The following is a 71340-nucleotide window of genomic DNA, read 5'->3' as shown; positions in this document are numbered from 1 at the left end:
GTATTTCTACACAGACGCTTCTGAGCTCCAGAACCATATGCCTATCTTCCCATTTGACATCCCCACTTGAATATCCTATAGGCATCTCACATTTAACTTGTCAAAAACTGAACCTTTGATCTTCTCTCCTAAAACTGCTTTTCCTCCTGTGCTTCACATCTTAGGTAATGATGCCTCCGTCCATTCAGTTACTCATTCCAGAAACTGCCAAGGATCCTTCATGCCTCCCACATCTCACCTTCTGCATCCATCAACAAGCCATACTTTTCCCTTCTATAAAATATGTCTCAAGTATGCCCGTTTATCGCCATCTTCACTGTCCTCGCTCTAGTTCAAGCCCTCATCCCTCACCTGGACCACTGCAAAAGTCTCCTAACTGCTCTCTGTTTTCATGCCTGCCTTTCTCCAATTTGTTTTCCATGCGGCAGATCACTCTTTTGCTTAGAAGTCTGCATTGGGCTGCCATGTGAATTAGGGAACAATCTGAAATGCAGAACATGGCCTACAGTGCCCTGTGGAACTTGAGTCTGCTTACATCTTCAGTCTCATCTCATGCCATGTTCCTCCTGACTCACTACAGCCCCACCACCATGGTCATTTAATTTATTTTTTAAAAGATGTATGTATGTATTTATTTATTTGAGAGAGAGAAAGGGAGAGTGCATGCAAGTGGAGGGAGGGGCAGGGGAAGAGGCTCTCAAGCAGACTCCACACTGAGCCCAGAGCCTGATGCGCGGTTTGATCTCATGACCCGGAGATCATGACTGGAGCCAAAACCAAGAGTCGGGTGCTCAACCAACTGAGCCACCCAGGAGTCCCCACAGTGGTCATTTTAGATAGAGACATGCCAGTGGCTTCCGTCTTGACATCTTGGCACATGCTATTACATCCTTCTTCCCAAATACTCTTACCCCTGCCATTTACCAGCAAATGCCTCTCATTATAAACTCCCAGCTGAAATCTCACTTCTCCAGAGCCTGCGCATAATCCCGGTTCCAATCTGAATCATATCTTCCTTTTTAACCTCATATTATATCTCATTGAGAAGATAGTCATACAGCAAAGATTTAAAGGAAGCAAAGAGGAAAATGGGGAATTAGGGAACTAGCCTGTTCTGTTTCTTACCATGTGGCAAAAGCTGTATTAGGGAAATTAACTCGTTGGTTCCTTCTACAGCCCTGTTAGGCAGACATTTTTATCTGTATTTGGAGAGGTTTGCATGGCTTTTTCTAAAAGAAGTAAAATTGGTCTTATACTGGTCAGCTGAATTAAGTCAGCCAAGAAAGCAAACAAACCAGTTGCTTCAGTTGTACAAAGCAACAATCACTTGGTGTTTTCTACCGTTCGCTGTGACCATGGCTAACTCATGCCAAAATCTCCAAGTGATTCAAAGTCGACAGCAAGACGTTAGACGTGACAAAAGGAGCTTCACAGACATGTCCCCAGAGCCAGCCATATGGAATGATTTGCACCTCCTTGATCACATGCACACCTCTAGGCTGTTGTCATTTCAGAGGACCATCAGACGGGTATCAGCTGGAGGGACCATCTGACTCCACTGGACAAGCCTTTGAGGGTGCAGGGTTCTGCAGACTCAGAGAACCTAACTCCACTGGGCACATAGAGGGGAGTGTCCTTTTGGAGACTAACATAAATCTATTTATTCGAGTATGAAAAGAGCTACTACAAAGCATGATAAATTTGAAGCCATACATTTCTGAACTTGTATCCTGAATCTACCAATTACCCACTGAATGACTTAACTGCTATTAGGTCTGAGTTTCCTCATCCATGAATGAATATGATAAAACCTGTCTTGCTATTTTGTTCTGAGAAGAGATCATTTTTGGAAAGACCTAGTAAGAAAACTGACACAGTAAGTAGTAAATAATGGAAGTGTTCATAGCTCCTCTCCCTCCATCAGGAGAATTGCCTGAGGTTCATAGATATCTTCAGTTATCTTCCTGCAGCTCTTTTTAGAAGTGAGGAAACCTTCCCCCAAAGACCCTCAGTGGATTTCCTCATGTGTCATTGGCCAAAATGGTGTCATCTGCCCTGCATAATCCAATCAATGTGAGGGAAATGAGATCATCATGATGGATTAGACCAGTCATGACTCATCCCCTTGGACTGAAGATGGGCCAGCTTCTCTTGAAATACATGATCACATAGAGAAGACCTAAACAAAAGCAGGATTCCCTTAGGAAGAAGGAGATGGGAGAATGGATGCTGAATAAGCAATCACCCACCTCTTCTACACCCACTCAATCGATGGAAAAAGTTGCTTCCTCTCATCCCACCCACTTCCATTCATCTATACAATCAGGTATTTGGATTTTATCATCTGCAAGAGCCCTCCCAGCTTTGATCCAGTGATGATGGTTTCCCTTTATATTATCCTGAGAGAAGAGTATTGATATTCTTTACAGTATAGCATCATGGTTGAAAACAGGGGCTTTGGAGACAGTTCTGGATTTGAACCCTTTAAGCTCTGTGTTATGTTACTTGGCCATTCTGAGCCTCATCTTCTGCAAATTGGGGCACTTTATAGGATTGGGGTAAAAATTAAGTCAGATAATGCTTGTAAAATATTGAGCTTATGCCCAAATATGCTAACCACAAGGTCACTTAACGTTAAGGATTTTGAAGTTTCACCATAAATGTTCCAGGACTGTGTGGACTTATCAGTAATCTCAAACAAAACCAAATTAAGTGTGGACAAATAAGAAGACAGATTTTGAATAACAAATAATCAGCAGAAGCCAAACTCAGGGGAGGGGGATTTGGGGAAATCTGGATGTAGTGAGCCAGGAGGAGTTGGATAAGAGACTGACATCAGGATCAAGTTATGGTTGTTAAGACAGCCCTGGGCCCACAGATCAGCTGAATTTGGAAGGGGAGAGAGGTAGGAGTAAAGAGAGTGGAAGAGATGTATATTCTTAATTAGAACCTCAGAGACCGAAATGAAAGAAGATTCTGTGTGTGTGGTGGTAAGAGAGCCACCCTGAGCCTCAGGGAACGTTCTGAACACACATGGAGCTATTCTTTCTGAAGAACGGTGCTCTGCACTATGGCAGCTCCTGGTTTATGCAATAACTACTCTATGATGAGACGCAGGTATGTCCTGGAGGGCACCTCTCCCAACAGGGGCTCTTGAGGAAGATGTTCCTCTGTTTATTTCCGACCTGACCTCCCATTTCCCAGATCAAGTCCCAGCCTATATATGTTGCCACAGAGTAACTGAACACCCTTGCCCTCCGAAAAAATATCCTAGTTTGGCTAATGAGTAATCTGGTCACCTAGTAACACGACATGAAAGATGCTTTTTCTTCCTATTTCTGGTAATTGGACATTAGTACTTTGTCCCCTGTGAGAACCTTGATCTATTTACCTCCCATCTCTTGGCAACCCCAGAGCTGTCTAGCTGCAGTCTCTCTGGAAGATAAACTCATGTTTTTGAATTCCAGGGCTTTATCCGGTCCCCAGAGTTGCCTAGAAAATTGCAGGTCCAGTTCTGCCAACCAGACTTCAGCAATTCTCAGAGGAATTTTAAATCGACCTCAGATGTTTCTCCATGGTCTTCCTAGCACAACTCTGCCTGTGCCCATGGCAGACTCATTGGCACTCAGTTCCACTGGGGAAAACATATGGCAGACTTTAAGTTCCTCCATTTTCTTTTGATTCAGGGGGAAAAAAAAAAATGTCATTTTTTGGTAAAGTCACTGAGTGAATTTAGAGTTCCAGAGCAACCGTTTTGTGGAATCTGTTATTTGCAAACCAGGAAAAGGAAGGTGGCAGATTACAGTTTAGCAAACTCCCAAGATTCTTCAAGAAATTAAGATCTATGATGATATCTTTTTTTTGAAAGTCTCTTTTAAATAATGGATCGAGTAAATAATTGGTTGAAACTTTCAACCAACTGCAAATAGCAAAGAAGGAGAGGAAATAGTGGTCTTGGCAGAGAATGGATGCACACTCAAAGAGTCCGAGGAATTTCCAAGAAACCATTTGCAAAGGTATGGTTTAAGGAAACCAAGAGAAAGAGTACATTCTCCCAGGGCAAGTAAAGTGGAAGAGCAATTACCACATCGAGGCTCAAAGGAAAAAAGGGAGAGAGCCATTCCTAGAACCCGGGGGGAGGGGATAGCAGAGGGCTTTCTAACAGGAGCTGTAGGCTTTGACGAGGAACATAGCCAACCTGCAGTAACCTGGCTGGGAGATGGCCAGAGAATAAATACCTGACCTCAGCTCTTCTAACCTCTTCATCTCCTACCATGGCCTTAGGTCAAGGGAGCCTGTCAGTGTGGTCCACAGAGGACCTCCCCAGGGCACAAAGCTGGATGGAGAAAGGTGGAGAGTGGGTCTGGAAGGGCAAAAGAATGTCCAGCATAAACCCTCACAGTGGATGAAGATGGGGGATGGGACTGCTAGAGGAATGTGCCCGCAGCCTGACCATCTGAGAATGTGTAGCTTCTGCACCCAAACACAGGTCCAGCCTGCAGGGAGATAGACAGCTCATGCCTTGCCTTGGTCAGAAAGAGAAGAGAAGTACAACCACCGGGACAACACTGATCTTGGAAGCCAGGCCACCCTGGCTCTACCATGACTATGAGGAGGCGCTTTATGTCCTTGGAAAGGTTACGTAACCTCTCTCAACTTCAGTTGAATCCGTATCTTGCTGGATTGTTACAGGGTTTTCTGCCTCTGAATCCAAGGGTCTCCTTGTTGAGTGCTGAGGTAAACAAATACATACTGAGCAGGAAATTGAGCATTGCCATGAAAGGAGTTCCATCTCTAGAATTCAGAGGCCTTGATTACATGGTGTAAGGAAAAGGAGAAGTAAAGTTTGGAACAGTATAAAAGTAAATCATTGTACTTTTCAGTGTTTCTTAATATCAAGGAGAGTGCATGATAGGAAACTGCACCATTCCATCTCTGAGCTCATCCTCAACTTGACCTTCATTCCATCTTTGAAATTACTCCATCCATGGCCTCCCCAATCCTGAACTTCATCTAATAAGGGACGGGACCACTGGGAAGGAATGAAGTGAGATGTCTGCTAAGCTCATTATTAGTTTGTTTTTTAAAGCTGAAGTTAAATGGTTTGTTTTCAAGAGCACTGTAGAGGTGCAAATGTAAAAATAACCCATTTCAAAATTATCTACATCACAAAGTCATGAACACAAACTACTTAACCTCTCTAAGTTTCCTCTGCTCAATGGAGAGAACAATATTTGATGCTCCTGGCTTGGTGTAAGAAACAGAGATAATGTACATAGAAGTGCCTGACATCTACAAACGTAGGTGTTGAGTGAATGGTAGTTGTCATATTTGTCTTGACTCTGACATGAACCAACTGAGTGACCTTCAGCACATCACTAAAGTTCTCTAAAGCTTGTTTCCTCACCTTAAGATTGAGCTGTGTAGCATGTTTGGCTTAGAGAATGCTATAGTTCCCAGGCTGATATGACAGGTTTGGAGGGATCTTGACCTAAAAGATACAGATCCTGGGACACAGAGAAGGACAGACTGGCTGGCCTCCAGTCTGGGCTCTCCATCTCTGACCACTGCCCCAGACCACCAAAATGTGCATCCCATATGAAACTTCTTAATATTTGTTCACTGAGAAAATGGAGTTTTCTCCAGGTAAATCCATTCTTCCCTACATTAATTTTTTGTTGGGAGGAGGAAAGGGTTAGTCAACTCTACATTGAAAGCCAAATAGATCACACAAGTCACATCAAGAAACTTCAATGCTGGTCAGTTTTCTTTCCAGTTTGTCTTTAAAAACCCAAAGGAAATGGCATGGGGGTGGGGGAGGGGTGAGTTTTAATGCAGTCTTTTCTGCTCTTGACAACTAGGTCACATCTCAACAGCCTCCTGCCCCTCTCATCCCTACCCCTTCCTTTTTCAATTTAAAATGTCACTGCTATTCAACCTGATGAAAGTTATGGTGAGGCAAGGAGAGTTAATGACTGTAGATTGCTTTAAATTAAAATCCCGTGTATCGGGAGCCACCTTGACAGCTGAGTGCTTCCCTTGGCATAGCCTAAGTAATTAAGTTTCATATTTAAGCCAAGCATAAGGTCAGATGGATCCCACCCAGGTAATGCTTTCTGGAAACCTGAAGAAGCACAAAGCCGTACGTGTGTCCTTTTATGACGTGGAGTGGAATTGCACGTGGAGAAAGGGAGGCCAATCTCCAAAAGGCCTCACCTTCTTATACTCTGCTACCAAATGAATTCATTCATTCATTCCTCCATCCATGCATCCATCCATACAGATATGTATTGAACGCCTGTGTGCCGGCCCTGCACCAGGGGCAGCTGATGCAGAGATGAGTACAGAACTCACAGGCAGGGAGACAGACCTGTGAACAAACCCCCGACGCCACACCGTCACAGGGGCAGCAGGAGAAGATACAAGGTAGAGCAGTGACACAGGCAAGCCCGTGAATCATTCATGGAAGAGCAAGAATGAATCCGAGAAGGCTTCCTGGAGGAGGTAACCCCTGTCGGGGAAGAACCCTCCAGTCAGAGCATGAGCAAGACACTGAGGCATGGAATTATAAACAGTGCAGTTCGGCCCCACCCTTTAGAGACACTGCACCCAGTGATGCTGGATGGACAGGACTTTATGACCTCCTCAGGGATGCTGACATCGTACGTAGATGACCACCTTTCCTTGTGTTCTGCCTTACAGCTCCCCTGCGACCCCCACAAGAGCAGACACATCTTTTTAAATCTCCATATGGAAGGCAGTCTGAAATAATTGAAAAAATTTCAGCTCCAAATTAGACATACTGAGGTTTGACACCCCGCTCCATCCCTGTGTGTCCATGCAAGCCATGCAGCTTCTAAAACTTCAGATCCTTACCCCCAAACTGGGGATAATAATAGAATCTACCTATAAGTAGTGAAATATATTTAATGAGCTATTTTAGGAAGAATGCTTAGCTTAATAAATGTTCCCTCCTCTTCCCCTGAGTATAGAATTATGTGTACAGAAGAAAAAATATTTGGTAAATAACAAGCACATGCAGGAAATTACAGTTGGTGCACCCGCCCTTTTGGACCCATCTCCAAGAAAGCAGGAGCATCTTACAGTTAACAAGCATCTTACAATTCCAACATAAAGATTCTTTTATGTGTTATTTACATGTTATAAAACTGAAGACTGTTTTACTGGAGGACTTGAGAAATACATGATTCTGGAATTTTCTACCTTGCAAAGTGCTGAATTAACCAGATTATCATATCATGTGGTTCCTTTCTTCCAACTCAGCTTCTAGGTTTGAGTGGGAAAACACTTGTGCAGACCATGACGATACACTTAAATCAGATTTTTAAAGAAACAACAGTAACTATTTTCTTTAAATGTGATCAGTGGTATTTCCAAGTCAGGTGACTGGGTGGGCAGGCTGGAGCCCTACAATTCTCCCCTGTTGCTTTCCTTTCTTGCCACATCATCACAAAGGTGGGACTGTTACTCTGTTGCTCTCTGCTTACAGTAGATGACAGAAGTTGAAATTTTGCTACAAGGAAAACTAATTCCAGCCAGTGCCCTCTTCACCCTTGTTAATGACCAAGTAAACAGACCTCATGGAATAAGGGTCTCTTCCTTTGTATACCAGAGATGCTTGGGCATAAAATATACCCCAGACCGAATACTGTTAATAGTTTTTGCTTTTTCCCTTGGTTACATTCAATGGACTCATGAATATTTATGAATATGGTTATTTACTATGCAACTAAAAGGCGTGAACAGTGTTCAAACTGATTAGGACTATTGTGAGAGATGGTCTTCCTTCCACTTTTTGAGATTTCCATACACTGAAATCTATAGGGGAATCACATGAAACGGGACTCCTCCCTAATTATTCCCTGTGCTAATAAGTAGTTGCTTCCAGGCTCTCAAGATTCTGGCTTGAAAAAAAACAGAAAGCTTGGAAATGTGTGAAGATTGCCATCTAGTGGCTGTGATGTGAAGTGTCACAAACTATCAGAAAAGCCATCTCTTTTGTTCCTCACAAACATCGTTAACCAAGTCTAAGAAGGTGAGAAATTGCCCTCATATTCCCTCGTCACGTCCAAGGTCTCTGAAGACACTCTCTCCCGATGGAGCTGTCGGAGTTGGTGGAATTTCAGGACATGTTAGATGAGAAGGCAGCATCGTGGGGGAGCCCAGGGATCCGTAAAGGGTGCCCCTCTCATCATACATCATAGGTGGCTTCCTGCAACATCTGAGCACAGGGCTGGTTAGCCCGAGAAGTCAGTGCAGTCACCTCTGCCCCCTCCCTCTATCCTTGTCCAGTAAGACGTCAGGTCTGGTTGGTATGGGTTGAATTATGTCCCCCAAAAAGACATATTGAGGTTCTAATGAACTAACCCCTCAGAACGAGGTACCGGTTTGGAAACAGGGTCATTGCAGACAGGATTAGTTAAATTGAGGCATGGTCACACTATAGAAGGATGGGTCCCTGATCCAACATGCCCAGCATCCTTATAAGAGGACAGTCATTCAGGGGAGGCAGACACAGGGAGAACACCATGACCATGAGGCAGAGATTGGATTTATGCAGCTGCAAACCAAGGGATGCCAAAGACTGCCAGCAAACTGTCATATGCTCGGAATCCGCAAAGAAGGAGTCCTCTATAGGTTTCAGGGGGAATACGGCCCTGCTGACGTCTGGAGTTCAGACTTCTCTAGTCTCCAGAACTGGGAGACAGTCAACTTCTGTTTAAGCCCCCAGTTTGTGGTTCTTTGTTATGACAGCCAAGCAGATGGGTACACCTGGCCTTTCACCTCCAGCACCTCTTTCAGCCTGCCGCACTCTCTCATTTTCCAGACGAGCACGTGTGGTCGTCCTCGGTGGCTGGCTGCTCATCTCTCCCCTGTTTAGTTCACCCTTCACAATGCCAGAGTCATCTTTCTAGAATAGAATCCTGATTCAGTCACTCTTGTGCGCTTTCAGTCACCTTTCTGTGTCCTATAGAAACCAAATGTCTTGGCCAAATATTCAAACTCCCATTGATCTGGTTCCTTCCATTTCACTTTGGTATTTTACTCAGGTACTTCAGCCACATGGCACCAGGTGCTGCCATCCCCAGCTGCTCCCTTTCCCACTTCTGTGGTTACGGTACCTGTCCCCCTTGTCTTTGTCAGGATCAAACAGTAGTACTTCTTGCAAAGAAAAGTCTTTCTCCATTTGTCCCCAGCAAGAATTCTAGGAATTCCCAACCACTTCTCAGTTCTCTGAATTCTTATAGCTCTTAGCCTTTACCTTTCTGATGACATCTTGCCTTTTCCATCGTGTGTTATAATTAATTACAACTTCCTGATGCCTCAAGTCACTCAGCAGTCAGTAAGCTTTCTGAGTAGGGACCATCCCTGAATGCCGTCAGTGCTCTACATGTTGAAGAAATACGATTGGATAAGTGATGCCCTGTAAGGAATGACTGAATAAACGTTGCACTTTCTTCAGTGTCTAGGGAACGGTCAGACATTTCTTCACTTCATCTAATACCATGCCCTCCTGCAACCTCCCTGTTCTGGCCACAGTAGCGTTTTTCAAGTTCGCCTACTTGATATGCTCCTCCTGCCCCAGTGCCTTTGCACATGTCGTTCCTTCTTCCCAGAACACTCATCCCTGCCCAGAACAACTGGTTAATTTCTTCTTCTCCTTGATATTTCAGCTCAGTCATCACTTCTCCAATTAAGGTTTAGTTCATCTTTCTGACTGGATCAAATTCCCATTGTGTGAACTCCCCTGGCACCACAAATCCCTATTGTGTTACCTCTTACCTGCAACACTCACTGCAGGTGCCCCTTTAACATTTCTGGACATGATAATTTGGTTAATGTCCATCTTCCCTGCAAAACTGTAAGCTCCATGAGGACAGAGACAGCTGGAAGAGTATCTGCTTTAGATCACCACAGTATGCCTCTCGTATCGTAGATGTTCAATAAATATTTGTGGAGAAAACAAATGAATAGCTGAGTGTATCTGCATGTATGTATATGTAAACAGTCTATTAAAATTTTCCAGGCAAGCCTAAAGTAGGCAATAATTATAACATCTATCATTTTGGTACCTACTATGTGCTAGGCACGGGGCCTAATTCTTTAATGTGTGCTATCTCATTTAATCCTGAAAATGATGCTATGAGTTAGCAGTTGTCCCTGTTTTCCAGATGAGCATGATTCAAATAAATAATTCTGCCCAAGATCAGAGTTGTTAAATAGCAAAACGATGATTGAATACCAGTGCTCATATTAAATACCATGCCAGAATTACGAAAGAATATCAAACAGATTATTCTTGATCCTTTTGAATACACATGATAAACATAAAAGACTGACCAAATTGCACTACATCCTTCCAGTCATACTCTTTATTAAATTGTGGATTTCTCAATAGCAAAACTATATATTTCTCAAGGGGCTGTATCTTGTTTACCACAGAAGACCCATCAGCTGACACAGGGCCTGGCACACAGTAGGTGTTCGATATATATTTGAACTTGAAACAAAGTTTGTCACATCCAAGAAAAACAAAACACATATAGCCAGAGCCAAACATCTGCTTTGGAGAAAGCAAATAAAGGAGTAAGAAAGGGACAAGAAAGAAGATAGGGTACAAAAGGTATTGAGAACCTACTGTACACCGGCATGCTATTTTAGATGGCTTTTTTATTATTTGAGATGTTCTCTCACTTAAACCTAAAATAACACTATGACGCCATTATATTATTCCTGCTTTGCAGATGAGAAATCTGATGCTCGGTTTTAAACTCAGGGCTATGTGGTTCCACAGTCTGGAAGATGGCTAACCCCAACACAAATTGATGTTAATGTGATGATTGACGACATCACAGATAGGTGAGGGTTTCCAGGTCAAGGTCAACAACCCACCGCCTGGGAATCTCCCAGAATGACTGTGTGATACTGCTCAGAAACCCATTCTCCTAACTAATTTGAAAGATGAGGCCTTACATGAGCCACAGGACTCATCACTTCCATTTTTGTTGGTTTTATTTTCCATTGGCAGTTATTTTTGCACATGGCCATCTCATAGTTCTTTCCCTGAAAACTCTTGAGGAAAAAAATAATGACTTGCTGAAATGGAAGTGCCATCCGGCTCCTGATTTCTTCTGGAAGTCAACCCTTTTAATTTACTTACTGCAGTGAATGTCCGAAGGTCCAGATCCCTCCACAGTGATAAACAGAAAGAGTAACAGTGAAAATGACTAGGAATAACAGCCAGAGAAAATGGAATCAATGGCATTGAGCCCCATAATAATGCTGAACTACAAAGTTTATGAAATGTAGAGCAATGGGGAACTCAATTTCACATTGACTAAAACTTAAGCTCCAGCGTGACATTGCATCCTCTCCAGGGCAGGAATAAAGCAATTCTTGGTTGCACCCTGAATTGTTTTAGGGAAGTGGTACCATCTTCCTGGTAGTGTCTGTTCGACCATGAGTTAACTCTTGTGACAATACTTCTCTTATGTAACATTTCTTTTTTTTTTTTTTAAGATTTTATTTATTCATTTTAGACACAGAGATACAGAGAGAGAGAGAGAGAGAGAGAGCATGAGCAGGGGGAGAAGCAGAGGGAGAGGGAGAAGCAGGCTCCCTCCCGAGCCAGGAGCCCAATGTGGGGCTTGATCCCAGGACCCTAGGATCATGACCTGAGCCAAAGGCAGACGTTTAACCATCTGAGCCACCCAGGCGCCCCTCTTATGTAACATTTCTATATGCATTCCTGCATCTCGCTCTCAGAATAACCACATGCAGTGGAGAAGGCAGTTATAATTACTATCACCATTTTACAGATGAGGACACTGAGGCTGGGGCAGGAATGGCTCCTCTAAGGGCTCACAGCTAATCTGAGCAGAGCAGGGACTAGAACCTGGTCCACTGAATTCTTTTTTTTTTTTTTTTGAAGATTTTATTTATTTATTTGACAGAGATAGAGATAGCGAGAGCAGGAACACAAGCAGGGGGAGTGGGAGAGGGAGAAGCAGGCTTCCCGCTGAGCAGGGAGCCCGACACGGGGCTCGATCCCAGGACCCTGGGATCATGACCTGAGCCGAAGGCAGACACTTAACAACTGAGCCACCCAGGCGCCCCTGGTCTGCTGGATTCTTATGCTCTCTCCACTACCCTTCACTACCTCCTAATAAAACACATAGAGGAATAGAGGAATACACTTACTAAAGTTTCCACACTAATATCTCCTTTCCAAATGACGACCATCAGGGGTACGTCAGTGAGGACTCCAGAAGTGTGCTTGATGGGTCAGTGAGGTCCTCGAGCCTGCGATTGAAGGTCTGTAGTCAGTCCTCAAGGAATGTGCTGAACTGGGGGAGCCAAAGTTAATGCTGAGGGAAGTGCTTAGAGCAATGAGTGACGCGCTGCACATGGTACGAAGGAATGCTCATTAAATGACACCCATACATGTAAGGACCCTGGCTGCCAACTGTTCATTCTTTAAGACTTCATCTCCACCAGCAGGGGCAATAGTACTGAAATTAGTAAGAATAATAATGATGATAATGATTTATCGTATTGGCTAATACCAGCTTTAATCCTCATACAGCTGTACAAAATGTATGATTAGCCCCATTTCACAGGTGGGAAAACATGTTAAGCGAGTTGTTTAAAGCCTTACTGCTACTAAGCGGGCAGTTCAGAGCTGATGCTGGGTTGTTCTGTTTAAATTTTTTCCATCCTGTCATGCTTCTTTCAGATCCAGTTCATTCAATCAGTTGGGATAATAATTCAGTCATTAAATATTGTAGCCTACAAAACTTCCCTTTCCCCTTAAACTGTCTAGCTCTTGGGTGAGGTATCCCATAGCTCTGTGGTGCCAGTTTCAGCATAGTTGCCTTTAGAGTGATATTTTGGCTGAACTTAAAACACGAAGAAGGTGCTAGCATTTTTTAAGTGAATGTTTGCCCCCTTCAGTTTGATTTAGTGGCCTGGGGTTCCCCCTAGTCCCTGTGAACTGCATTGCTCTTGAGTCAAATTTATTTCTTATGCATTTGGAGTAATTGATGTGCTCCTAAAGGAAGAAGGAATATGGGGTGGGGGGCGCATGAGATTCATGTTTAACAAAAAGAACAAATCCAGTTTAAGCAAAGAGGAAAGAGAGAGACAGCAGAAGGACCACTGTTGCTCTCGAAACATGCAAAAGGCTTCTCTGGGCACATTACAGCCGTTCCAAACGTGGTCCGCAGGATGGCCACCAGGCTCTGGTTCAAAAAAGATGAAGACCAGCCATAAGATGATGGCTTCCAAGTATTAGGGCAACCAAGGCTATATTCTTGGGAACTGTGTTTTCTTGAAAGATGCCCCGAATTCAGCATTGTGTATATTCCTCAGGAATATGTTACCACTTATCAGTGATCGTGTGAGAAATTCTGTGTGATATCTGAGTGGTCTCTTACAAAGACCCTGAACCCCATGTCTTGAAAAAGGTCAGGGACCACTGTACCGGAAGGATGTCAATCCTGGTAGAGAATTTAGGAAATATGTATAAGATCGACGTTTTAATGTATTACTTCATTTAGTCCTTGCACTAGGCCTGCGTAAGAAGCATGAAGAGCCCGTGACTGCAATTCGCTCAGTCATTCTGTACATATTGATTAAGCACATACCGCACGTCGGGCACTGTGCTGGGGATACTGCCGTTTTGGAGTTTACTAAGGAAAAGTGAGGAAGTGAGAAGATAAAATATTAGCAAGGGAACTAGGGAGAAAAGAAGGAAGGAGGGCGGAGCAGCCTGTCAGCCTGTCCCTCTCCTGGGGGTCCATCTCCCCAACCTCCACCCCGCTCCACTCTCTCCTACCTTCTCCCCGTCCCTCCCCTCCCTGCTCCATCGCTTCCATGAGGTGGAGGGGGGACCGTCAACCCGCCCGCGCAACCGTCAACCCGCCCGCGCCCACCGCCCTTGGGAGCGGTGCTGCGTCCACAATGGGAAATGAAGCCAGTTACCCGGAGGAGATCTGCTCCCGCTTCAACCCCGATGAAATTAAAAAGCTAGGCAAGAGGTTTAAGAAGCTGGACTTGGACTGTTCGGGCTCTGTGAGTGTGGAAGAGTTCATGTCCGTGCCCGAGCTGCAGCAGAACCCGTTGGTGCAGCGAGTGATCGACATCTTCGACACCGACGGCAACGGAGAAGTGGACTTCAAGGAGTTCATCCTGGGGGCCTCCCAGTTCAGCGTCAGGGGGGACGAGGAGCAGAAGTTGAGGTTCGCCTTCAGCATCTACGACATTGATAAAGACGGCTACATTTCCAACGGGGAGCTCTTCCAGGTGCTGAAGCTGATGGTGGGCAACAACCTGAAGGACTGGCAGTTACAGCAGCTCGTGGACAAAACCATCATCATCCTGGATCAGGATGGAGACGGGAAAATATCCTTCGAGGAATTCAGCGCTGTGGTCGGAGGCCTGGAGGTCCACAAGAAGTTGGTGGTGATTGTGTGAGCTTTTAAGAGCACCACCCACCAACTCTTAACTTCCCTTTCTGTCTCTTTTAAGATCAGCTCAAGGCAGCCCAGCAGCTGTCTCTCTGACTTATTTGGAAGTGTTTCTCTTCGTGAAGCCACATTTTTCTAACACGAACCTCATGACCAACTCTGTGTTGTTAATTCTTTTTCTCTCAATGATTCAGGGTAACACCCTGATTGGGGGAGACCAAGATGAAGGAGAATGGTGGGGAAAGAAAATCAAAAGGCCTTTCTAAACATCCTTTTCTGTGTTTTGATTCAGAAACCAAACTATAAAGAGTCAAGAAGAACTTTAAAAATCCAAAAATAAGAAAATATACATATCTTTGCCTTTATTCTCATAGTTTTATAGATGGGAGGAAATTACACAATTTAAATCAGGTGTTAGGTGAACTCTTCATTTACTCGTATCCAGGTTCTCTTGACAGATTGTTAACTTCCTGTTATGGCAAGAGAAACAGATCTGTTTCTCTTGGCTGAGCAACTTTCAATCAGCTCTCTCTGGGCAGTGAAAGCCCGTCTTTCCCTTTCCTAGGCTGCAGCCTGCTCCCCATCTTGCATCCAGAAATCCCTGAGCCCGCCTGGAGGGCTCCTCCTGTCCTGTCGTTCCAGCTCCTAACCAGGAACTGGTCTCAGGGCTCTTACAAGAAATGCTAAGCCTGGACTAAGTGCCCAGCCCAACTCTCAGCCTCAGTGGCAGTTTTTCAGGGTGGGCTACCCATCCTGATATGAAGTTCAGTTAAGATTGCTTCCAGCCAAACAGGGCAAGGACCTTCCCAGAAAGCTCCTACCTCCAAAACCCAGCCCCTCCATCACCCCCAGTTAGAGGGGGGACAGATTCAGAGTCGTTCTTCCCACAAGACAGAGGCAGAGATGGGCAACTACGTCTCTGCAGCAGGGGGAAATGCCATCTGCACTAGCTAAACTCAGTTTTAAACATCAGACCTGGGACCTGGCAGGGAAGCTGAGAGCTCTTTCACCCCAGGAAGCCTTTTCTCTAATGGAACATTCAGCCCAGAATTCCTCACATGAGAATACACCTGCAGCTAAGGTGTGTACTGGAGCCTAGTCACCTGGGCGAGGGCAATGTGTGTGCATCTCTTCCTAGCTCCGGGTTTAGTGATGTCATGTTGATAGATTGAAATTGGCCATGGGAGGGACGCCTGGGTGGCTTAGTTGGTTTAAGTGTCTGCCTTCGGCTCAGGTCATGATCCCAGGGTCCTGGGATCGAGTCCCGCGTCGGGCTCCTTGCTCAGCAGGGAGGCTCCTTCTCCCTCTGCCTGCCGCTCCCCCTGCTTGGGCTCTCTCTCTCTGACAAGTAAAATCTTAAAAAAAAAAAAAAAGAAAAAGAAAGAGATTGGCCATGGTGGAACTGGCACATCACGGAAAGGAGCAAAACCTTTTCCTGTTGTTTGGTTTGGAGAACTCGTGTACCAATAAATATACCACTGCCTATACTCCAGATGTTACCAGCTCTCCGAGGCCCCACGTACCGTCAGTTCTCAGAAAACCAGCTGCCCTTGGTCCCAGCACTTGCCACTTCACACCAGTCCTCTTCCTTACGGTGGACCACTGCCCATGGAAGGGTTGAAAGCTCCCCAAACACCAGGACAATGAAACCTACTTCCCTACACAGGACAAAACTCAGGTGATTTTTCTCAGGATGAGGAAGATCTGTTTGAAAGATATTATTATCCTTCTATTTTGAAAAAGCCAGTCGCTAGTCTTAAAAAAACAAAAGTAGGAAAAATAAGTCCACACATTTAATTACTGTCAGGGCACCCATCTACCAAGGCTCCCCGCCATACTTTTTATTTAGTAGATTATTAAGGAACCACAAAAAAAAATAGGAATCTCTGTCCCTTTAAATCCTGTGCAGTTCTAAAAAATGTATTAATAATAAATGGTCCCAACCCTGTAGTGATATGAGTCATAGCCTTATTGCAGGATAACATCGTTGAAAGATTCAGACACACCTGGGTTTGGAGTGTGTCTTTACACACTCCAGCTCCAATTTACAACTGGGTTCTTAGGAGTCATTTATTAGCTGTGTGAACATGAGCGAGTTACTTAACCTCGCAGTATCAGTTCTCCTAATTAAAACAAGGATCCATTGTACGGTTATTTTGAGGATTCAAAAATATAAAACATTGGCTGGCTGGCTTGCTTGGTTGGCAGAGCATGCAACTCTTGATCTCCGGGTTGTGAGTTTGAGCCCCATGTTGGGTGTACAGCCTACTAAAAAATAGTAAGACAAGTGCCTAGGGCACAGTGGGTTCATTCTAATTCCCTCCCCTTCCCCCTTACTCCACTTCTATTAGATCAAGATACATAAGGGAAACAGGACGCTTAATTTTTCCTTTTGAACCCTTTCTTAGTACTTAGCTACACCACTCTAAAATTAACTGGATGTTTGTGTAAGCCTAATCCAGAAAAGAAACAATGTCATAGTCCTCCCCACCCCCTCATTTGCAGAGGGAACAATAGACTTCTTGACTAGAGAAAGTTTAAAAGAAAGACTCTTGGGCAGCCTGGGTGGATCAGTCGGTTAAGCATCTGCCTTCGGCTCATGAACCTGGGATCCTGGAGTCCTGGGATCAAGTCCTGCATCAGGCTCCTTGCTCAGCGGGGAGCCTCCTGTTCCCCCGGCTTGTGCTCTCTCCCTCTGTCTCTCTCTCTGACAAATAAATCTTTTTTTTTTTTTTTTAAGATTTTATTTATTTGCGAGGGAGAGAATGAGAGACAGAGAGCATGAGAGGGAGGAGGGTCAGAGGGAGAAGCAGACTCCCTGCTGAGCAGGGAGCCCGATGTGGGACTCGATCCCGGGACTCCAGGATCATGACCTGAGCCGAAGGCAGTCGCTTAACCAACTGAGCCACCCAGGCGCCCTCTGACAAATAAATCTTAAAAAATCTTTTGAAAAATAAATAAAAGACTTTCATTCTAGCCCAACCTATTTGACTTTGTGGAGGAAACTGTGCATGAGGAAAGCGAGCATGTGTAGTGCTAGCCGAGAAGGCCTCCCAGAGACATTTTTTGTATACCCTGCAATGTACACATTAAAATATGGAAATTTAAAAATTACGACCAAGGGTTTGAAACATGTTGGATTTCATGTTTAAATTCAACAAGAGGAGGAAAAATATCTCAGCTTCTGGAATGGCTGGAAATAAGTTAATTGCTCGATCAATCTACTTAACATAGTTACCCAGAGCTTTATGGCAATGACCTTGAACTGAGAGCCTGTTTCCAGTTTCAGCAACTGGAAAGATCTGACTGTATGGATATTTGGGAAGAAAGATCACATTTACTTCCAAGTTAGAATGCTCTGACTTTTCTGTTAGTTGCTGGTTGCCAACAAATGTAGTTCTGTACAACTCCTTGGGTGATAATGGTAGTTAACACTTAATTGAACCACTGTTCCAGATTCTGTTGAAGTTGTTATAGCATTTAATCGTAATAACACTGTGAAGTAGGTGACATCATTCAGTTTAATACATGATGCTATAGAGAGATCTAGAATCTTCTCTAAGATCTCCCAGCTGGTAAGTGGCAAAGCAAGAACTTGAACCAGGCTTCTTCTTTTTTTCTTAAGATTTATTCATTTGAGAGAGAGTGTGCACCCAGTGTGGGGAGGGGCAGAGGGAGAGAATCTTCAAGCAGATCCCCCCCACCACCACCAAGTGCAGAGCCTGTGGGGCTTGATCCCACTACCCATGAGATCACTACTGGAGCTGAAACCAACAGCCAGACGCTTAACTGACTGAGTCACCCAGGTGCCCCTGAACCAGGCTTTCTGACCCCAGATGCTGAGCTCACTGCATTACCTCTTATTTTTATGGTTCCTATATTTACCTGCTTCAAAATATTTCTGATGGTTTCATTAATATAATCAAATCAAACCTCAGTTTTCAGAAAAGGGGTGAATTACGTGTCAGGGAGCAAGCAGCCCCCACCTCTTTGGTTTTACATATTGAAAAAAAAAAAAAAAGTTAAGCAAGGCAGTCTTGAGTCATCTTCCACCTTCATCTCATTTTGAAAAATAAGTGACGGTATTTAGATTAAACTGATAACAGCAACCAATACAGTTGTAGGCTGTAGAGATCAGTAACAGTATGTTGTTATGAATCCTATATTAATGGATTGTATCTGCTCTCTATGTTGCAACCCCAAACCACTAGACACTTCTTTTTTTTTTTAAACATAGGAGAAAATATGGCTGCAGCACTGTTGGTTTATCCTCTAAGTCTATCATGCTTTAGAGGCATTCTCAGGGAAAAACCTCTCAGGAAATTTTTTTTTGGTTTAGTTACAAACTCTGTTCTTCACTCATGCTGTTGATTCCCTTTGTTAGCATGTAGGAGGTCATTGATCTGGCTACTGTGTTTTACCTATTTTGCTTGTCTTGAAAAGGGAAAGGCTTGGGTGTTCTTAAAGACAAGGTGGCGCCGTAATAGGCCACTAGACTGAGAATCAGAACTGGACCCCCTCCTTTCATATTGGCTACCGTAGCTATCCCCAAGGCTGGTGACTGTGTGAATAGCAGCAAATCATGTGTCCGCTTTAAAGGCATTAGCTGATTCACAGTGAAAACCCACAACACTGAAGGGACACTAGCAGCAAGACAGCTGTGTACATCAAAAGATACAGTCTGACAGCTCATAGGCTTGCTCTGACCCACCAGTACATTTTTTGTTGTTGTTAGTTTTACATGATGTTTGTGCTCACAATTTTTTTATTTGCCAATATTTTTAAAATCTGAAGATCTTAAATCAAAATCAAAATGAGCATAAAGGAGTGCATGCTACCCCAAGATGAGAGTGCCCTTTTATTGGCTAAGGTACCTCTGAAGCATGCGGCTAAAATGGAAAGGCTCAACGAAGAGAAAATAACGTGCTCCACTCTTTAGTACAAACACTCAAGATGCCTAAAATGTTCATTATTTTTCAAAAATAAAGCAACTGGTCATAAAACACTTATCCCAACAACGGATATTTTCTAACAGCTGAAACAATACACAGGTTTACCATAGTCAAAACAAATACAGCCATATAAAATTTCAAATTTCCACATAATAAAATCTAACAAAAGCTAACAGTAAAGCTTAAAATTAGAGAAACAGAAATTGCATGTAGGAAAGAGGTTAATAGCTTTTTTTTTTTTTCAATAAAAAGCCTCACCTTGTCTGAAATGCATAATTGGTAAAGGATGTAAATATACGATTCATACAAAAGGAGATGGGAAAAACAAACATCAAAAAATAGCCTCACTAAGTAAATACAAATCAAAATGTTTAAAACCAGGGAAGTGGGGCTCCTGGGTGGCTCAGTCGTTAAGCATCTGCCTTCGGCTCAGGTCATGATCCCAGGGTTAAAGCCTATGACTCTTGATCTCAGGGTTGTGAGTTTGAGCCTGCTTCTCCCTCTCCCACTCCCCCTGCTTGTTTTCCCTCTCTCGCTGTGTCTCTTTCTGTCAAATAAATAAAATCTTTTAAAAAAATAAAAAAACCAGAAAAGTGATTACGTGTAAAACAGGCTTGCAAGGATGTGAGCACTCTGTGCATTGGGGTAACACCAGGAACAGCGTTCACACTTGGTGAAAGCTCACCGTACATTACGAGGCATCAAAACAGTTACATCATCTGATCTGTTAATCCCACCCACGGCATATATATATCTCAGGGAATCAAAACCAATTTTTTAAATGCTGTACACAAAAGATTTTTTGTTCCAGCAATATTTATCACATATAATAATAAATAATATTAAAGAAAATTAAACACCTGACAGTTTGAGATTAGTTAGGTCAATTATGGTAAGTAATAGGCGATAATATAAAGCCATCAAAATTAATAAAGTCACCGTATAAATGCACACATTTTTAGAAAATAATGGTTTTTTAAAAAGCATAGTTGTTATATGCTATGTTAACATAACTCTGGAAAATACATATGCATATGGTTCATATGCAGTTCAGGAGAGAAAAATGGAAGAACAAAGTATTTTGTAGGGACACCTGGCTGGCTCAGTCGGTTAAAGCCTATGACTCTTGATCTCAGGGTTGTGAGTTTGAGCCCCACGTTGGGTGAAGACAATTAAAAATAAGATTTTTTTTTAAAAAAGAGAGTATTTGTGTAAGAAAAGGATTATGATTAATCATCTCTAAGTTTTAGAAATATTTTTCTGAGTTGCTTTAAAAATAAATTAAGATTTCTGAAAGACCACACAATGGAACTGATGTAGCAAATTGAGCACCAGGTTCAAGGCTAAAAAATGGTTCCCGAAGCCTAGAAGGAGCAGGGGTTTGGGGAACGCAAGGAACAGAGAGGCAGCCTTTCCTCAGCAGCATGGGCAGTGCCGTGTTGATGAAGCCATGAAGCAGATTCCAGATTAAAGAAGACAGAGGTGCCCCAGCCCCAGGGCCTGGGAAGTGATGGGACATTCCCACAGACACCAGCTGCTGTCCATCTAGATTATTTTGCTCATCCAAATGTGTGAGCACTGTTAACTTCGCTTATGCGTTGTTGTCCTGCTGGATTTTGCAAATCATCTCCCTGTTTGTTTCTTTTATTAAATGTGATTTTTCAGTCTGCCTTCATTGATGAGGAAATTCCAGATCCTCTGAGTGAACATCCTCTTTCTCCCTTTTCATGATTATTATTAATTTTTTTTAGAAATCCCAAATGATTACCCCTTACTCCCTTACCCTACTGTCCAGCCAGGCAAACACTATCCCCTGGGAGCTGTCCTTGGTGCCTCGGAGCCCATACCTCATGCAGGTCTCCATCTTCTGTCCCTCTCCCACAAAGGGTCATATGTATGGACACAACAATGAATCTGCCAGATTGCTGGAGTTGCTGCTCCTCTGGACAAAATAGTGGGTGGGAAAAAAAGTGTATAAATAGAAACAGCATTTGCTTCCTACGCATCCTGCTTCCAAGTATCCAGGAGTCATCCATATTTCAGAAGCTCCATAGCCTTTCTTTTCTTTACCTCTCACTAAAATCATTATTCCTCCCCTACTCCTGTTCTTACTAAAGAAGAAGAAAATTAGTTTGAACACCAGGATTGGGCTTTACAGACAGGAGATAATGCAAAGTTCAATGCACCAGATCACTAAAATATAAAATGATTTCCTCTGGTTCTTGTAGTTATTTTGCTCTGGGGGAAGCCTACTTTAATAGGTACTGGAAATCTTGAGATTAATTGTAACTAAGTTTCTTGTCAGATATATACTTTATTTAATAATAGGCATTTATTGAGCACCTGCTATACACCAAGCTTTTGGAGGCATGCAAAGAAAGGCAAAGCCTCACTGTGTCAGAGAAAATTTCCTAGAACAGACTCATGCATTCACTTTGGTGTTCTGCCTGAGAAATAAAGTCTATCTCAAGATAGGTTCTATTTACACCTCGGAGCTAGAGGAGCTTAGTCCTTCAAGCAGTCAATCAGGTCAGGTTCTTTGGTTGCAAGCAACAGATGAATTTAAGCAAGAAAAAGGGGGATTATCAAAAGAATAGTGGGGAGCTCAATGTTCTGAAGTAAGGAGGAGAATGACTGATGATGTCTCAGGAACCACAGGACTCCAGGGACGGTAGTGGCAGGAAACAGGGCACCGTGTCTGTGAGGCACTAGCATTGGAAATGACTCAGACTCAACCACTTTCAGTGACAATGTCTCTGCCTCAAATGCAAATTGACTTACCTTGGGTCACATGCTTGGCCTCAGGGGACCAAAGAACCGGGAGTCTGTGATTGGTAGACACACCAAAACATATGAAGGGGGAGAGGGCAGTTCCCCAAGGAAAGGGTCCTAAGCAAATAAAATCAACACAGTACACACCCAACACAAGCCAGCTGAAATTAGGGCATTCAATCTCTAACTGTTTATTTTATTAATTGTAAATATATTTCCCCCCAGTTAAGTCCCCAGAGTGATGAACGCTGGCATTATGACGTCAGGATGGCAGGTTTTCCGAGCTCTCTCTGTTTTCTCATCTATCAATTGAGAATATCCGTCTCTGTCTTTTCTCCCTCACAGAATTATTCTAAAACTCTCCTGAGATATACAAAAGTGTTTGGGGGGAAAATCTGTATACGTTTACATTATACAAAAAAGATTCTAGCTTTCATATGCTTTCATCCATTCATTCAAAAATATTAATTGAACACCTAGTAAATGCTGGCACTGTTCTAGGCAATCAAGGTCCACTCCGAACAAAATGGCAAAACCCCTGGCCTCTTGGAGCTTACATTCTATGTGAGAAGGGAAATAGGCAATACACTCATATATATTATGTCAGGAGAAAAATAAAACAGAGTAAGGGGCATAGATTGTGTCCAGGAAAGGAAGGGGAGGGGGACAGGTTTTGCCTTTTTAACCACATGCTTAGGGTAGACTTTACCGATAAATGACATTTGAGTAGAGACTTGCAGAAAATGAGGGGAAGGAACAGTATTGATGGCTGACAGAAGAGTTACAGGCAGAGAGAACAGAAAATGAAGACCCTCAGCTGCTCCATAGACTTAAAGGAGCAAGGGGAAGCCCAAGTAGCTGAGCAGAGTGAAGTTAGGAAGTGTGGGACTAAATCGTGGAAGGTCATGTAGGCCATAGGTTTACTCTAGATGAGACGGAAAACCATTGCCGGGCATTGAATGACATGATATGTTGAGGGAGCCAAGCTGGATGCTGTGCAGAAGACAGACTGAGGGGGTCAGGGAACCAAAGAGAAGGCTATTTCAATAGTCTAGGTGAGCGATGATGGTGGCATAGACCAGAGTGGTTGGTGGAGGTGGTGGGAAGTCATCAGATTCTGGGTATATTTTGGAGGTGGGGTCCGCCATATTTGCAGACACACTATGTGTGGAATGCTACAGAAAGAGAGCAGTTAAAGATGACTCTAAGGTTTTTGGCCTGAGCAATAGCAAGGACGGAGATTCTCTGATGAGAAAGACTGTGTGAAGAGCAGTTTTCAGTGGGGAAAATTAGTTTATTTTAGTGTGTTAAGTTTGGGATGTCTGTTAGATGTCCAGGTAGAGAGACTGAATAGGGAGTTGGGGAAGATATAAATTTAGAAGTCATTGGCAGATAGGTAGGATTTAAAGCCATGAGTCTGGATAAGAAAGTGCTAAAGAATCAAAGGCATGCCAATATTTATGATCGGAAAGATGAGGAAACAGTAAACAAGACTGAAGTAGAACAAAGAGAGAGGTATCCCAGAAACAGTGAAGAAAATATATCAAAGAGGATGAATAATCCTCCTGATTATGTATCCAACCTGATACATGAATACAAGGTGAAAAATGACTGTTGGACATGGCAATGTGGAGGTCTTTGTGATGGCTTTGACAGGAGTTGTCTAGGTTATAGACCAAAAGTGAATGGGGACAGAGGAATTGTGTATCTTTTTTTTTTTTTTTTAAGATTTATTTATTTATTTATTGAGAGAGATAATGATAGAGAGCATGAGAGGGGGAGAGTCAGAGGGAGAAGCAGACTCCCCGCCGAGCAGGGAGCCCGATGCGGGACTCGATCCCGGGACTCCAGGATCATGACCTGAGCCGAAGGCAGTCGCTTAAACAACTGAGCCACCCAGGTGCCCCTGGGGACAGAGGAATTGAAAACAAGTATAGCCAACTCCTTCGAGGACCAGAGAAAGTGTGTAGTTGGGGTGTGTGGAGAGATGTGCACTGGGGGCTGGGGAGGCTTAGCTCTTCGGACTCAGTAACATCTAAGGCATGATGCATGAAATACTCGAACTGCATTTCTTGCTGGAGGTTTCAGAATTAGTTATCTCACCAGCTGTCAGATGTTTCAAATGTCCACATCTGAGCAAGATGCAAAGCACAGTTTAGGCAGCAACGAAACTGGTGGTCTTGGCCTCTATGTGTCACTGGGAGCGCTCATGATCTGGGCAGAGACCGCTCAGAACATTTGCCAGAACAGGCATCTCCCTTTATCTGAATCTCGTCCGTTCCTGGAAATACATTAGCTAGTGAATTTCCAGATGGTAGAAGTCCTTTCCATTGTTTTGAATGGGGGAGAAAAGAAACCACCAAAGCATTCCCACCTCATCTAAAAATCCCAACGAGTTTCTTTAAATATCACTAAAACACTCCTAGACACATGGGGCACCTGGGTGACTCAGTCAGTTAAGCGTCTACCTTCGCCTCAGGTCTTGATCCCGGGATCCAGGTGGCAAGGAGTACCTATAAATGGGATTCACTTGAAAGGCAGTGCAGGCTTTAGCATCAGACAGTCCTGGATCCACAGCCTGGCTCCCCCATTTATTAGCTTGTAAGATCTTGGGGAAGGTGGCTAATCTCTATGAGAGTCAGTTTCCTTGAATGTGAAATGGGGATAATAATACTTAAAGGGTTGTTAAAAGATCATAATATGCGTAATGATGCCTGGCACACATATTAGATGCCCAATTTAAAAGAAACAGTAACTATATCTATTAATCTATTAGTATGTGGGTGTAAACAACAGAAATTTAAATAAAAAAAAGAGGGGGCGCCTGGGTGGCTCAGTTGGTTAAGTGTCTAACCCTTGGTTTCAGCTCAGGTCATGATCTCAGGGTCGTGAGATCAAGCCCCACGTCAGGCTCAGCTCAGAGTCTGCTCAAGATTCTCCCTCTCCCCTCTACCCCTCCCCCTGCTCATGCTTGTGCGCACGCTCTCTCTCTCTCTGTCAAATAAATAAATGAATAAAATCTAAAATAAACTGAATCCAGCCTATTTGTTATTGAGGTAAGGAGAGGAAAATTAGATTAGTTATTGTCATGCACAAAAAAACGGAAGGGGAAGCCATGTGTTTAAAAGGCAAGATGTTTCATTGTAAGTTACATTTTTCTCCCTCACCTTGGCAGCACCGTACAAGAAAGCGGTGCCGGTCTATTGTTTTGCTGATTGTTTGATGATGTTAAGTCAAAAATGAATTCCCCCATTTTTTTCTTCATCCATAGCAGTAATAACTCATTAAATCCTTATATAATAGCCATATCCTGTACACATGACGACAGGTCCAGCCCAAGGGCTATTTTCAGACATATTTGTAATCTGCTTTCTGGAGGTCAGTGTTACACAGTTGGTCACCACTTGTCCTAGGAGAAGCCCTAGTACTTGCGTAGCTCTCGGGGCCCGATACACCTCTTGCCTTTCCTAGACCAGCATTCCTTATTCCCTAGCGCTGGGCTTCTGCCTCATTCTCAGGTGATCGGCCTAGTTGTCCTGCCTTGTGCTCAGTTGCCTAGACCAGGCCATGCTCTATGTCCCTGCTCACCTCCAGTCATTAGTTCTCCAGGGATCCGAGCAGCCGTCACTGATACGGAGCCACTGCTGGGGGTACCGTCATGGGGGAAAAGAGATTTCATGGCCCAGACTCCACTGGAGTCGAAATCCCCAAGTTCTGCCTCTGAACGCTGCCCCCAGGTGGACGTCCTGGCATAACCGGGAGGTGGATCCGTGCCTGAACCACGTCTGGCTAGCTGTTTCTTCAGGACTCGGGTGGGGAGAATGAAAGAAGCCCTTCAGGAGAATGGGGAGACACTGACGTCAGTCAAGGCAGGGTGGTTAAGAGTATAGGCTCTGGAGCCAGACTGCCTGGGTTTGTACACCAGCTCTAACCTTTGCTAGCTGTGTGACCTTGGACAAGTTGCTAAGCTATTTTGTTCCTAAGTTTCCTCACCTATAAAATGGAAGTGATGACAGTACCTACCTCATAGGTTGTTATGAGTAGTAAGCAAGTTGCTACAGTGATAAAGTGCTCAGAGCTATGCCTTCCACATATTAAGTGCTAAATAATTACTGATGATGACCAAAAACCCCGAGCAGAGGGATGACGTCAGGCTCCTTAGCACTGGTATCCAAGGGCTTGCTTAGTATGGCCCTGTTTCTCCCTCACGGTGCATGCTTCCTGCACCAGACCTGCCCCTTAGCCACCATGGTCTGCTTCACAGCCCCCTACATCACTGTGCCAGACATCACTTCTTTCCCTCTGTTTCCACAACCTTCAGAGTGCTTACTTTCCCACCCAAGCCTCCACATTCTACCTCTCTTATGAACCAACTTCTCCACAAAACTGAGACGACACGGATCAGTGTCTGTATCATGGCGTATGAATGTTTGCTCCATCCCTAGACTCAGGTTGATTAAAGGCAGGGACACAACCCTCCTATCTTCATCCCGTGGTACCTCAAAGAGTGCCTGAAGTAGTGTGTCCAAAGTCTTTCTGCAGGATTGACTCTTGTCATTGATGTCCGTGACTGAATAATACCCATTTCATAGAGAACTCGTAAGGATTCTCTTAGATCTCATATGTAAATCACATAGTAAAGTACCTGCCACATACAGTTGTTGTAACTATAGTTGCTGTAACTGCTGCCGGCTTTTTTGGGGGGGAGGAGGGGAGGGATGGGGAGAGGGAGAGAGAGAATCCCCACGCAGACTCCACGCCCAGTGCAGAGCCTGATGTGGGACTCAATCTCACGACCCTGAGATCATGACCTGAGCCGAAATCAGGAGTCATGCACTTAGCTGACTGAGCCACCCAGGTGCCCCAGCTGCTGTTTTGTTGTACAGCAGAAAGAGCCCAGGCTTCACAGCTAAACAAACATGGGCTTATAGACCAGCTTGGTCACTTAAAAGCTGCACGGACTTTAGTTTCTTCAACTGTAAGTTGTGGTTTTTATACCTATCTCAGTGCAAAAAGATAAGCAATCAATAAATATTAGGTCCCCCCCCCTTTTTTTTTCCTCCTCTCTGGCTGTCTAATTTTGTGACCTGCCTGAATTTACTTCACTTCCCTGGTCCCAGGTTCCTCATCTGTAAAATGAGAACACTGAAGTAGATGATCTCCATGTTCCTGCCAGATCTAAATGTCAAAATTATTGAAACTCGTCATCCCTTCCCCTTAAACCTACTCATTCTGTGTCCCGGAGAAAGGTTCTTTCCTTGATAACTAGTCAGTGCTTCGGGATGTTAAATTGTTTCAACCCTTGGTCTCTATCTCTCAGTCTCCCTCTAGAGCCAGTAGGGCGGTCCAGACCCCGGGACCCTTCATGCAAGAGGACTGTACGTGCGCGGCTCCCCAGGAAGCGTGCTGCGCGGCGGCCGTCCGCCCCGGCTGGGCCCCTCTCACAACGCAGTCCAGTGAAGCCTGCCAAGCCCCCGGGGAGGGCTGGGGAGGGGTAGTTTCCAGCTCTCCTGCGGTCCAGGGGAAAAAAAAGTATCTGCATCTAAAAACAAGCGTGGGGCCAGGCGGAGCCTCGCATTCACGGCCTTTCCTTCCCTGTTCTGCCACAGACTTTGCAAATGGGCATCAAACACTTCTCTGGACTCTTTGTGCTGCTGTGCATCGGCTTTGGTCTGTCCATCTTGACAGCCGTCGGGGAGCACATGGTGTACAGGCTGCTGCTGCCGCGGATCAAGAGCAAATCCAGGCTGCAGTACTGGCTCCACACCAGCCAGGTGAGCGCGCGGGCGGCCCGCTCCAGTGTGAACCGTCCGGACTGCCACGGATGCCCGGCGGAGTGCGGAGCCCCACGTCAGACAGGTGCCAGGTTCCCAGGAGAACCGCGGTGGCGTAGACAACTCCGTGTAGACGATGGAGCTCCCTCTATCCCATTAACGCACTTTCCCCTTAGATCAGCCTGTCCCGTGACGCCCCCGCCCTGCTTCCAGCCCTCCGCTGTTGCTCACACGGAAGCGATGGGAGTTGTCTTTCACCTGGTTTCCCTTAGTAGTGACAACCTGCGGAGACGGTGTGCGAGTTTCTTCCTACAGACTCTCTCCTAGCCAAAACGGAAGCTCATTCAATGAGCTTGAAGCCCCTACTTGCCTGCCGATGAACCCAGCGGCCCCTGTTCCGTCCGCATTTTCAGGGGCCCCGAGGGGGGCAGCCGGCCGGTGCGCAGGCCGAGCCGCGCAGGATGGGCGTTCTGTCCTGGACGCGGGCGCGCTGCGGCCCCGGGACCGGAGACCGCCAGGCCGAGCCGCACGCTCCCTCGCACCGCTCGGCCTGACGGCAGGGGCCGCTGAGAGCCCGCCGAGAGCAGAAGGGGCTGTGGCGGCCGTGGCATCTGCCCCCCGGGAGGTGGGGGCGCCCGGCGCCAGCCTGATCTCCCAGCCGGCCGCTCCCTCCTGCCGCCGCGGTGGCCGCGCGCCGGGCCGTGAGGCCGCCCCGCTCGTCGGTGACAGCGACCCTTTTTTACTAGTTACGTCACTGCCCTTGATTCGGTTACATGGGACCCTGCTCTTCCTGCTTCGTCCTGGAAAGGAGCTGGTCTCCTCAGGGGAGCTCCGCAGACAGGTGGCCTCCGTCGGGTGCTCACGTGACTAGCGGAATTCTCCGGCTTCTTCCCTTCTTCGTTTTGGCTGCAAAGACGTTTTTGACTCACCTTTAGCAATTCTGCAAGGTCCTTTGCCACACACTAGTTGTGACGACTCTTCTTTATATCACATACCTTTTTACGACCCAGAGCATATCTAAAGCTTCCTTCGAATTACTTTTTTCCCCCCTCTAGATAGAATAATAGGTTAGAATTAAAATTTGGTTCCCTTGAGATTTAGGGCTGAAGGTTGATCTGTTTTCGGGCATCCCTGGAAATTTGTTGGAGGCCCAGATTTGTAACAGTGAGATACATTATTAAACTCAGGTGGTACTTGGTCCCCAGACTGTGTGTTTCTAATGATCTGTATGTGTGAATCTGTTCTTTCTGCCAGAGATTACATAGAGCACTAAACACATCGTTTGTAGAGGAAAAGCAGCAGCGTTTCAAGACTAAACGTGTGGAAAGGAGGTAAGAAGAGGCCAGCGCCAGGTGTCTTTAATGTTTGTGAAGATAAAAGTGGAGAGATGTAACTGGGACTCCCTGCTCAAAGGGGAAATTATGTATAAATAATTCAGATCAAACCGGGACCAAGTTGTTGGTAACACAAGCAGTGCAAATATATGTGGTTTCAAACAGAAATAGAACAGAGAAGAAAAAACATGTCTGTACCTATACGGACAGGGAAATGCAGGATAGGCCGGGTACGTCCTGGTGAAGGGTGCAGCTGTGGTCTCTGGGGTCACGCGTCCAGACCCTAACCTGTCACGGACCCTTGCCCTACATGGGGCGTAGCAAGGTATTTCTCTGAACTCGCTGTGCCTCCATGTCCTCGTTTGTGAAATTGAGATAAAAACAGTACCCACTTCCTAGAGATGCTGTAAGGATTAAACAAGACAATACATGGAAAGGCCCGGAAACAAAGCCATTTTAGCTCTCGTTACCGTGCACAGAGTATACACAAGCCTGAATTCACGAGTCCTGCAGGCCGTTCGCTTCGTGCCGTTTTGCCTTTCTGACATGTGTCTGCTCCCCGCTCCTTTCCAGCACTCCTAGGAATATTTGAAATATGCAGCGGACGTGTTCTGCTTCATCTATTTCCTGGCATTCTTACTACAAACTCACCAGAAAAGCCTCCCAGTGATAGGGAGTACCAAGCATTAAATGCCTGGAGGACCCCTTCCCCGCATGCAGCCCGTGGGTGACTGTGGTGGCTAAAGATGCCGGCAGCGTTCCGTCTGGCTCCTGGCTGGCCTTGGCAGCCTGCTCCCTGGGGCGGCCCTCCTCCTTTCTGGTGCCCAGAGGCCTCTGTTCAGGAGCAACTCTCACCGGTGGCAGATCTTCAGCTCAAAGCTTGGCTTTCTGGGTAATTTTGAAATCTGCCACTCACACTTCTCACTCATGATAGAGGAAAAGGGAAAAAGGGGTGAAAAGCATCATTCTTTTTCATTGTTTATACCTCCTCTGGGACTGCTGCTGGCCCCCTGGCCCCAGTTTGCATCTAGCTTGTCAGCATCATTTCCGTTCTCTCTGGAAGCCTCTCTTTCCAGTCAGTGAGCACCTCCTGCCCTCTCAGGCTGTGGTATTCCTGCATCGTGTTGCAGCCCTGTCGGCGACAAGCTGGAGACTAATCAGGTCACAGCTGTTCTATGTCATGTTACGTCTATTTTGTCTATAATCATTTTTTAACACAAATTTTTAACCAGAGGAACGCAAGAAGACATAGTGGTGAAGACAGTGTCTCATGACAAAGCATGTGTTTACCATCCGTAATAGAAACAGGAAGCCCAGTGATCCCATTTCCAACTGTGATGTGGTTCCTAGTCACATCTCTCTCACCTCCGCTGAGAACCAAATGTGTCTTTCACTCATTATGTCCACTTTTCTTGGCAGATTCCCTTCTGGAGCCCCTTATTTTGAGAAGGAGCTAAGGCAGAACCTGCCCTCCTGGCTTATGCTGGGCCCACACTTCCTGTGCCACCTCCCTGCAGCCCAGCACCCAGCTGTGACCTTTCAAATGCAGTGAGTGTTTGAGGCCCCACAGCTGTCATGTCTCTTCTGAAGGCCATAGTGGAGCATTGAATTCCGAGGTTACAGAATTGATATGTGGAAGCTCATTTTGCTCATTTTTAGTGCCAGACGCAGTTCACCTACTGGTCATCTTACACACTAAGGCTGAGGAAGGTTCGATAGAAAACAGAACGAGACACTGAAGAGGCCTCCAATTAGACACCAGATCTGACATCAGTATCTGTCATATTCTATTCACAGGTGGCCCAGAGCCACATGTCGATTACTGGGACACTTGTTATGCTAGCAACTTGAGTCTGTCATGGAATCCAGCTTCTGCTTCTGCTTCTGTATTCTATTCCCAGATATGTGTACAAAGCTCTGCAGAAAACCAGATCGGTTAGCTCTACTTAATCTGATTTTGTGGTTGCCTGGGTGCCAGGAAACTGTGCAGATGCCCTACTCCCAGGTGCTCCCTCTGAATCATTCTATGGTACTGCAGTTAGGTCTGCTGGGTTGAAAACTCTTTCCCCGTTTTTTTGGAAGAGTATCTATGCAAATGCCTATGTCTGCTACAATTCGGCATTCCTCCAGCATGCTCCATATTTATAGAATGAATAAAACAATAGATAAGTGGGTGAATGCAGATGAGTGTGGCCCTGAGGACCAGGGATGGTGGATGTGTGTGCACCTGCTGGAGAATAAAGATTTCTTTGAGCTAAAAAAAAAAGATAGATGAACAAATTCTTAACATGTGGATTTGAGGAAAGGCATAAAGAAGTTCTGGGCCATGATACAAAAGTAGACGTTACTCCTTTTCTATTTAAAGCAGAGGGGAAAAGTAGATATTGCAAGACACTATGCATAGTCTTCGATTTATTCAACCTGGGATTTCATGTAAGTTTTGGTCTATACTTCACCCCACTGGGTTTCCAATACACCCCCATTTTCCCTTGCCCCAAGATATACAAAAATTATAAATGGTGTAACACACACAAACAAGATTGTCTTGAAATTTTTCAAACTCAATTGGAAGGGATTTGGAGGAAAACTTACAGGGAACTGTACAGCTCAAAGTAAAATTGTAACCGCCCCCCTGACCCAGGTTTAAAGCCAGCAGAGCTGTAAGTGGGTTCATTGTAGACTCTTACTAAGCCCAGGACACATGAAAGCTAAACTGTGTTGCCACCCGCTCATTATATGCCACTTAAACTATGAGAAATGTAAAGGAACTGCAGGGGAGTTTGGAATGTATGTTTTAATGGCTTGGGGCATGTATCTTAGTTTTTGCTGTGTGAGAAAATTATCTCAGTAACTTAGTTATTTTAAACAACAGCAAGTTAGCAATCTGTGGGTCCGCTGTGCGATTTGCTGGTCTGGGCCGGACTTGGCTGATCTTGGCTGGATTTGCTTATATGTCTGCAGCCAGCTTGTGGGGGAGAGGAAAGCAGCTAAGGGCTGGCTGGTCTATGGCCTCAGCTGGGTCCACTGGGAAGACTGGGGACTCTCTCCACACTGTTACCATCAGCAGACTAGTGTGGACTCATTCACATTGCAGCAGCAGGGTTCTGAGAGAGACCCTCAGGGGACCTGCACGAGGCTTCTTCAAAGTTTAGGCGTGGAACGGCCACCTGCCATTTCTGCTAGTTTGGCCAAAACAAGTCAGGAAACCAGACTAAATTCCAGGGGGAGGGAAAGCCAGACTTTCTTCCCTTGAATCCTCCTTGATAGAGGTGAGCTGCAAAGTCACATTACTGAGGGACATGGGTGGAAAGGAGGAAGAAACTTTATTAGCCCTCCCTCTGTCCCTCCCCTTCCCCGGAAAGAAAGAGTCCAGAAATAAAGTCTTGATTCAGTGACATGGATGGGAACAGAAACACAAGGACTTAATAGAGTGTTTCTTTGTAGGTTTGCCCTGTGGTGGATTGCAAAAGCGGTCATAACCCTCCTCCTCCTCCAACAAGGCTAGAAGAAATCCGCAGCTATGCTGCTTGGGGCTCTAGTCTGTTCTTGTAGCAAGAAACTCTCCTCATTACATCTGTCAGAGTTCCTTTCAGGCACCAAATCCCCTCCTCTTGTGCCCGCCCGGCAGTAAGTCTTGCTCTCTACAGCCGTCTCCCTGACATGGTGGCAGGTGGTTTGACGCAAGCCTGAAAGAGGACTGTGAATCTGTTTCTATTGACTTTCATTATTCCAGCAAGAATTTGAGGCTTTCATGGGGTTTCTTTTAAAGCTTCAGACCTGAGCTGTCATTCTCGACCCACATAAAATCATCCCTATAATGGAAAACTTTTTGCTGAAACCTGCAGCTTGTATGTTTTTATTCTCCTCAAACTCAAGTAGTAAACTTCAGGGTAGTCCTGTGGGACTGAGCATGAGCCGTTTTATAGTCTCTACCGGCCGGCTTATGCTTAGAGCCCAACAGGTGGACAAATAGGCTCTCGCTTTTACTAAAGCGCCATCTTTGTAGCCAGAGGCTGTTTCGAGCCGGTGCTGTGCTCTGAGCCTCGCTGGCAGGATGGGAGTGGGAAGACATCCAGGCTTCTTCAAAAAAGAATACGCCACTCCCTGGTCCATTAGCCCTCCAGATGATACGTCCATTCCAATTTCAGGGCAGCTTGAGACTTGGTAAGAACTTCAGTTGAAAAGCATTGTAATGGCTCTTTTTGTCCCTGTGCCACTCCAGCAGGCAGTCTGTCCGTGGCAATCTGTCTTCTGAATGCATGTCCAGCTCCATATTCACAGTTTGAAATGGCCAACAGCTGGGGAGCAGCACTTTGAGAGCCGCAGAATGGAAGGTAAATCTAAAATGTCTTTGTTTCCTAGGGCCAGTGTGCGACCCCGTCAGCTCACTGTGTGGAATACTTCCAATCTGAGTCAGGATAACCGACGAAAATACATCTTTAGTGATGAGGGAGGACAAAACCAGCTGAGCATCCGGACCCACCAGGACATCCTGCTCCCTCCAAGGAGAAGAGAGCTCCCTGCCTCGCTGACCACCAACGGGAAGGCAGACTCCCTAAATGGAGCTCGGAACTCAGTGATGCAGGAACTCTCAGAGCTCGAGAAGCAGATTCAGGTGATCCGTCAGGAGCTGCAGCTGGCTGTGAGCAGGAAAACGGAGCTGGAAGAGTATCAAAGGACAAACCGGACTTGTGAGTCCTAGATGACCATGCTGCTCCCCTTCCCAGTTCCCAGCATTCCTCTGAGCCCTTGAGACACTTTGTAATGCTCTTTTGTAACTACTGCCAAAAGTGTGGGGAAGCGGAGGTCTTGGTCTCTCTTAGAGGTCAAGTCTGCCCATCCTAGCCTAAAAATCAGCCACAGCTCTTCCCAAGCTGACTCCCTAGCTCTCCAGGGTAGGGGTCTTTCAGAGCAGTGATGGTAAATTAGGAGTAAACTCCGTGGAAAGGATCTATGAATGACCAGGCAACCCCAGCTCCTCATTGGGTACCATACTAGTAGTTCTGGGTTTTAGCCCTTTCTCTGCACTCACACCAACAAGAGATAAAATGTTACTCATATGTGGTTTTAATCTTTGCATAGAACAGGATTATCCAGGGTTGTGGCTTTTGATACAACTCCCCCAACTAGATTTGTTCCTGCATTCTGAACGGGGAGCCAGATAAGGGCCAGAGGTGTGGGTATGCAAACAATTAAGCGAACTCATTAGCATCACAGCAGACCAAGGATGGACCAGATCAAGCAGGAGCCCTGTTTTTGAGAGGGTCCCGTGTCTCCGACACCATCCTGACCAGCATTTAGTAGGAACAGCTTACGTGCCACGATGAAAGGGGACAGGGATGTGGTGAGCGGGAATAAGACAGGCAGAAGAGGCATTAAAAATGTACACCATGTTGAGAACAAGAGCTCTGGGCCAGAAAAACAATTTGGCTAAGGAAGGAATACGACAATACTTCGACTCTAACTACGCATCTCCACCACAGAGTGTGCCTTTTATAAAGGAAAGCAAAGCAAAGCAAGGACATGGCCTTAGATGAAACTGGACTACCCCTGCTTATTGCCCGCACGGGGCATGCAAGCTGGTTCTATGGGTTAAGTGGAAAGGCTCAGCAAACCACACACTAGCCCGCTCTCAAATCGGCAGTTGCCTCTTAGCTTTAGGAATTCCTAAAGCGGACCCCCCCGCAAACACCACAAGCTTTAACATATGGGACGGTCCCCTGTGCGGTCCAGCTCTGTACAGGTAACTAGCACGCGAGTCTCCCAGCCCCACACCTACTCCCGTTCTCTCCCAGGCCCCCTCTGATGCCCCCAAGGAACTGATTATCAGTAACCTGGCTTCCTGATCCCAGACATCCCTGTCCCGGGTGCAGTGGCGTGGACGTGCGTGCAGGAAGAAAAAGTCACGGGGAACTATGGAACACCAGTTCCCAGTGCTAGTGTAGATGCGAGGCATCTAGGAACCCATTAGAATGCTGACCGACAGAGCCTCTTTCCCCGGAAGATGGGGTGAGGTGGGGAGTCTGGCTCAGAAACCTGTTAACCAACTCCCCCAGGTGACTGACACGTGTGATCCAAAAATTACTCTTCGAGAAACACTGTTCTAGAAGGATGGCTGCTCCCGGCCTGGGGAGAAGAGCCTTTTTGAGAGGTTTTTACATCATAGTACACAGCTGCTGATTCACCTTCCATACAGCCGCTCCCACCCCTGGGCACCACTTGGGACGAGACTTGCTCGGTTCTCACTTACTGTGCCCCGGCCTCATCTGTCGGGATGCCCAGCACGAATTCACAGCACTGTCCCAAGCACCGTGCTCTGTAACAGCTGCACAGCACTGGAAAGGCTCCGCAATCACAAAATTTCCCCTGCGTTTCCACCAGGAGCTACCCAGTCCCCGGGGAGAGACAACACCTTCCGCTGTAATTAGATAACACTTTAGTTGTTTTTGTCTGAGAAAACCCTGGGGTGGATGGAGGCACAGAGAGACTGATGAGGGAGGTAAGAAGCTTCTAGTTAGACTTCATCCACCTCGCAGATGAAACAGTGAGGAAACAGGGGGAGCCCAGGAAACAGAAAGGACAGCCCTGCTTTGAAATGCCCTGTCCTCCCGTGTTCTCCCCCAGGCCCCGACGTAGATTTGCACCTGCCTTTGGAAGACGTTGCCTCGTAGCCGCCCCCAGCCATCTGCAGGAGCCGAGGACGCCGCAGCGCCTGCCGTCCTGCTCTGCGCGGCCCGATGAGCCGGGGCACCTCCCGACGACGAGCCAGCCATGCTCCTCGTGGACTCGGGCCCTTTTCTAACTCAGCTCCTCCTGACTGTTCTTGAGAAGCTGGCTATTTAAAGGAACCCAGAGGTGAATTCTTTTGTAAAGTAAAGAATCCTTTTGTAATGCAATTAATTCTCCCTTAACGTATCTGTTTTGTAAGTTTGGATTTTTGTATTGTGTGCTTAAAGGGTTTACCTTAAGCTTCTCTCCTGCGGCGTTCTGAGCGGCGGTAGCAGCCGCACGGCCCTGCCTACCCACAAAGTGGATGGCCAGGGGCTGGCCAGCAGCAGCAGGGGCTGAAAGCAGGCTTGCTGCCGTCCGTCCGCATCGCTTGAAATGCCTCCGTGTTCTGGATGAAGAGGAACCGCATAGCTGCTTGTGGTGGAACAAAGCGGCCCCAAGTAGCGGTGGTTGTCGTTATCGGTAGTAACTGAACAGTGTTTTGCAGTCTGTGAAAGTGTGTTGTGTTTTATAAAAAGAGTTCATGAAATGGTGGGTCCTTTGAAAACCCTCCTTTCTGTTCTGCTCCACCTGTCCTTTCAACTCCCCTCAGGCTCAAAAACCACAAAGATCAAAGTCTTCAGGCGGAGGATGGTATTTTAGTGAGGAAGAAAGAGGTAAGGGATTGCTCCCTTGCCTCCTCGTCAGGGCTCCTATTTCATGAGATGAGGAAGGTCCGTTCTTTTCCAAGCTCTGGTGCTGGGCAGCCGGACGACCTGACTGTGTCGCAGACCCCACCCCGTTTTCCAAGGGGAAGTTCCTGGCACAGGAAGCACACAATACAATATGGTGGGTGAGCAGGAACAGATAGGCTACGTGCTTCATGTAAATAATACTGAGGGCCCCAGAGTGCAGATGCCTCGAGGTAGAGGAGCAGCAAGGGGACCCCTCCAACTATTAAAGACGAGTTGGAAAAATGGGACAGCCAAGTGAGGCAGCCACAGGGACACAATCAGTTGAGGTCTTTAACGTGCCTGGAGATGACTCCATCATTCATGGTTCTTGCTGTTGCACAAACCCTCTGCAGGAGCTGCTTCCGTGCCGACCAGGGAAGTGGTCAGTGAAGTAACTGCCAAGTAAAACCCGGCTACATCGGGGCAGTGGGCTTCTCGGTGTTGGATCTAATAGGGCCTTGGAGCTAATAAGCACTTCCTTGGCATGGATAAAGAATGAAGGCAAAAGAAAGAAACTACTTTAGAGCCTCTCTCCTCCCAACTCATTTTTGATAAGCAAACCAGAAAATCCAACCAGTCATGGAAAGAACTTGTGTTTTAGTCATCAAAACCACTCCACTAGCTGCACTGTTGAGTTATTCCTTTCTTCACCTACCTACGCCACCCATCTAATCCAGGAGTCCCTCACTCTTTTTCGTTTTGTTCCCATTTTATGAAAATAATGTACTTAGAGGTATTTTCTTAAGGTTTGTAAAGAGTGTTTGCATTGTATCTTCATTTTAACGTGTGTGCAATCGCTCCAGTCCAGGAAGAACTGAAATGCTGTCTTGTGAGCATGAAGTGAATAGGCTGTTTTGCTCCAGCCACTTTTCTTGTACAACCACGTGGATGGTCTTTTCCATCTTCAGTTTCTATGACTGTGGAATAAATGTTCAGATAGAAACTTCATTTTCTGATGTACTGCTGGCATTGTCTTGGGGGATTCAAATGTGGACGTGGTACCAGCCCCTTCCTCACAGGAGACCCACTCATGCTAGGATTTATACTTGTTTCCTTAGTAGAGTCGACGTGGCACAAAATATGCTGAGAAAACTCAGAGCCCAGGCATCACAAAGTTCAGTCGAAATGGCTTCATCTGAAAGACATTCTAGGAAAAGCCACAATACTGAGAGATGTCTAAAAAATTCTGCCCTGGCCACCCTCATTTAGTAATTCAACAACCAGCTGCTACACAGCCTGTGTTTACGTGCCAAGTGCTGGAGACACAGAGTGAATAATAAGATGGGCGTGGTCTCTGAGCTCAGGGACCTTCTCACAAGCTGTCCTTTTCACAACCTGTCAATAGACAATACTACAGTAGCTAACATTTATTGAGCATTTATTTTATTCCAGCTTCATTAAAACCCCATGACACAGGTTCTCTAGACCTAGTCTACAGTAGATAAACTAGACCTCCAGTTTACAGATGGGAAAACTAAGGCTCAGGGAATTATGGAAGTTGTCCAAGGTCACCCGGCTAGGAAGAGGAGTGGCCAAGACAGATTCACACACAGGCAGTGCAATTCCAGAACACCCATTTTACACTGTCAGGATTCTGATCGCTGCCATACAACCCCCTCTCCTTCCTCCAACCCCCCCTTCAGTCTTTCTGCCATCACGGCTCCAGCCCATGCCTCAGCTGGGCCCCAGCTCCACAGGGAAGGAAGCCGATGCACAAACTGCACCTGCCTTGCCACGTCCACTGACCTCAACACTGTGGCCCCAAGTCTCACAGAAAGAGCTGTTGTAGGCGTCTCTCTTGGCTTTCTGGCCCGAGAACTGGTACAGACACAGCTGAGGATCCCTGAGCAGTCTGGCAGTCTCAGGCCCGCCGCGGTTTCTGACGCACCCGGCAGTTTCAGCTGCTTGGCCACCTTGCCAGCGTGAAGCTGCTAGCGGGACGCATTCGTCAAATCTCGTACAAATACACACCTACTGTAACCTAGCTCAACTGCCAACTTACCCAAGGTTGTTTTGCATCAGTCACTCCTTGTTTGGATGCTGATTTTGAGCCCGGCATTGGGCTAGCTGCTCGCGAGAGAGAAAAAGCAGATTCTGACCCCATGGAGCTCAGTCCAGCAGGGAGACACAAACTGGCAAACCAATGTGGCGTATATTCTGATAAATGCATATCAGGTACTGGGGAGGCGAAAAAGACACTTGTCCTCTGTGTGTGCGTGTGTGTGTGTGTGTGTGTGCACGTGCGCGCACCTGCAGTGGAGAAACTAAGAGGAGGGTTAATAGGCACCCCAGGTAAAAGAAACAGAATGTGCTAAGTTCCAGAGTTGGGAAACTATGACAATCAAAAAACATAGGAACATCAGATAACTCAGTATGATAGAAAAATAAAGCACAGGTGGGTAACAAGCTGTAAGGACTGCAAAGAGAAAAGCAGAGGCAAGATCCCTATGCTAAATCGGATTTGTATCCCAAAGACTACAGGAACCATTAAAGGATCTTAGGCTAAAGAGGGTTATAGTAGAAGATCAGGGTCCTCACTGCTGGGTGGTACTGGCTATCATTCACATACGTTCTATTTGTTTGTAGGACAGTGAGCAAATGAAGTTAACTTTTTGATGCCTGGGCATGACCTGGCCATGATATCATTTAACCAGCACAGGTGGACTTAGAGATAGACATAAATAAACACATACAATCTAGATTCTAAACATGTCAGTCTTCTTTTTGCCTAGAAATAAGGAGAAAATGTAGAAGAAAAATTGACCTCTCAATTTATTTGCAGTACAAGTTAGTATTTTGAGCATTTACTAGTTGCCAGGCATTCCGCTAAATGTTTTGTGTATATTGACTCATTTCATCCTCAATACAATTCTATAATGTAGTTATTATTTTATAGATTAAGAAACTGAAACAGAGAGCTGAAATAACCTAATAAGAGGCAGGGCCATACTCATCCTAAGTCTGGCTTCACGAGAAACATGTTTAGCACAGCACGTGGCATCACAACGCATCAAAGGGCTGGGCTGGGTGAGCAAGGAGAAATCTAAGATCCCTTTGGTTCAGTTCTACTCTGGAACAAAGTGCTATGGGAACTCTCAATGAATAGGGGAAGAATATGCAGTCCTAATCTAGGGCCTGGCAGAGAGCCTACATAAATTAGAAATCTTCAGAAAGACTTAAAAGACTCAAGTATTTTCATTTATTATCTTCCTGATGACATGCATTCTATTGGTACATGTCTCTACTTAGGGTAAAAGAAAAAACAGAGGTCTGATTGCCACATTATGATTCTGCTGCTAAACTGAGTGACCCTGGGACTTGTTTCCTCATCTCTAAAATAAGGACATGGGGAATACAAAGCTGGTGCAGCCACTCCGGAAAACAGGAGGGAGGCTCCTCAAGAAGTTAAAAATAGAGCTACCCTACAACCCAGCAATTGCACTACTAGGTATTTATCCCAAAGATACAGATGTAGTGAAAAGAAGGGGCACATGCACCCCAATGTTCATAGCAGCAATGTCCACAATAGCCAAACCGTGGAAGAAGCTGAGATGCCCTTCAACAGATGAATGGATAAAAAGGATGTGGTTCATATATACAATGGAATATTACTCAGTCATCAGAAAGGATGAATACCTACCATTTACATCAACGTGGATGGAACTGGATGGTATTATGCTAAGGGAAGTAAGTCAAGTAGAGAAAGACAATTATCACATGGTTTCACTCATATGTGGAACATTAGGAATAGTGAGGACCATTGGGGAAGGGAGGGAAAACTGAATGGGAAGAAACCAGAGAGGGAGACAAACCATGACAGACTCTTGTCTTGACTCTAGGAAACAAACTGAGGGTTGCTGAAGGGGAGGTGGGGGTGGGGGGGAAATGGGGTAACTGGGTGATGGGCATTAAGGAGGGCAAGTGATGTGATGAGCACTGGGTGTTATATGCACCTAATGAATCACTGAACACTACATCAAAAACTAATGATGTACTATATGTTGGCTAATTGAATTTAAATTAAAAAATTTTAAAAATAAAATAAGTACACGGTTTGAGGTCCCTTTTAGCTCCCACATCCTAGCTTTCAAATCATTCCACTCCGTAGATTTCAGTAACCTGAAATCCTCATAGTATTACTCTATTAATGCAAATATACTATGCTTCCAACTTTGTCTACAATTTCCCTCAAAAAAAAAAAAGACTAAACCTATAAAAGAAGCCATAGCTATCACGGATTGCCTCAAACAGAGCTATCAGTTTCAGAATTCATAATAATTTCCTTTGTTACCACCATGAAAGGAAATTTAAAGCTATATATTTCAGGATGATCCAAATTTGAAGGGTTACTTCAATATATGAGGAAAAATTGTTTCCACTTAGGGGGTGAAAAAAATGAGTCAGGTTTGAATTACACACTGGTCCAATAAAGCAGACTTCTGAGGAACTGTTAGCAGAAGCAAGGAGCTGAATTAACTTAACCATGCGGACCTTCCCTGAATGCTGTGGGCCAGGCCTGCTGCTGGATAATGGGGACTATGTTGTTAAGACACTGCTCTTTCTGTCCTAATTTTAGGACCTGTGATATATGCCACAAATAAGACCTTAATATCTAACATTAGGAAGAGACCAAATTTGGGGAGAAATCCCCAGAAAGTAAAGCTCAATTTCTGTGTGGTGGGACAATTACAGATCTAGGAAATGTTTAGGTTATTTCCATACCAGAGGTTTCCTGTTATGTAAACCCAATCCAACATGTACACAACCCACCAGTTTCTACTTACTCTCAATGTAGCTGTCTTATCACGTCGAATCAGGCAGACTTTCGTGGTAAGAACTAGTCAAAACTTCTCTGCATACTCACTGGTACTTGGGTTTATCTATCAATTGATAATCCTCAGCAAAAACCTTAAAGTCCAAATCTGAAAGGCATTCCACACCAACAAATGATCATGGAAACTGATGAGAGCGGATATACCTTCCTTCAAGAAGCGAGCATCACCATCCCAGTAGGTCTAAAAGAAGACAAGTGATCATTTCTCTATTCTCCAGAATCTTCCCATGAATCCCCACAATATCAGACTCCGGAGTGCTGACCATACACCATGGGGCCCACTTGAATCCTCACAACATCAAATCACATTCATCACTCAAGTGGCATGTACGTAGTACTATATAGGTGCACAGAACTCCTGCCCTTGAAGAACAAAGATGCCTTGTGGATCTGGACAGAGATTAAAAAAAGCAAACAAGGAATCCCAATGGGAATTCATATAAGAATGCAACAGCTGGGGCGCCTGGGTGGCTCAGTCGTTAAGCGTCTGCCTTCGGCTCAGGTTATGATCCCAGGGTCCTGGGATCGAGCCCCATATCAGGCTCTCTGTTCCACGGGAAGCCTGCTTCTCCCTCTCCCACTCCCCCTGCTTGTGTTCCCTCTCTCACTGTGTCTCTCTCTGTCAAATAAATAAAATCTTTAAAAAAAAAAAAAGAATGCAACAGCTTGCAGAAATAGCTGAGATCTTGAAAAAGATCCCTATGGAGGTAAGAATTTAAAAGCCAACCATGTAGTTAAGATATATGCCTTAAAGCATTATCAACCCTGATTTTGGTCCAAATTGCCAAGACAATTTCCAAGATAACAACAAAATAAAGAAAAAAGAGACCATCCCCACAAGACCTGAAAAAAAGAAAGGGAAGACTCTAGTACTTCTCCAATAATCCTTGAAGTTGGCATTCTATATAAGCATTAAAGAAATTTTCTAAAAAGTTCCTTATGGATCTAGAACAATGATTCTTTTTTCTTAAAGATTTATTATAGGGGCTCCTGGGTGGCTCAGTCGGTTAAGCGTCTGCCCTAAGCTCAGGTCATGATCTCAGGGTCCTGGGATGAAGCCCCACATCGGGCTCCCTGCTCAGCGGGGAGTCTGCTTCTCCCTCTCCCACTCCCCCTGCTTGTGTTCCCTCTCTTGCTGTGTCTCTCTCTGTCAAATAAATAAATAAATCTTTTTAAAAAAAATTTATTTATTTTAGAGAGAGAGACAGAGAGTGTGTGGGGGGAGCAGAGGGAAAGGGGGAGAGAGAATCCTCAAGCAGACCCCCCACTGAGCAAGGAGCCTGATGTGGGGCACAATCCCAGGACGCTGAGATCATGATCTGAGCCGAAATCAAGAATCAGATGCTTAACCAACGGAGCCACCCAGGCGCTGTGATTTTTTTGGAGGATTGTGAGGTTTCAAATTTCCTTTGAGAATCTGAAAAAAGCTATGAATAAAGTGCATACAACACAAACAAAATTTTGTATACAATTTGTGGGTATTCCTGAAGCCCATTCATTGGCCTCTTCCGTAGTAAGAAGCCAGATTGTCCAAAAATCATCACCATTTTTGGTAATTATCTCAAAATGTCTCTAAGAGCTATGTTGCTGGGACTTCAAACTAGTTGGGACTAGAGGCTCCCTGCTCTTCCCAACTAGAGGAACTTCCCCTAAATCCAGCTCCCCATGGGACTAGTGGTTTTCTGCCACAATATTCCAGAGGCTGCAGTCCCCTGATGCTGGGCAGCCAGCCTTCTTAGCCAAATGTCATAAACAGTAACTATCCCAACCCAAACCACCTGCTGCCCAAGAAAAACACGAACACTAAAACAAACTGAATCCTGCTTTAATTGAAGCTTATGGAGTATAAAGTCCTACAGAAACGTTACAGAGAATCTTCCGGAAAACAGGGATCACAGCAATCCCTGCAGAGAGGCAGATGAGAGTAATTCATAGCTCACTAAGGCCTCTCTGTACCAAGTTCCCAGGTACCCAGAAGATCTCTTTATCGTCTCAGTCCTGCTCCCCAGCCTCCCCAAGCTTGATTTCATTGTAAGATAAAAACTAAATTTGAAATTATTCTGGCCTCAAGAAATTTAAAGACTTTTTAATGAGTAGGACATTCAAAACTTAAATAACTTCCAACATGGAACCCAGCTGACCTTAACAAGTTACTTTGTTAGTGAAGAGAAAATGGACTGAATCATCCTGGACATAATTTCATTAAGGCTTCAAACCATCCAGGAAAAAGTGGCACAATTATACCATTTTATAATCCAACTTTACAAAAAGTTTACTACCCAAGTCAAGAAATGTTTGTGCCCACAGAGAGCTTATTTCTAAAAGATCCCCCTCACCCCCCAAAACAGCCGTAGGTCTCCACTCTTCTTTGCTCCCTTCTCCGTGTCAGAAACACCAATCTACTTCTTCAGGAGGAATAGAAATCCAAGACTATATAGTAAGCCTGAAGAAGAAAATGCTAGGAAATCTAAAAGCAGGAAAGAAATAAGCTGGTGGGAAGACAAATGAGAGTTGTTTGTTTTTAATTCATTCTTAAACCCAAGACTTGCCTTTACCGGTCCTTTTCCCTGAAATCATCTAGCTATTAGAGAGGAGAGCCTGGACGTAAAGTCTGTGAAGGAAAGGTCGCTGGCAGACAAACTGCCCTGTAGGTGACAGTCAAGGAGAGAAGAGGTAGAGGTTTTGGTGCTTAATGAAGAAGTGCCTGTCTAGCCACTCCCTCTTCTACTCTTGGCTTGGCTCAACCAATATAGATGCGATGGAAATCATTGGCACCAAACGCGGCGTTACACTTGGGACATTTGCGCTGACGGGTGTCATAGCGTGTCTTCACACACTCAAAGCAGAAAACATGAAAACACTTGGTCAGTACGGCGTCCTTTTTACGCATGTTGCAACATGGACAGGTCAGGCGTGCCTAAAAAAAAAAAAAGAAGTAGTCAGAGTCTGATCGACCATAAAGGTTTAAATGGCTATCATATGGAAGCAAACGAGCACGAAGACAAGAGTGCCACCCCCGCCCAAAAGAAACCATCCTCTGGTTCCCTTCATGTAAATAAGTTCGGTGTTTATTCTCCCAGTCTATTAGCAGGCCACTTCAGGCCTGAACAAAAAGAACACAAAGAAATCACCGAGGCAGTTTTCCTAACCTTGTAATCCTTAATCTCCTCCATCAGGATCTCATCACATTTGGGCACATTGTCTGGTTTCTTTGTGGTCTCCAGCTTCCTTCGAAGTCGAGAGATGTCCTCCTGTGGTAAGAGAGCATACCCATTAGACGCACTCCCCCAGACCTGCCATTCTGAGGAAAAAAATTGCTCCAACTTGAACTTTCTGCTCGGCAAAGAAAGGACTTTCTGTCCTCTCCCGGCCAATTATCTCTTAGGAATGCAGAGAACCGGAATGGCAAATACCTTCTTTTGTTCCAGAGCACAAAACCATAATCCTATTACCAAACTGAGTTGCACCTAACTACTGTCAATGCAGTTCTGTAAAAATACAGTCTAAGAATTAAAAAAAAAAAAGATGAAAAACTTGATAAGCAACTTTATTTTAAGGCAATTACTTTCAAGCTGAAGGTAGAGTGGATTAAAATAATTTACAGATGTATGGATAAGGATAGAAAGTCATCATGAGAAACACTGGACATGCCAAAAATAGAAAAACTATAGAACTTTAAAATCCTCTAGTTTGATATGTTGCTACTTCTTTACAAATTTACCAATTCATTCAATTCATAAGTACGTATTTCATGCCCACCGGTTGGTAGGCACCGTGACAGGCTTTGGGGGATATGGCAGTGAAGAAAACAGACTTGGTCTCTTCACTCAAGGAACTTATAATCAAGTAGGAGATGACACACATCAGACCAATGACTCTTTCATAACATTTCAGAGCTCAGAACATACGTAAAAGGTGAAATGTAAAGAAAACACAATTGCTCTTGCCTGGGCTCGTTTGAAATTGAACATGTCCTTTTCTTTGGTGACACTGTTCTCCACGATCTCATCCTGAAAATCATGGAGCTTCTTCTGAGCCAACTCCAGTTGCGCTTTGAGGTCATCCGCCAGCTGGGCTGCCTCCATCGCCTAGGTGGGATGTACAAATAGCGTCCACTTATTTCTAAGGAGGCAAAACGTTAACCCGGTCCAAGGAAGAAAGTGAACCTATAATTTCATCCGTGTCCTACTTATTTGTTCCTCTGAGACTAACTTTAGATTACAGAGTAAGCAATCCTACCTTGCGTTTATTCATCTCTAAGGCTTGAGTCCTAAGACCCAGCTCCTTCTCCCCCGTGCCAATGTTGCTTTGTAACAGATGCTCCTTCTCTTCCAATTTCCTTACTACCTGTAACTGCGCATCAACCTTTGAAAAAGAAAAATCATACTTTAACACAAACAGGAAAGAAAAAAACTATGAACTTACTAGGCGCTGTTAATCCATAGGCCCACAAAAAGAGAGTCTGTTAGAAATCTCAAATCATCACTCTCTTTACCCATGAACCCTTCAAAATACATGCAAGACCACAATACTTAAAAGCTTCCCTTTTCATATGAAAAAAAAACAAAAAAAATCATTGTTGATGATTCAAGCAAGAGTTTAAGAAACCACTGAAAATTCTTCTCCAAAATTGCCAAGAGCAAAAGGAATTACATTTACAGATATTCACCTTTTTCAGTCATACTAATTCTCGAAGCCTGGCAGTTCATACTAGACCATGTAAATTATAGCTCAAACAAAGGCCATGTGTATCTCTCTCAGAATGGTTAGAAGTTCTAAAGCAATCTTTTTCTTGAAATTCACACACAAAGTGGAGTCACCATGAAAGGGTAAAAAGTCAAGTCACACCCCCACAGACTCTCATCCCAACATCCAGAGGTAATCAGGTAACCACTCTGTTTCTCATGCAGCCTTCCAGAAATTTGTAAACTACACAGCACACACACAAAGACGTACACATTTTTAACATAAAAGGGATAATAAAACAAATCACTTAATGATAACATCTTCCATACTAGCAGATCCATATTTGTTTTAACAGCTAAACTGTACTTCTTTGCAGGGATGTATAATTTGTTTAAAAGAATGCTAAAAATATACATTTATACCAGAATGCTAACAATACACATTTTCAGGGTTTGTTTTTTTTTTTTTTAAATGCCACAATAATCATTCTTTAATGCATGTAGAAAGTGCCCTACTTCAACAGAATTCTGGCAAGCTCTATTCAAATTACCTGAGTCTTTAGAGTCAAAACCTGGTCAGCTAGCTCCTCCTTCTCTTCTTTAAGTAACTTGTGGATCTGATTTGACTTGATACGCTCAGACATGAGCTTGAAATTTGCATCATCCTTCTCCCGCAACTGCTGCATTAAACGGATATTTTGCTCTTGCATGTCTTCAAAGGCCTGGCCTGTAACATCCATCTCCGAGAGGAGAGCCTCTTCCTCCTAAAATACGGAGAAAGAACCCTCATTTTAATAGAATCTTCTAACTCCAAAGAAACGAGCACTGGAAACTAAACTTTCCCAGTGTTCATTCAGAAATAAATTAACCTAGTGACAGAGAAACTCAGTTTTAAGCAGCTTAGTTTTGTCAGTTAGGTTAGCCCAAGGAATACAAATGAAGCCCTTATTATCTGAAGCCACTGGCACTGCTGATCTGATGCTCAGCTGATTTATATTCAGAGTAAACAAAACTTCTACACACCATAATGCAGCAAACTGATCAAGTAGCAGTTGGTGAAGAGAACTTCTATCACAAAACCTCCCATTTTCCCACACTTTTCCACAACTGTAATATCACATTTCACTACAGACTTTCCAACAGTACCGCACAACAATCTGATGGGTGAAGATCAGTACCTAAAAATATGTATTTTTTAAAGATTTTATTTATTTATTTGAGAAAGCATGAGAGCAAGATTGAGAGAACGAGTGGGGGGGGAGAGGCAGAGGGAGAAGCAGACTCCCTGCTGAGCAGGGAGCCCGACATGGGCCTCATTCCCAGGACTCTGGGATCATGACCTAAGCCAAAGGCAGCCGCTAAACCGACTGAGACACCCAGGTGCCCAGTACCTAAAAATATTTTGACTTATATTTTGTGTTATGAGGAGACTGTGAGGAGAAAAGTCTTTACAGTTCTGTGACCCAGAAACAACCACACTTAACACACTATTTATTTATAACCTATTTGGGGGCATGTTTTTCTTAGTTTTGTATATTTGGTTTTTTGTTTTGTTTAGATTTTATTTATTTATTTGACAGAGAGAGACACAGTGAGAGAGGGAACACAAGGAGGGGGGAGTGGGAGAGGGAGAAGCAGGCTTCCCATGGAACAGGAAGCCCTACGTGGGACTCGATCCCAGGACCCTGGGACCATGACCTGAGCCGAAGGCAGACGCTTAACGACTGAGCCACCCAGGCGCCCAGTTTTGTATATTTGTAATCATAATGTATATAAAACCTTATATATATATATATATATATATATTTTTTTTTTTTTCCCCATTTAGACTCACTCCTGATTCCAGATCAGCAGAGGAAGGATAGATCCCTCCATAAACAATGTTTGAACAACTGGCTACCCAATTTGAAAATAAATTTCCTGCCTCACAAATACATAAAACAAAATAATAAAGAATGAAAGACGTCAGTCTAAAAACAAATGTACATATAGGAGAAAAACATTCACAAAAAGAAAAAGACTGGAATGAAAGAGCACACTGCACTGTCAATAACTTATCAAGTAACATTTATTTAAAAACCCAACTGAACAAAGAGAGTGTGCCCACCTGCTTGGCCATGGCCAGCTTCTTCTGCAGGTACTCTATCTGCTCCTCAACTGCCCGGATCTTCCTCAAGGCGTCCTCATCAGCCATCTTCTTGTTCTCCTTTTTCTCCTTATCCTCTAGATCCTTGAGTCTTTGCCTTAGATCTTCCAACTAGAGAAGGTAAGGAATCACACGCATGAGAAGAAAAAGCTATAATACAATTTCAAAAATCAACTGATCCTGTGTAGGATCATAGATGGAGGGCCCACAATACCAAAGAACCTTGAGAGAATTCGAAAGGGAGAGAAACGCTTTACTGGCAGGCCACATCACACTGCTCTAACTTCCCTCCATTCGCACATGACACACTTGTATAAGCGACGCTGGTGAGGAGTGCACGTTCACCTCTCTTTAGGATAGTGGTTCTCACCCTTTTTTTAAGGCCCCCAAATTGTAAGAGAATATGACATTCTTCCCAAAAGTAATCAGAAAAGTGACTCACTATAACAAAGATTTATGGGAAAAGCATTAATGGGAAAGGGGGAATAAAAAGCCTGAAAAGGTTACTCCTATTCCCAGAAATTGTGATACACCTTACCACCTAGTGGACAATACAGAAATCTGTTTTATTTTAGATGGTCTCTGAAAGGGAAGAAAATGCTGCTGAGTTTTAAATGCTAACTTTAAAGATGAAGAAAGAAACTACATCCTTCACAAATGTGAAGGAAAATCCCATAAATGCAGACTGTAACCAGAATGACAGGTAATGGCAGACTACATTACCTCTGCCTTAGACTTCTTCTCAGCCGCCATCAGCTGAACTTTGTCTCTCTGTTCCTTTGGGGCAGAGCGGTACATATCTAGTAATAGTTTCATCTCCTTTTGGCTCTCTTGTGCCTTCCTATGAGGAGGGTGGTAGAGGGAAGGGAAGGGTGTAACGAGAAAACACAGGACATCAGAGCAAGGGAATTTGGAATTGAGCAAAATCATTTACAACAGTTCCATGTACACCTTACAGCACAGCTCTAAAAGAAAACTTCTGCACGGACCATCAGGAGACTTGTGGATATACTCAGAAACTATAGAAAAGCAAGCTAACTAATGGAATCATTTCTCCTTCAGACCAAGTTCTCCAACATAAAGTTATAAAATAAACACCTTGGCCCTAATTAAAGAGGCACAATTCTGGGGCCCCACTCTTAGAAACTGAGATTCAGTAGCTCTGTGATGGGGTCCAGGAATATATTTTAAATAAGTCACCCAGATGATTCTGATACCACACCTGAAAAAAGCATTTGCCTTAAAGAGATCAAGAAGAAAGAATGAGAAAAAAGGGAGAAAACTAGATTCAATAATGGAGTGATTAGCTATCAGCTGAAGACTGAAACTTCACCTCCTACTAAATTATCAAATCTCTCTTTTTTTTTAAGATTTTATTTATTTGAGAGAGAGAGAATGAGAGAGAGCACATGAGAGGGGGGAGGGTCAGAGGGAGAAGCAGGGAGCCCGATACGGGACTCGATCCAGGGACTCCAGGATCATGACCTGAGCCGAAGGCAGTCGCTTAACCAACTGAGCCACCCAGGCGCCCTAAATTATCAAATCTCTTAACTATACTTTTATATACCAAAGAAGTTCAAATGTTTTGAGCACAGTTGTCCTTCAAATCCACGTATCAATAAAGGCACAACCATGACCAATGTGAAGCAAGACGTAACCAGTTCTACCAGAGAAGTTACTGGTTATGCAGGAAGAGAAGGCACAGTATGTGACATTATGTTGGTATTTCATTAACCGACAGGTCTGTCTTACCATTTCCATGCCTGCAGGAATACACCTAAGACATCTCTTAAAATGATCTGATACATACACAAACTAGTTAACTGCTAGGCAAACAGATCAACGTTGTTCAAGTTATACTGATACAAACTCTACCCATTATGATTTTAAATTATAGTTCATGCCAGCAATCTGCCAGCAGTTAATTTCAATAATTCTCATGAGTATTGCTTAAATCTGACACCCTGGTCCCTTAATTTGGATTCATGAAGAATAAGGCTACAAGTTCAGGGCTTACTGAGACCCGACCACTGAACCAGACTATGCAAGAGCCCACACAAGCCATTTTGACTGCACACTTGATTAAAAATTGAGGGCACAATTAATTGTACATTTAGTTATACCCAAGATACTATGATGGTCTGTAAGTCATGCCATCCACCAAACATTTCATGCATGATGTCCTAACCTCAGCTTCTGAGTCAGAAACAGTTTCTCTAAATTCTGCTCTTACTTGAGTTCAATCTTCAATTGTTTGATAACTTCTGCTTCCTTTTTCCTTCCATCGTCATGTTTCCCTTTCTCTTTATCCTTAGCAGAGTCTCTTTCTTTCTCTGACTCTTTCAGTTTCTGCTTCTCTCGTTCCCTCTCCTTTTCCTTCTCCCGCTCTCTTTCTCTCTCCCTCTCTTTCTCCCTCCTTTCTCGTTCTCGTTCTTCCTCGTCCCGTTTGGACTTAATTTCATTGACTTCTTCCTGAGATGCCTTTGACGCGGAGGACTGGGCAGCTAAGTCCTCAGGATCTTGCTTCAGTTCTGCAGGCTCATCCTTCGGGTCCTCAGTACTGGACTGAGACTGCAGGAGGGCAGTGCCGCTGCGCAGACGGGTCTGGGGGACAAAGAGGGGAAGGAAGCGCATCACTGACGGCAACCACCCTGCTCGCCTCCCTCGAACCCGGCTACACGAACGGAACAGCAGCACTTAGTCTACCCCTCCTGGTTACCTTGTTCAGGTCAGACTGGGCTTCTCTCAATTTCCGCTTGTACCTCAGGACCTCGCCTTTCAGCTGGTGATTGTGATTCTGGAGGCTACTGATGAGGTGGCGCATCTCCCGGTTTATGGGGCCTTAAATACAGCAACAGCAATGTTATGAAGAACTGTGACAAGGGCAAAGGCACAAGGAGAGAAAGTGCGGAACACATCAGGGACCTCTGAGAAACAGGGAAAATTACCAAAAGAAAGATTCCTTCTCAGAAGAAGAAAACAAAACTGGCCAGTCTGAGTTGGGAAAAACAAGCACCAAGCTGTGAGCCAAAATGAATTCCAGGATTTGGTTTAAGGGTCTTTAAGACATCTGAGCTCCACTTAATCCTAACAAGTCCAGGTAACCATACGGTATTGTTTAAGGAAGGCATTTGCAGTAAGCTGCAGCGTGAAGCAAGAATAATCATACCTGCTTGCTCATTGGCGGCAAGGGTCTGCTCAAATTCTATCCTCAGCATCTCATACTCCTTGCGGACCTGGGCCAGCGTATCTTCCAGCTGGATCACTTCGGTCCTCAGCTTCTTATGAAGACTAACTTCATCTCGCTACGTGCAAAAAAGGGAACCAATCAAAAATTCTTATCCAAATGTGGAAACATCATCATATTCTATTACTAGGTTTCCTAATTTTGACCCATAAGGATCTAAGAAGAAAAAAAGGAAATACTAAGAGGGATTACTCTGAAAAGTTCCAATTCAATCAATATATAATAAGCACCAGGCAGCTACGAAAAACTGATTTGAGAACTGGCAGGATACTAAAGAAATAGGGGAAATTGCCCCTTCCTGTGAGAATGTTATAATTTACAAGGATTATAAACAATAAAACGGGATATAAACATTGTAAGGTAAGATATATTAAATTCAATTCATTTGTCAGACATACAGTAAAAGACCAACTATGACAAATATTACCTTAAGGACTATGGAAGGTACAGAAGTGAACACATGAATAAAAGTTTTTGCCTTAAAAAAAAAAATTTACATTTGCCCGGACACATATAATGGCTTATAAACGGTGCGGCAGCTTCTACCCACTACTCTCGCCCATGCACATAAGGCTGCAGCCATAGTAAACTATTTCTAAATCTGTTCTTCTCACTGCTGAGAATGCCCTTCTATTTTGTCTACCAGTAAACTTGCATTTATACAAAACTTGTATTTACGTTTTCTACCAGTAAACTTAAGATTCACACTTTACTCTGGCAAGTGGTTATCAGGAAGGTTCCACAGGAAATCAGATGCTCTGTCTCCTTTATTACTGCCTCTTTTGGGTACGCCTCTGTTGTCCCATACCTCATTCTAATGGTCACTACTCTCCCCGCTAAGCTGTATGATCCCAGATGCCAGGATGCTCACCATCCAGCAGAGTAAAGACGTATGGCCACTCCATACACGCTTACTAAATGAGCGATAATTGCTCATGAGAGGGTAAAATTATAAAATTTACGAGGCAGAAAAGCTTATATACAGAAGACAGAGCGAGGCTGTTACCTCAATGAGCTCCACTTGGCGCTGGTGGGTCCCCCTGGTGCCATGAAGCAGTGTCCGAGCCTCATCCAAGTGCGCTTTCAACTGCAGGCTCTCATTGTACAGGACGGAGAACTGCGACTGCATACAGCGGTACTCCGGGGTCTCCTTAACCGCCTCCTCCACCGCGCTCCGCAGCTCCACCTGAGGAGGGCCCAAAAACGAGTCAGAAGCAGAAGCTAGCGTCTGTGCCCTAGATGCCAGACAGGGAATAAAACCTTAAACTCAGTGATGTCCTGTGCAATTGAGACAAGCTTTTTTTGTTTTGTTTTGTTTTTGTTTTTTAAGATTTATTTATTTGTCAGAGAGAGAGAGCACATGCAGGGGGAGCAGCGGACAGAAGGAAAAGCAGGATCCCTGCCGAGCAGGGGGCCCGATGCAGGACTCAATCCCAGGACCCTGGCATCATGACCTGAGTTGAAGGCAGACACTTAACCGACTGAGCCACCCAGGTGTCCTAAATTGAGACAAGCTTTATGAAGATTATGGATTATATCTGCCCACTCTTCTAGTTCTGTAAAATCTACATCAAATTAAATCTGACCAGCCAAGAGGTGACACCAGGTAGGGGCGCCTGGGTGGCTCAGTTGGTTAAGCGACTGCCTTCGGCTCAGGTCATGATACTGGAGTCCCGGGATCGAGTCCCGCATCGGGCTCCCTGCTCGGCAGGGAGTCTGCTTCTCCCTCTGACCCTCCCCGCTCTTGTGCTCTCTTTCATTCTCTCTCTCAAATAAATAAATAAAATCTTAAAAAAAAAAAAAAAGAGGTGACACCAGGTACCTGTGTTCTCCACCCAAGAACTGTTTTAATTGATACATATTTTACATTATGTATCAACCTACACCCAATGACACTAGAAGAGCCCTATGAAATTTGTCAGATGTGGGGACACAAAAAAACCCTATGAAATTTGTCAAGATGTTTAATTCTTAAAACATAGTTGAGGACCCTCGTCATTAACTTGTTCTTTTTATTAACAGTCACAGAGAAATATATTTTTGACATTGTATCAAAAATAGTTATGCTTCTCTTAAGCAACGGTTTGCTTTAGTTACCCAAACACTTTAATTGATTTAACTCAGGTTGGGTTTTTTTTTATTTTTTGTTTTTTTCAGTACAAACATCTTTATTTACCTAGAAACAAATCAAATTATAAAAGACATGTGGCGGGGCACCTGGGTGGCTCAGTCGTTAAGCGTCTGCCTTCGGCTCAGGTCATGATCCCAGGGTCCTGGGATCGAGCCCCACATCGGGCTCCCTGCTCTGCGGGAGGCCTGCTTCTCCCTCTCCCACTCCCCCTGCTTGTGTTCCCTCTCTTGCTGTATCTCTCTCTGCCAAATAAATAAATAAAATCTTAAAAAAAAAAAAAAAAAGACATATGGCTATGACCAAAAGAGGGGCAGGAAGACTTTCAGAATCCATGTTCTTCCCGTGCCCCCAAGAACCTGGGGAGAGAAAATTCTAACAGGCAGGTTTGAAAACCAACAGGAACCATCACTGATCATGTCTCTTTCTCTGTTTTGGCAGGTAGGAACTGCAGAGCCAAATTCTATGACCCACATTTGGCAACTCCTGACACGTGAGTAGCCTCCCCTGCTACAGGATGTATGTATTCCTTGCACAGATCTTGTACACAAGCCCCATTTTTTAAAATCCATTTTGGATCATCACCCCAGTTTACCCTACTCATTTTTCTCAACAATTCCTAAGTTAGAGCACCTTGATTCAGTCTTTGTAGGTTGTTTTAGATCCTTTTCAGAACAAGGCACAGTACAAATAATTAAGTAAATAAATAGATACATCAACAAAACTCACATTTTTCTTTTCCCTCATAAGTTATGAGGGCCGACCAGCATGTATGTGAGTTGATCAGTGAAAAGTTTCATTTTATGGCCCTTCAGAAAGGTTTCTCCTACCTTCAGCTTCTCATTTTGGGTAGTGACCTCCTCCAGGTCTTGCCGAAGTTTCTCCAGCTCACAGTGACGGTTCTGAGCCAGCTCTTTGTTCTCCTCAAGCTCTGCATTCATTTCCTCAAACTGGAGAAAGCAGGAAAATAGCAAGATGAGCATAAAGAAAGAATTCTTAAGTCGTTGCCATTCCTAAGCTTCCACCTCACCTTCCCATTCGTCTAGCACAACCCCACCCTGCCACCTGTGAACTCCTCAGTACCAAGCACAACAGCTGACATGAGGTCAAAGACGCGTCGCGTCCCGAGCGAGTGGCGGACTTTACCTTCCGGGCATTGATGGTGATTGTGCCACCATACAAACTGCTCCCCGCTCCATATACCTTATAGCCTTTCGAATTCACCTAAAGGAGGGACAGAGATTCTTTAGTGAGAGGAGAGCCGAAGATTTTAGTCTGATAACCAAAGTACTTTCAAGAGTCCATTTTGTCCCCAGGTACTACTACCCAGGTCCGTCCTTTCTGAGTAAACTCCTTAAAAAGGACTCTAGTCTCTAAACCGTGAATGAAACAGCACTTGCCCGTTCTAGGACTTCTGCTAAGTGTCGGTTGAGTCGCTGTTCCCTCTTCCGAATTTTGTCAATATCCCACTGCAGGTCATCGATCATGGACTCAAGGACAGACACTCGTGACTCAGCTGTCTCCACTTTACTCTGCAACTTGGAGAACTACATCCCAAAAACAGGCATCCAGAAAAAGAAAGCCAAAAAAAGACAGAGTGAGAAAAGCAATACCTTCCATCACTATCTTACATCCCAAATCTCACAAAACTAACCCTTGCTTATGTATCTTGTAGACAAAATTTAAATAGAAGTTGCTTCACCTTCTTCCCAATGCATGAGTGTAAAAATAAAATCACGAAAACTCTAATTACAAAACTGTTACATGTTCACATTAATCTATATATACCCTTTGTGTTGGTTTTAAAAATGGCCCCCAAAATCTTTGGTAGTCCTCCCATCAAGAGGTGGTGGCACTGTCCCCTCCTCTTGAATCTGGGTCAACTTTAGTGACCCAATGGAAATGATGCTACATAACTTGGAGGCTATGTCTGAAAGGCCATGCAGGTTCTACCTGCTGTTCTTGGGACACTCATTCTCTGGAAGAAGCCAGCTGCCATGTTAGAAGCCCAACTACCCTGAAACTGCCACGCTGGAGAGGCGACATGCAGGCGTTCCAGGGGACAACTGAAGGGGAGCTCCCACCCAGCTGACAGGCGACATCAACAGCCAGCCACAAAAGCCACGGTGGACGTCAGCTCAGCTGAGCAAAGCAATGTCTCTCTCCAGGGTTAGTAACGCTACATGAGATTTGGGAAAGGGCCAGAAGAGGTGAACCTTCTCACCCTGGTCGCACCTAATTAATGTCTCAAACATGACAGAAAGTTATTCTATTTTTCAATACACTCCGATCTATTTATAAGCACTGCTATACTCTACACATTAATAAACTTCCCAGAAGATTCTCATGCAAACAGCCAGCATGGACCTTGGCACTCGAGTTTACAAAACAAGAGCATAATGAAGAACGTGGGCTTCGAAGTAAAACACCTACATTCAAATCACAGTTCAATCACTTGCTGGCTGTGTGTTCAGACCAGTTACCAACCTCCTTGAATCTGCTCCCTTGGCAGTAAGATGGGAATTGTTTGACCATTAGAGATGATACTCATCAAGTACTAGGCACTAAGTAGATGGTAACTACTAACTAAAGTATGTCAAATTTCAGCACAATATCCTTTCAACTAAACTGAAATGATAATCAGGTGTGTCAGAAAAATCTTAAAGGCCTATTATTACTTTATCTCAATCACTGTATATAAATAAATAAGTACCCGAGTCCTGACATGATTTGGTCATGGTACTATTTATGCCCAAGTCTGGGCTGAAAACCCATATTCCTCAAGTTCCCAGGCCATCATCAATACAGTAGTTCCTACTGTCCCTTTCTCAGATGAATTTCTACCAACCCATTCCTCAGTAACATTGTGCATGGTATTTTATATTTGGGGTAATTCATCATTTGGGGGATTGGTGTGTTGTTTCACAAAACCCCACATGATGATATTTCTTCCTAAAAACTAACATCGTAAAGTTTTCTATTTAACAGAGGCACAAGTCTAGGAGAAACATTTGATTTTTTTTTTCCCCTTAACCTTTCCTCAGATTTTGATTTCTCAGACCTGGCTGCTTTAGCCTGCCCTGCATGCTCTTCAATATAAAAACAGGCTTTCTACAGTCAGATGATCCTCAAAGCACTCAAAATTCTGAGTCTATTCTAGTGCCACAGACCACTAGAAAGTAGCATCTCTCCTTTCGGGTCAAGTACCTCCTGAGACATGGTGCGATGCTTCTCCTGAAGGAGGTCTGTCAATTCCTGGAGCCTCATGTTCTCCTGTCCAAGGAAGGAATTCAGCTCCTGCACCGCCTCCTCCACTATCAGATGATCTGAGAGAGAAGAACTGCACTTTAGTTTAGCATCTATAGTGTCCAGTTTTAAAACTGCACCTCCCACCAAAATATTAACATGCTATGTCACTTTATTCTCCTGAAAACCTTCAAGAAGTAGGCTGGTTTTTATTATCCTCACGTGACTGATTCAGTACCCAGACCTTAGCTGACTTGCTTAAAGAGATGAGCCAACCTTGTGCTTCAGGAGAGGATGACACAGAGCCAAGGTCACCTAACGCCCATCCCTTTCCACAAAGTCAAAATGTAGTGAGAAAAGAAATGGAGGTTCTGTAACTTTATTTGGATAAGGCACAATCACCCAAAAAATGCATTTTAAAATTGTAGACAAGGCAGAGGTATCTCTCATCAGTGTCAGACTTCATAGCAATAACATTCTATTTCAAAAGGCTATCACAAATTCCTATTATTCACTAACAGCAACATGAAGCATCTCTCTGTTGAAAGAGAGAAGGGGGGGCAAAGGGGCAGAAATTTCCTTGCTCAAATGAGCACCTATAAAATCACAAAGGATAAAGATAAGAGCCTTCAATTACTTAACATATTCCGGAATACGAAGCTAGGGGCACTCCTGAAGCTCAAAAGCCAAAATGTACACTATAATTTACAAAGAAGGGAGATAAATTTACAGAACTTATTACACCAAGTTAATATGTTTAAAACTAGAGTCACAAATATAATAGCTCAAATCCAAATGTTAGCAAGTGAAACCAGATACTCTCAGGATATATAGTGCCCTGGAGAGAGTTATCAGGAGGAAGAATTGTGGGCTCTCCTACTACCCCTTGGCATCACTCAGAAACACCATACAGAACAGGTTGGTCATGTGGTGGTTTTTGTGGTTTTTAACCAGGATTGCCTGTAGAATCACTTGTGGAACTTTAAGATTAGACACTTCCCTAAGACCCGTCCCACACCTACTAAATAATACCACCCATGGGCAAGGCCAAAAAAACATATGCTCCAGGAGCTCTCAAAGTGATTCTGGTTCATAACTCAAGTTAAGAACTAGGAGCTGAATTTTAGTCCTTTTAATGTCCTGAGATACTCAGAGGCCTAGAATACAATAAGAGCTCAATAAATACTTACTGAATTAATAAACAAGCTGATAAATGCAATTCTTTTGAATCAAGGATAAAATAAACATGGGGAAAAAATGAACTGCCAAAAAAGTATAGTTGATGCTACAATTCATACTTTATAGATCTTTATCTCTTAAGTTCAGCTTATCAATGGCAATTGCCTTTTATGCTATAAAAAAATAACTCAGTGATTTGTAACTCATAATGTATTTATTTTTGAACTTAAACTCTAACCTGTTAAAATGCATGCCATCAAAAATAATTTTAAAATACTATTCAGTATACCACCCATTTCAGTTCCTTCTTAAATATACCAATTATTTTACTGGGTATTCATTTATAAAATCAAGTTTAACACTGGCATAACCTCTGCAGAGGGCATGTTATCTGCATGTAATATGCATATGGTTTATCCATGCGGCATATTACTAGGATTTAACCATATCATCCAACTGTTCCAGTATAGCCAAGGGAGAAAGAAATAACACCCAGCTCAGTTTACATTAGGTGACAGGGAGGATTTATAGCCACTCATTCACCATAATTAAGCACGCACTAGATACCAGATACAGAGATTAGCTAACCCACAAGTGGATGTAATATATGAATACAAAAGTCTGGGAGGACACAAACCACACTGCTTACAAAATGGTTATCTTTGAGAAGTGGGATGGGAGGACTTTTATAGTCTACTTTTATCTATCTCTGATTTATATATTCTAAAACTGGTATCCAAATAATTAAATACACAAATACACTAATATACTTATGCAAAAGCAAAAGAAACCCTTTCCCATCAAATTTTCACAAGTCTTTTACATCCCTCATCTTCTAATTCTGTTGATAATTTAGCCCAAGTATCCTTAAAAAAAATTACAGAGTAGGAGCGCCTGGGTGGCTCAGATGGTTAAGCGTCTACCTTCGGCTCAGGTCATGATCCTGGAGTCCCGGGATCGAGTCCTGCATCAGGTTCCCTGCTCAGCAGGGAGTCTGCTTCTCCCTCTGACCCTCCCCCTCTCATGCTCTCTCTCATTCTCTCTCTCAAATAAATAAAATCTTAAAAAAAAAAAAAAAATTACAGAGAGCGCCTGGGTGGCTCAGTTGGTTAAGCGACTGCCTTCGGCTCAGGTCATGATCCTGGAGTCCTGGGATCGAGTCCCGCGTTGGGATCCCCACTCAGCAGGGAGTCTGCTTCTCCCTCTGACCCTCCCCCCTCTCATGCTCTCTCTCTTTCTCAAATAAATAAATAAAATCTTAATAAAAATAATATAAAAATTCTTATTTGCCCACCCAATGGTTCATTACATCCAACATACTACTTTCAGAAACGAAAGGTTAAACATCTTTCTTTTTAAGTAGGCTCCAGGCTGAATGTGGGACTTGAACTCACAACCCTGAGATCAAGAGTCACATGCTCTACTAAGCCAGCCAGGCACCCCGAAAGGTTAAACATCTTAATAATAATCAGAGAAATTATGGTATTACAATTAGACCATGATCATTAAAAATGTGAAATCAGGGCATTTAAGAAGATGCAACCTAGCTACACAAATACTTTACTATACTGTAAAAGTTTAAATTTCTCCATTAACACTGACTAGCAACATAATTATTTCAAATAGACACTTCTCCATCCGTGTAATATTTTCTTTTATCTTTTTATTTTTTTGAGGGGGAGAGGGGCAGAGGGAGAGGGAATGAAAGAATCTTTTTTTTTTTTTTTTTTAATTTATTTATTTGACAGAGAGAGAGAGAGCGAGAGAGGGAACACAAGCCGGGGGAGTGGGAGAGGGAGAAGCAGGCTTCCCGCGGAGCAGGGAGCCCGATGCGGGCCTCGATCCCAGGACCCCGGGATCATGACCTGAGCCGAAGGCAGACGCTTAACGACTGAGCCACCCAGGCGCCCGGGAATGAAAGAATCTTAAGCAGGCCCCATGCCCAGCACAAAGCCCAATGCAGGGCTCGATCTTATGACCCTGAGATCATGACCTGAGCCAAAATCAGGAGTTGGACGCTTAACCAACTGAGCTACCCAGCCGTCCCTCTTTTATCTTTTTAAACACAGAGACCATCTAACAATTCTAAAATCTGAGCCAACTCTTTCTGAAAATATTAGAGATAACAGATAAACAAAAAACAGAACATATTAGAACTGACTCTTTGAGGGGGGCACGCCTGGGTGGCTCATTCGGTTATGTGTCTGACTCTTGATTTCAGCTCAGGTCATGATCTCAGGGTTGTGACATCGAGCCCCAGGTCGTGGAGTCTGCTTAAGATTCTCTCCCTCTCCCTCTGCCCTTCACAACCCCTCCCCCCACTCTCTCTCTCAAATAAATAATTATCTTTAGGGGTGCCTGGGTAGTTCAGTTGGTTAAGCGTCTGCCTTTGGTTCAGGTCATGATCCCAAGGTCCTGGGATCGAGTCCTGCGTTGGGCTCCCTGCTCAGCAGGGAGCCTGCTTCTCTCTGCCCCTCCCCCTGCTCGTGCTCTCTTGCTCTCTCGCTCATTCTCTCTCAATCTCAAATAAATAAATCATTAAGAAAAATAATAAATCTTTAAAAAAAAACTGACTCGGGGCGCCTGGGTGGCTCAGTCGTTAAGCGTCTGCCTTCAGCTCAGGTCATGATCCCAGGGTCCTGGGATCGAGCCCCACATCGGGCTCCCTGCTCGGCGGGAAGCCTGCTTCTCCCTCTCCCACTCCCCGGGCTCGTGTTCCCTCTCTTGCTGTGTCTCTCTCTGTCAAATAAATAAATAAAATCTTTAAAAAAAAATAAAATTTTAAAAAAAACTGACTCTTTGAAGTCAAAGTTCAACATCTAATAAACTAAATTTTTTAAATATAATTACCAATATTTAAAATAATATCCAAAAACAGAGCTACTCCTTAAATAGTAAAATTAATTTTGCTACTTATAAAAGTGTTTAATTAACAGAGTATCAGAATGGGGCTTTCCTCAGCTTCTTACAGGACCGTCATGTGGCTCAAAATATGAAGCACTTGTAAAATATTAACATGCCATAGCAACGACATTACTGGTATTACCGGTAATACTGGAGATTGGATTCCAAGGAATGTAATCAAAAATAAATACATAAGTCTGCAAACTACAAATGAGCATGCAAAGGTGAGCTCTTATTCCTCCCCCTTTTCTCCCAGTCTCCTGGTTCTTGCCTCACCTCCACTGTTCAGCTTCCGCGATAAGAGCTCTACTTTTTCTTGTAATTTATCATAGACAGTCACAATCTGGGACACAGCTCGGCGGGAGGACTCCACACGCTCCTGCAGCTGAGACTCCATTTCTTCACTGGAACTGCTGGCCAGAGTAGCAAGGAAAGAGAAAGCTGGCTCTTGCCCTTCCCCTGAGGACACAGGGGGAGAAAAGAAGCTGTCAACGTTATAAAACTGGAAATATCAAAATCTTCTTTCTTTCCTCAAATGGAAATCCTGAAAGCAAAGCTCTACTTCAAAAACCCACATGGCATGTGGTGGTAGCATCCACCACACATACTCACCTCTCTCTCGGTCATCTTTCCGTTCCTGATTACTATCAGAGTCTGGTTCTGGTTCCGGCACGACAAGGGCTTTTCTCTCCGTGAGGAGATCTCCCAAACCCTGCTCCAGATCGTAACGTTTAAGGATAATACGGATGTTTTCATCAAACTGGAGAAGGGTGGGCACGGTTATGAAAAAACAAAACACAACTTGGGAAATGAAGAGAGTGCTAAGGCAAACAAAAATGCTCAAATAAAAATCTGAGCAAATAAACAGTGAGCTACCTGACTCCAGTACCGGTTGACAATCAGCAGTGAGGCGTCATCGGTGGCCTGTCTTCGTTCCAGTTTTTCGATGTGCTCACGGAGTTCATCTTCAATGGCCTGCCGTTGATCCAGCATTTCTGCCAGCTTGCGATTTTTGGTTTGCAGTGTTCGAATGTCTAGCTCCTCCTGCCCCAGGAAACCAATCTTATTAGTCTCCACAAAGAAATTAGGCAAATCAGCTGTTAAATTCAACAGGGTCATATTAATTAGTAATTTCCTGTGACTAAAGCTATTCATTTTTAAAAATCTTACAACAAATAATTGGATAAGTAGGAACAGAGGAAGTAAAGGAAAGAACCTGCGATGAAGCGAAGTAAGAATGACACTAATATACTAGAACTTGGACCTCACCCATCTCACTGTTCTCTTCTCGTGGACACCCACAGTCCTGTGAGGCTCCACTGTCCAGCTCGACCACCTTCTATCCTGACCACAGCTGCCATCTCTCTCCTCAGCACTGCCCCCCACTCATTCAAGAAGCTTGGCACCTGGGTCCTTCTCTGCCCCAGTCCCTGCCAACATACCCCGTGAGCGCACTACACATGTGGACGTGTACACATGTGGACAAACCATCGAATCCTCCAGTGTCTAGGCTGCGTTCTGAATTCCTTAACTCCAATGAGTATCTCCCCCACTGTGCTTCAGCCACACAATTCAAAAGCCACATCTTGGACTTCTGTCATTATCTGGAACTATGCCACAACTGAAATCTTAAATTCCCTGAATAAAACCTTATCTTTCCAGGTACCTCATGCCCTTATCCCCATATACTGATCCTCATCTAGATCTCCCAGAATTTTGAATTCTCTCCCTTTTCCTTGTCAGTCCCTTCTGTCTCCACTATCTTCCATACCTTGACCTCAACTTGTGCTCAGGATCTCATTCTCTTCTGTTTCTGCAAAAATATTGCTCCATCAGTAATTCCACACCTTTCTCAATATCTTTCACTTTTCTCCCTAATTCCTTCCCTAGGACAAGGTGGGGGCTGGAAGTGAGGAGGGTGGGGGGAGTATCCCAGGCAAAGAAACAGGATTGGAAAGGATTACATTTTTACTTTACCTAGGAATTCATGAATATTTTAAAGCAAGAACTGTTTATTAGAGCACCAATTTCTTGTGTTGCTTTTATTTTCCTTCTTCCATTTTGGCTAAAACATTCTTGATATGCCAAATTAGTCAAGAGTTTCCCAAATGTACAGCTTATTAATACTATTAATAAATGAAATCTTCGGGGCGCCTGGGTGGCTCAGTTGGTTAAGCGTCTGCCTTCGGCTCAGGTTGTGATCCCAGGGTCCTGGGATCGAGCGCATCAGGCTCCCTGCTCGGCAGGAAGCCTGCTTCTCCCTCTCCCACTCCTCCTGCTTGTGTTCCCTCTCTCTCTCTGTCAATTAAATAAATAAATAAAATATTTTTTAAAATAAAAAATAAATAAATAAAATAAATGAAATCCTCAACCTCTTCTCTGAGCCCTCCTTTTCCCTTCTTGCTCTAACTGAAACCTGGATGAGAATGCTGTTGCCCTGCAGGTTTCTCTGGCACTGCACTGGGCCTGGAGACAGGCAGGCATCTTCCTTGTTCTCCACTGCCACTTCCAGGCCATTAGCCCACCTGCCTCCCTAAAACCTCCTAGCTTTGCAGCTCATGCCACTGGTCCACACCACCTGCCACCCTGCCTTCCTGCACTGGGCTATAAACGCCCAGATCACTTCCCCATGTTTCCTGAAGATTTAGCACCTAGCTTATTACTACTTTCCAATGCTATTCCTGTCACAGTTCTTACTGATTTCAATTCCCATACAGATGATCTTTCCTGTATCTCAAATCATCAAGTCGTTGACTTCCTTTCCACCAATGATCTTGTCCTCTACCTCCCGCAGCCACCAAACTCCTAGTTAGTCTTAGTCTTAGCTGTATCTGTCTGCTCTCTAAGCTCAATTTCAGACATCCCATTCTCCACAATTACCACCTACTTTTCCAGCTCACTCTCTCTAGTTTCCTGATTCCTATAGTTCTTCACCTCCTCCAGGATCTACAATCCATTGGTTCTATACCTTTCCCATCCTTCATTCCTCTCACTTCCTCACTCCCTTCTTTATTGAACTTAAATTCTGCAATCAGTCATAATCACACCCTTTTCTAACCTCCTTCTTCCTTGCTCCTTTTTCACACTTACGTGGTAAAAACCCCACCCCTGGTAACATCCAACTCTCCACTCCTCCAGGCCTACATCCACGCAGCTGAACGTGACCACCAAACATAAAGTACCACGCTGCCTGGGCTCACTTTGAACTCATGATCACAGAGTCAAGTAGGTCCTCAGTGCTGCCCAGCAACAATACTTGATCTCTCTAGTCCGTTCCCTCTTCAAGATGACTACTTCATACCTTCTCCTGTCTCTTCAAACCTCCAACACTTCCTCCCCCATCCTCACTCTCAGATGAGTCGCCTCTGATTTCACTGAAAAAAAAATAGAAGCAATCAGAAGAGAATGTCCACATCTATCTCCCATAACTGCAGCTACCGACCTACCTACATCTGAACTCATATTCACAGCCCTCCTCTTTGTTGCTACGGATCAACTGCCCCTGCTCCCAGTTAAGGCCAATCCCCCACTTGTGCGTTATAGCACATGCTCTCTCCCCTATTCGTGGAAATCACACCAGCAACCATCTCCTCTTTCTGCTACCTCATCAACTTTAGCATCTCTACCAAATCATTTCAATCAACATGCTGTAATAGCTCCTACTTTAAAAAGAAAACAAAACCACTTCCTTCAACCCCACATTTCCATCTGGCTAATGCCACATTTTCTTTGTCTTGCTTTACATCAATACTCTTGCAAAACATGGTCTTTCCCCCTTTCCTCTTCTCTTCTCTTCAGCTCACTGCAATCAGGCTTCTAGCACCACCACTCCATGAATACAGTTCTTATCAAGGCTCCCGAGAACCTTCTACTGCTAAACCTAATGTCTCACTGCTCTCCTCACTCAGTGCTCTCCTTACTCAAACCATCAGCAACACCTGAACAACTCCTTTGTGAAACACTCTCTTCATTTGGCTTCTGGACCCCCACTCTCTCTTGTTCTCCTACTTCATTTTCTGTCTCTTTGATCAGTCTCTTCTCATCACCTTGACATGAAAATATCAAAGTGCTTCAGGGCTCTGTTGTCAGTCAAACCTCAAACCTCTTCCTTATCTACACTCACTTAGAGCCTCTAGTCTCATGGATTTAAATACCTCCTACAAAATGATGACCCCCAAATGCACAGCGTTAGCCAGACCTCTCCTCAGACTGCAGATTACAGTATCCAACCACCTACCCGCTCAGATGTCTAATAGGTATCCCAAACTTGCATGTCCAAAATCAAACTCCTGCCTCATCCTCCACAGCTTCCCAAAAAGTCTGCTCCTCTCTTACTCCTCCCCAGCTCAGCAAGTGGACAGTCTGTACTTCCAAAATTCTGGATCTCATAAACTTTATCCAATCCATCAGCAAATCTTGTCAACACTACCTCCACAGTGACCCAAGCCACCACAATCCCTCATCAAGATTACTGCAACAGCCTCCTGTTGTGGACACTTTTGTGCCCCACGCCATGTCCTGTCAGCCTGCCAGACTTCAGCACAGCTGTGGTGGACAGCTCCATCCACCGCCAGTGTTCCCACCTCAAGCTGCCCAGAGTCTTTTCATTTTTTGTTCCACAACCTCAGCTGGCTCACTACAACAACCTTGAAGCGCAGAGGAAGAGATATTGCCTTTAAGGGTAACCTTCAACCAACTGGCGCAGGAATTAGTGGGTATATGCCCCAGCTCCCCACCCTTAGAGACATGAAATGGAAAGGAGAAGAGGCAAAAGGAACAAGGGAATGACTTTGCCAACTGAACTCATAAACCTTGCTCCTCTACAATCTATTCTCCAAGCAAAGTCAGAGCATGTTACTCTCCTGCTTAAGACCTTCCAAAGGCTCCTCACTACCTTGTGGATAAAGTCCAAACCGGGATGTATCCTCTCTGCCTCCCTCAGAGCATGGGGCTATTTATCCCTACGAACAGCACTTCTCCCACTCGTAACTGTAGAACAACCTGTGCCCTTGGCAGTGCCACCTTACAAACTGACGTCCAGGGCTGTCTTCAGTGTAAAGCATAGTATCTGGCAAATAACAGATGCTCAACAAAGATTTATATTTATTGAGTTAGCAAATGTCCTTGGGATGCATGATGAGATCCAGTGTTAAAACAAAATCACCTCCTGGCAGAGTATGGAGTAGCTGAACCCCAGAGAGACTCAGAAATGACACTTCATCAACAATTTACTCTGAATGTTCCCATTATTCTCTCTGATCCTGAGCCTAATTCAAATAAGCAAGAGATGTGGTTTTATAAGCTATTCAAATGTAAAGCATTTTAACACCATATCCCCCTGGCTGAGTTCCAGAACACAGACTCCTGATCTAGATCCAAACCAATTATAGTGAGCTTCTGATGTCTAATGGACATATAATATTACTCTAAGCTTCTGGTGTATAACAGTCTAATGAAACTGTCAACTCCATAACAGCAAGGACAGAGACTATTTTATTCGCCATTATATTCATAATATCTAGCCCAATAATAATTACTAATAGCTCACACATATTGCGTACTTACCATATTAAAGGTAACGTTTTAAGCCTTAACAGGGGCTCTTTCATTTTATCCTCTCAACAACCCAATGAGGTGGGTATAATAATTACATTTTATACACAAGGAGAAGAGGCACAGGGAGGAAAACAGAAGGCATGCAGCTAGGAAGTGGTAGTGCTGATAAATTCCAGGTCGTCTGGCCTCAGACTCTGACCCTTCATCACTCTGTCAGTGATTTTGCTACACTGCCTCTTAGTACCTAGCACCTAACTTTTCAGTGAATGAAAAATGAATGTAGTTTCCCACTGCTAATGCCTATAATCAATGTGTATCAGGCACCACACCCTCCAGAGATTAGAAGCATACCTTTGAAAATAAACACCAAATGTCCATATACTCTTTTCAGAACTGACCACATCATTTCACCTACTTCTGACTATTTCCCTCTTCTTTTCAAATAAATTTCTCTGACATCAGAAAGCTTCCTAAACTCTTACTTTCAGGATGCAACTGAGAAAAAAAAAAAAGCGTACTCTCATAGCACTGTTTCCACATACCGTTGAAGAGACACCCCCGAGCTTAATCGTCTCCACTGTGGTCCCTGAATCTTCAACAGCTGTTTTCTTCTCCGGGGGCATGGATGTGCCAGGCTCTCCAGCTGCTCTTTTATTTCCAATTCCTGACATCTTGGCACCAGATGATAGCAGTCTTCCTGGAGGGGGGGGAAAAAAAAAAACCCCAGAAACTTAGGTAAGAGATACAAGAGCAACAATAAAGAGATCACCTATAATGTAAAAACTAGCAATTTTTCTGGCCAGCCTTTTAACCGAAATCCATTAACTTCATACCAAGTGACACAATCCCCAAATTCCTCTTGGAAAGAAAAAAGTAAACTGTGGAGTAAAAATCAGGGCTGAATTTACACAACCACTAATTTCTGAATAGGATGCTGATAAGAAATGAGACAATGGGCAAAGGATGAAGACACCAAGAAAAATGTCAGAGAAATCTCACTTCCTGAAATGCCAGAATCAGAAAAAATAGTTTGATTAGGACAGGAACTAATTCTATTGTGTTGGAAAAATCACAGAGCTGAAAGAGATCTCAGAAATGTCTACTAAATCATTAATATTGAACAAGTCGTGTATCATCACTGAGGCTCAATTTCCTAAGCCAGAAATAAGAGTATATAATTACTGTGCCCCTTTCAAGGAATGAGTAAGTACAGAAAGAACATAGCACAATGCCTAACACGAAGAATGCACTCAGAAATACTAGCTCCCTTTCTTATACTTGCAGTTTCTTCCCTATTTGCAAACGTTCTCCTCATGATTTCGTGCAACCCTAGGGAGCCTGGACCTGAGAGTGAATCACAATTCTACCTCTCAGGGAGCCGTGTTGCCTTGAAGGAGTTCTCCCAAGAGCTTCGGTTTCCTCCCACGTACAGTCGAGTGGAACAAATACTCCGTCCACCTAAACTGCCTCCCAGCGTTTCGGAGCTCAAAGGAGAAACGGATGCTAAAGCACTTTGCTGCTTTAGAAAGCAGCCCTGCCATCACCGAGACTACACACTACCCTGCTTCCTATTCAAGCTCCAGGAGAAGGCGTTATCGGCGGCAGTAACCTGAGTCGGACCTCGCCTGGAGAGAGGACACAGAGCGGCAAGACAAGGGCCGCAACCCGACCGGCAGGCGGCAAGGACCCCAGCCTCCCGCGCCGCCAATTGCAGGCCCAGGAGAGGGAAGCCCCGGAGCCGGAGAGGGTGGAGATTCCCGAGGGCCCGCACAGTCCCGCAGCGCCCTTGGCCGAGATCTAACCTGGGTCCTAACAACTGGCGCCGCTGGGCAGCGGAACTCAGGCAGTTATTCACCAAGGTCCGCTCAGCGCCCCCACTTCTCACCCCTGACCCGCAGGCGAGGACCCATCGAAGCTTCCGGGAGGCGGGGCCAAGGACAGGAAGAAGGTAAAGAAAAGAGGAAGGCGCTTCAGCGCGGCCGGGCGGAAGTGACGCCCCGCGAGGGCGCCGAGCGCCCGGAAGCAAGTGCCGTCTCTGTAGCAACGCGAGGCGCCTGACCTCGGCGTGCACCCCGTCCCCGCAGTCGTTGGCGAGAGCGCAGTGACTTTTTGGCTTGTTGGCCTATGTTACTGCGACCTAGTTTTTCTACTGAAATAAGTGCCTCTTACTAGTGCTATGGAGACTCGTTCAGACTGCCGATTGGCCGATGGTCCGGTCAACCTCCGGGTGGAAAGAACTAGCCTCAGCCATCTCAGGAAGTCGTTACTCGCGGCCCATTCGTGCTGAAATGAAGTTCTGGAGAAAATCCAAACGATTTGATGGGTTTCGGAGGCTTGTAGGTTTTTCTTACGGGAAACTATATACAGTCGTGCCAACACATTAGAATTCTTTGGGGAGTTTGGGTCCTTCTAGGGTAGGGCCTGGCATGGGCATCGGTCCTCTATCGCTCTTCCACCCCCGAGATTCTAAGGTGCAAACAGGGTTGACAGTTACTGCTTTTTTGCTTCTTTGGAACAAGAAATTGACCAGGGGAAAAGATAAGAAACATAATAAGTAGTTTCTGATCTCGACATTAGTCTATTTTAAGCTAATTAGGCATTGATTTTTAGTCAGTAACAAACTGCTATTTCCCATTCAATTAAGCTAAATGCCTAATGAAAGGAACGTAATCAATCTAACTTATCAATAAAAAACTATGCCTCACAGAACTATGAAAAACTACCTAATGACATCATATAGGGGCTCAGAGGTGCAAGAATGATAGCTGTATCTTAACAAAAGGGAAGGAAAAGAACCAATGGAATTGAGGCAGCTTTGCAAAAAGGATCAAACCTAGGCCACGCTGGATTTCTGGTAGTATGAAGACTTTGGTTCCTGTACCCACAGGGTCTTACCTGTGCATGAAGTAAGAAGGTAAACAAGTGTTTGTGGTTCGGGGTATCAAAGTAGTTTGCCTAGTCAGGAAAGGAGTAACTGGCTCCAATGGAATTCAGATTTTGTTAGGTGAAGCAGAAGCCCGAGAACTGAGGTTTGGAGACCTAAGATATAGGGAAACCAAAGGAATCCATAAAAATCTGCGTTTTGTTCCTTTTCCTGCCTCTATTCTTGCTAGGATCTGCACCCCACCCCACTTTACACAAGCCTTGTAATGCAAATAGCATATGTCCTTTTGTAAGGGACAAGGAGTTAATGATTTCTCTAGTATAGATGACACCTAAGGAAGGACCAGGTGAGAATGACTGGAGGAAGCTATCATTAGAGTGCCCCAGACCACCAGAGCTAGACATCTCAATGCCAAGACCCCCAGCTCCAAGGAATAACACCTGGGCCCTTGTCTTTGTTCTAACCGGTACCTGGATGCCTGAGAGGACACATACACCAGACCACCATCCTCAACAAAACCCCAGACCCCAAACAAAGAGAAGACTCATGCTCCTTTCCTTTCTGAGTTTCCTGGATGCTCCATCTGTATCTGCTCTCTCTCTTCAATAAACTCTGCTCTCACTTGCTGCTGGCTCAAGTTTTATTTCCATCTTTCACGAAGCCAAGGATCCTCTTGGCTTATCCTGCAGGACGCCTCTGGGTCCCTGGACCTGGCCTGCTGGCATCAGACCCACCTGCTGAAACGTATTGCATGAGATAATGACACTAACTCTCTGACCTCCCTCCTTGAGCTGCTCCGCTCTTGATAAGCCTTGCATCCACAGGACCACCGAATGACAAGCAATTGTTCTTCTAGCCTAAAGTTTGTAAACTAGAGTTTCACAGGCTGTATTTCATCAACAAATAAGCTTTGTTTATTTTGGACAGTACTGGCTGCCCTTTGTGGTTAAAAACAAAAACCAATTTAGTTTCCAACATTTAAAATAGGATATTTGAGGGATGCCTGGGTGGCTCAGTCCATTAAGCATCTGCCTTCAGCTCAGGTTATGATCCCAGGATCCTGGGATCAAGTCCCACATTGGGCTCCCTGCTCAGTGGTGAGCCTGCTTCTCCCTCTGCCAGCTACTCCCCCTGCTTGTGCTCTCTCTCTGACAAATAAATAAAATCTTTAAAACAAAACAAAAAAATAAAATAGAATATTTGACATAAAAATTCAGATTATCAATTCCTCTTGAAAATGTTGAACCTCTAACATGTTCATATATTCTTGTATTCTTGCATGGTCACATTGCCTAGAACTGAGTAGTGCTTTCTCTTCTATTTCTGTTTACTATAATCCCCACTAATATCAGTTCCCTCACACTAGTTCAGTTTGAGTATCATCACCTGTGTGTCGTACTGTGACAAATCAATCACTGATACTAAATGAACATTGTTGGTTGCCTACCCAGCATCCATCCCCCCTCCCCTCACTTTCTTAACAGAACACAACCAGGATTTTATTCAAGTACCCATTTAGCCCCCTTTATTCTCTATGTCTTAGGGGAAGCTTACTTCACTTTCATCTCTAAAGACTGTCTTAATATAAATAGTAAATCTCATTCCCCAAGCAAAGTTCTGGTCTTAACAATGGACCATTTGATCAGCGTTAATTGCTTGGAATATTACAATAGGAGCAATTTACTTATCTTCTAAGTTTTTTGTGTGAGGACTGAAACTGCTGGAAACTTCTTGCCAACCAGCTTGATAATGAAGCCAACACAGAGGT

At 44.3% G+C, this 71340-nt stretch overlaps 3 protein-coding genes across 8 annotated transcripts in view; 2 read left to right on the top strand and 1 right to left on the bottom strand.

Annotated features, from left to right (window-relative positions):
- Positions 1–36291, top strand: part of GRIN3A (glutamate ionotropic receptor NMDA type subunit 3A) — a 146069-nt gene extending 109778 nt beyond the window's left edge. The window contains exons 7-11 of one of the 3 annotated variants that reach the window (XM_032419145.1): positions 27823–27987; positions 29242–29318; positions 30741–30869; positions 33684–34012; positions 35946–36291. In XM_032419145.1, coding sequence (XP_032275036.1) covers positions 27823–27987; positions 29242–29318; positions 30741–30869; positions 33684–34012; positions 35946–35992 — 747 coding nt within the window. In that variant the 3' untranslated portion in view covers positions 35993–36291. Of the gene's footprint in view, positions 1–27822; positions 27988–29241; positions 29319–30740; positions 30870–33683 lie in introns of all 3 variants that reach the window. The other 2 variants (XM_032419146.1, XM_032419147.1) reach the window with 2 other exon arrangements.
- Positions 13916–15122, top strand: PPP3R2 (protein phosphatase 3 regulatory subunit B, beta). Its single transcript, XM_032419152.1, has one exon. It carries the CDS (start codon positions 13984–13986, stop codon positions 14494–14496), a length of 513 nt encoding a protein of 170 aa, XP_032275043.1. The 5' UTR covers positions 13916–13983; the 3' UTR covers positions 14497–15122.
- Positions 36292–43406: 7115 nt separating the features above from the next.
- RNF20 (ring finger protein 20) lies at positions 43407–68618 on the bottom strand. 4 transcript variants are annotated; one of them, XM_032419148.1, is made up of 20 exons: positions 68491–68618; positions 67231–67385; positions 62009–62176; positions 61745–61892; positions 61409–61591; positions 57011–57129; positions 55204–55350; positions 54950–55027; positions 54634–54753; positions 52682–52861; positions 51598–51733; positions 51148–51269; positions 50662–51032; positions 49152–49269; positions 48390–48539; positions 46834–47046; positions 45837–45962; positions 45545–45685; positions 44747–44848; positions 43407–44514 (listed from the first exon to the last, which is right to left on the bottom strand). In XM_032419148.1, the coding sequence occupies exons 2-20, from the start codon at positions 67357–67359 to the stop codon at positions 44338–44340; spliced, it is 2928 nt and encodes a 975-aa protein (XP_032275039.1). In that variant the 5' UTR covers positions 67360–67385; positions 68491–68618; the 3' UTR covers positions 43407–44337. The 4 variants fall into 4 exon arrangements, with proteins under 4 accessions (XP_032275039.1, XP_032275040.1, XP_032275041.1 ...); XM_032419149.1 differs by having other exon boundaries at positions 67231–67381; XM_032419150.1 differs by lacking the exon at positions 68491–68618 and adding an exon at positions 68056–68383.
- Between the last annotated feature and the right edge of the window lie 2722 nt (positions 68619–71340).

Source organism: Phoca vitulina, unplaced genomic scaffold (genome assembly GCF_004348235.1).
Source record: "Phoca vitulina isolate PV1807 unplaced genomic scaffold, GSC_HSeal_1.0 scaffold21, whole genome shotgun sequence".
Lineage (NCBI taxonomy): Eukaryota > Metazoa > Chordata > Mammalia > Carnivora > Phocidae > Phoca > Phoca vitulina.
This window is presented reverse-complemented; position numbering and strand designations above follow the sequence as displayed.

Coding starts and splice junctions, on each gene's coding strand:
- PPP3R2 (XM_032419152.1), top strand. CDS start 13,984: ATGGGAAATGAAGCCAGTTACCCGGAGGAGATCTGCTCCCGCTTCAAC.
- RNF20 (XM_032419148.1), bottom strand. CDS start 67,359: ATGTCAGGAATTGGAAATAAAAGAGCAGCTGGAGAGCCTGGCACATCC. Junction 54,754..54,949: donor TCACCATCAATGCCCGGAAG/GTAAAGTCCGCC, acceptor TGCTTTCTCCAG/TTTGAGGAAATGAATGCAGA. Junction 49,270..50,661: donor CAATTGAAGATTGAACTCAA/GTAAGAGCAGAA, acceptor CCCTCCTCATAG/GAAGGCACAAGAGAGCCAAA.